We start from the raw sequence: 72,089 nt of genomic DNA, 5'->3' as shown, positions 1-72,089 counted from the left end.
TTGTATTCCATGGTAAAATACCGATTCTGTAAGCCATGTGCTGATGGAACATTGGCTACCTACATTGCATTTTCGGTAATTTTACCGAATCGTTATCATTACCGAATCGGTAAATATTACCGATTCGGTAATGATAACGATTCGGTAAAATTACCGAAAATGTGCCCCTACATCTCGATAGCCCTTTACCGATCGGAAACGGCCGAAAATCGGTATTTTCGGCCGATTCCGATCGGTAAAGGGCTACCTACATCGGGCCCTGTATGTGGTAAAACAGCTCGCTTAACACGACCTCTTAAGTTAAGCCTTTAAGGCTGCTTAGTCCATGCTACCACTAGGATAGCTTGTCTAACAAGGTTGACTTACAACCTGACATCTTTGGGGTTTGTTTGGACTGATACCAAGTGGTTCCAGAATTGGAAACACTACATATCAGGCCAACTTCTCACATTGGTGTGCAGCGGTGCGGATTTGAGCTTGCTGTTTGTTTTACCATTGCAATCTTTACATCAAATTGAAAGATCACATCAAGTACCTTAGGTACATATAAATCAAAAGCTTAGCATATTAAGTTCTACTGAACTTAGTAGTTGTAGATTAAAGGGATTAGCACACCCTGACTACAACTCACTAGCAAGGTACAGTAGGAAAACACTTAGTGTAGGTAAGTGCATCACTTACACCTCACTAGCAGTCATGTCTGATACAGGTGGAGCCTCAGGCTCTGCTCCTGTAGCAGTTGACCCTATCAAGGCAACTTCCAGATATGACAACCTTAGCCACAAAGACCTGAGTGCCTTGTGCACAGCCAGGGGGCTAAAAAAGGGCAGAGGCCCTACTATTCCTTCCCTGATAGCTATCCTGGAAAAGGATGACTTAGATAAGGTGAGTCAGGCTCCCTTAGTTTCAGGTGAGGGGGTAAACTCCCCTGAGAATGAGGATCTTCCAGATGAATAAGAAGAGGAGGAGGAAGAGGAAGAGGAAGGCTCAGAAGAAGAAGACCCTGAAGATCAGGATCAGAGGGTGACCCAGGTACAGGTTGGCAGGCTTAACCAGGCCAACCTAGACCTACATGGGAATGGAGAGGGCCAGCACCTCTCCAGATCTCATAACCTAATTCTCCCAGGCAACAGAAGGGTGAGATCTCAATCAGGGGACTCTCATGTTTCTAGTGCCTCAAGAGAATCTCAAAGAGGGATGACTCCCTCCCAGAGGAAAGAGCATAGGGCCAGAATGAGGGCTGTCCAACTCCAGATAGAGAGGGAAGAGGTAGCCTTGGCTCAAGCTAAACTTGCTTTAGCAAGAGAAAGAAAATTGTGTGGCTTAGATGCCACTGGTGGCAGCAAAGTTCCTAAAGAATAAGACAGGGCCTATGGCAATAGAAACCTGACAAAAATTGTGCCCCCCTACAAGGAAGGGGATGACATCCACAAATGGATGACTGCTCTTGAGAGGGCCTGCATGGTACAGCAGGTCCCTGAGGGTCAGTGGGCAGCAATTTTATGGTACTCCTTTTCTGAGAAAGGGAGGGATAGGCTCCTCACTGTTAGACCTGAGGATGCCAAAAACTACTCTGTCCTGAAGAGTGCTCTTATTGAAGGGTTTAGCCTAACCACTGAGCAATACAGGTTGTTGTTCAGAGACACCCAAAAAGCACAGACTCAGGACTGGACTGATTTTGTTGATTGTGCCACTAAGGCTCTGGAGGGTTGGCTGCAGGGAAGTAAAGTCTCAGACTATACAGGATTGTACAATCTTATGATGAGAGAACAGATCCTTAATAACTGTCAGAACCAGCTGTTGCATCAATACCTTGTTGACTCTGATTTGACCTCTCCCCAAGAATTGGGAAAGAAGGCAGACAAATGGGTCAGAACAAGGATTAAGCAGAAAAACCAGAACCAAGGTGACCAGAAGAAAACAGACCAGAAGGGTGGGAATCAGAAAGATAAAGAAAAGGACCAGAAGTCTTCAGGCCCCCAAACTAGCAATAAGGAGGGGGGTTCCCAAAATGGAAACAAGAAAAAGAAGAATGATGGCCCAAAGAAACCTTGGTGTAATACCTGCAAATCAGTTTCACACTGGGGCAGTGAATGCACTAAGAAAAATCCAGTTCCTACCACTGCAGCTCCTAAAGCAACTGCACACCTAGTACAGTCAGCAGTGGTAGTGCACAACCTAAGGGGATAGTAGGGTTAACCTTGGGTACTGAGGTGGAATCTGGCCTAGTCAGAATCCCCACACAGGCAGTTCTCCTATATGATGTGGACTTATCTTTGACCACTGCAGTGAGCCCCAGTAACCTGGGCAAATATAGGCAGACTCCCTTAATCAATGAGAAACTGGCTCAGGCCTACAGGGACACTTGTGCCAGTGTCACTATGGTGACACCAGACTTTGTGGACCCTGGTCAGATTGTACTAGGTGAAAGTTACCTAGTGACCAATGCAAGCAACTCCACTACTTCACATATTGTGGCAGTTGTGAACTTCTCCTGGGGAGGGGTAGATGGCCTAAAGAAAGTTGTTGTGAGTGCAGACCTCCCAGTAGACTGTCTGTTAGGCAATGATCTTGAAAGCTCAGTTTGGTCAGAAGTGGAGTACAGGACTCATGCAGAAATGCTAGGGATTTCAGCTCATGTCCTTGCAGTGACAAGGTCTCAGGCTAAGAAGTGCCTTCCTGAACCAGTGGTGGATCTTGAAACAATAGACCAACCACAACCCAAGAGAAGGAGCAAGAGGGTTAAGGCTGAGCCTTCCCACTTGCCCCAGGTTGAGGATCAAGTTTCACAGGAAACTGATTCTGCAGTCCAAGAGGAGACTGTCTCAGAGGAGCTTGAACCTGACCAGGTTGAGTTTCTGGGGACAGAGGGACCCTCAAGGGCAGACCTGGGGCAGGCCCAATTAGATTGCCCTTCACTTGAACCCCTCAGACAGCAAGCTGCTGCTGAGGCTGCAGGGAATGCTCAAGGTACCCATAGAGTTTATTGGGATAAAGGACTCCTTTATTCAGAGGCTAGAGACCCCAAGCCTGGCACAACCAGGAGGTTGGTTATACCTTTGAAGATTAGGGGTTTCCTTCTTACCTTGGCCCATGATATTCCCCTTGCAGGACACTTAGGCCAGAATAAGACTTGGGACAGGCTTGTTCCACACTTTCACTGGCCTCATATGTCAGAAAATGTCAAGGAGTTTTGTCGCTCCTGTGTCACTTGCCAAGCCAGTGGTAAGTCAGGTGGCACAACAAAGGCCCCCCTGATACCACTACCTGTGGTGGGGGTACCCTTTGAAAGCGTTGGAATAGACATTGTGGGTCCCATGGATCCTCAAACAGCATCTGGGCACAGATTCATACTGGTGGTAGTGGATCATGCCACCAGGTACCCAGAGGCAATTCCCCTGAGGACCACCACAGCACCTGTGGTGGCAAAAGCCCTCATTGCAGTTTTCTCAAGAGTGGGCTTTCCAAAGGAGGTTCTTTCAGACAGAGGTACCAACTTTATGTCTGGATACTTAAAAGCAATGTGGAAAGAGTGTGGAGTAAACTATAAGTTTACCACACCCTACCACCCACAGTGCAATGGGCTTGTTGAAAGGTTCAACAAGACCCTAAAGGGAATGATAAAAGGTTTACCAGAGAAGCTTAGGCGGAAATGGGACATCCTTTTACCCTGCTTGCTCTTTGATTACAGAGAGGTCCCACAGAAGGGGGTTGGCTACAGCCCTTTTGAACTTTTGTTTGGCCACCCTGTGAGGGGTCCATTGAGTTTGGTGAAGGAAGGATGGGAGTTACCTCTCAAAAAGCCTAAACTAGACATTGTGGACTATGTACTTGGTCTCCGCTCCAGGATGGCTGAATACATGGAGAGAGCATCCAAAAACCTTGAGGCCAGTCAAGAATTACAGAAAGCTTGGCATGACCAAAAGGCTGTTCTGGTTGAGTTCCATCCAGGGCAGAAGGTGTGGGTGTTGGACCCAGTGGGCCCAGCAGCTCTCCAGGACAAATGGACTGGGCCCTACCCTATCATTGAGAAAAAGGGAGAAGTCACCTATGTGGTTGACTTTGACACCCCTAGGAGCCCCCACAGGGTGCTCCATGTAAACCGTTTGAAAGCATTTGTTGACAGGGAGGACATGAGTCTCCTCATGGCCACAGATGGGGATCAGGAGGAAGAGAGTGACCCTCTCCCAGACCTGCTTTCCCAGAACCCTGATGATGTGTCAGTTGATGGAGTAGCCTTGGCAGGCAGCCTCACTGAGCAGCAACAGGTGGACTGCAGACAGGTGTTGCAGGCCCACAGACATATGTTTTCACTCACACCCAGCCAGACTAATTGGTGCACCCATGAGGTGGACACTGGTGACAGTCTGCCTGTGAAGAATAAGATCTACAGGCAACCTGACCATGTCAGGGATTGTATAAAGGCTGAGGTGCAAAAGATGTTGGAGCTTGGAGTGATTGAGCCATCAGAGAGCCCATGGGCTAGCCCAGTGGTCCTTGTGCCAAAACCTCATACCAAAGATGGGAAGAGAGAAATGAGGTTTTGTGTGGACTACAGAGGTCTCACTGCTGTCACTAGGACAGATGCCCATCCCATTCCAAGAGCAGATGAGCTCATTGATAAATTGGCTTCTGCCAAGTTTCTGAGCACATTTGATTTGACAGCTGGCTACTGGCAAATCAGACTAGCTGAAGAGTCAAAAGACAAAACAGCATTCTCTACCCCTAGTGGACATTATCAATTTGTGGTAATGCCCTTTGGTTTGAAGAATGCACCTGCCACCTTCCAAAGGTTGGTGAATCAAGTCCTTGCTGGGTTGGATGACTTTTGTGCAGCATATCTAGATGATATTGCTGTCTTTAGCTCCACCTGGGAGGATCACCTGATCCACCTGAAGAAGGTTCTGGAGGCCCTGCAAAAGGCAGGCCGGACTATCAAGGCTACCAAGTGCCAGATAGGGCAGAGCAAGGTTGTGTACTTGGGCCACCTAGTAGGTGGGGGTCAGGTTCAACCACTGGAGAGCAAGATCCAGACCATACAGGACTGGGCTCCTCCAACTACCCAGACACAAGTCAGAGCCTTCTTGGGCCTGACTGGGTATTACAGAAAATTTGTAAAGAACTATGGGTCCATTGTGACACCATTGAATGACTTGACATCCAAGAAGATGCCCTAAAAGGTTCAGTGGACAGTTAGCTGTCAAAAGCTATTTGATGACCTGAAGAAGGCCATGTGCTCTGCACCTATCCTGAAGAGTCCTGACTACTCCAAACAGTTCATTGTACAGACAGATGCTTCTGAGTTGGGGGTGGGAGCTGTGCTTTCACAACTTAATCAAGATGGTCAAGACCAGCCCATTGCTTTTATTAGCAGAAGGCTGACCCCCAGGGAGAAACGTTGGTCAGCTATTGAGAGGGAGGCCTTTGCTGTGGTTTGGGCCCTGAAGAAGTTGAGGCCATACTTGTTTGGTACTCACTTCCTAATTCAGACAGACCATAAGCCCCTCTTGTGGCTAAATCAGATGAAGGGTGAAAATCCCAAACTGCTCAGGTGGTCCATTTCCCTACAGGGGATGGACTTTACAGTGGAGCACCGCCCAGGGACTGACCATGGTAATGCAGATGGTCTCTCCAGGTACTTCCACTTAGAACATGAAGACTTATCTGGTCAAGGTTAAGTTTAATGTCCCTGCGTTTGGGGGGGGGAGGGCTGTGTAGGAGAGTAGGGTCTGCTATCCTATGGTCACCCCAATTGTTTGCTTTTTGCTTCACTGGTTTTCGACTTACTGAGGCTGTGGGCCTGCTAATCAGACCCCCAGCCTGCTGTTCTCTCTCTAAATTTATAATACATGTGCTATAGGTACATACCACAATTGGAAATGGACTCCTTGTCAGACCCTGTACCATGCACTATAGGTGCTCAGGGCATAGGTGCCACCAAGGCCTACCAGGGGCTGAAGCATAGCTTTTGCCACCCCTGGCTGGTTCTTAAATTGACACAACTGGCTGATCACTCAGCTGGGGGAAAGTGGGTGTAATCACCCCTTGCTTAGATATAGTATACCTATATCTAAACCTATATCTGGACACCTATAAACCTGTGAGACACTCCTATGGAAGGCCTCATCAATCCTGGAGGCAGAGTGCGTGGTTTTATGTGAGATGGAGCTCTGGCATGAGCTGAGCCTGTCTGCAGCTGTCGGGAACAACTCCCTAAGCTGATCCGGGATAATGCCATACCATATACTCTTAAGCGCCTTATAATCCTCGCGGTTATATAGCAACTTTGGTTTGGCTTTATCAAAACATGTCGTGTAAGGTGTCACACGAATTGGAATACTACCCCCTCGCCAGTTCTGGTGACGGGGGTAGCATTCCACCCTTCTAGAGGGATAAGACATGTTACTTTACTGAAACGCGGTTGATTTAAAATGAGCCTCAGATCCACAAAATGGATGCCTCTGCCACAGACACGGGTCTGGCCTCCTGCTGCTGACCGAAACTCAGCAAATGGTGGCCTGGACAAAAGGTTTCCTGTCGCAGGGCGGTGTCAAACCACCCCAGACAGGAGATAGTGGATTGTAGCAGGGAGGTTTCAAAGAAACCAGACACTGCCTGGGGAGCACAAGGCTGCCCCTTGCATAATCCGGCCAAACCGGTTCTGGGGCATCCCAGCCCCAGTCCCAGAGCGGCCTGGATCAAAGGAAAGGGGTGTAAGCACCCCCTTCCTGGGTCCCACCCATAGGAGGGGACCTAGCAGGATTTCCAGCCCACCAGATTCGAATAAGAGTGGGAGCAGTGCCAATGCAACTCAGATCATCCTGAAGAAACATAAGAAACGAATTCTGGACCCTTCGACATTCTATTCAACATAGAAGACGAAAGAATCTCCCTTGTTGTCAAGGAGTGACCACCCTGTGCAAACAGGCACCATCCAGCCCTCGACCCTTGCTTTGTTGCCGTTCCCGCCGGAACTCGAGCGACAGAGATCAACGAGATCCAGCTTGTCTGCCTTCTCCCAGCCCGATCCACAGTCCCTGCAGCGCTGAGACCAGTGGAGGCGACCGGAAGCGTGGGGCACGCCATCTTGAAAAGGCCACGAGACGCTGACCGTGCAGCCCACGAGTGACCCTCGAAGCTGTACACCGGGGTTTGAGAAGCCCCAACCCCGAGCTACACTTGCACCAAAGCTACCCCCTCCACACTCGACAAGTGCTGAGTGGGGCCCTTCTGCTCGTGTTGGCTCGACGCGTTGGCCCGGTCAATTGCCAGCTGGCTTGTGGCCCCTGTGCCAACGAAAACTTGAATACGACTTGCTTTTCTAGTTGCTCCAGATCTGCACCAGCTCCTGTGAAAAGGAGCCGCCACTCTGACCCTCCTGGTTCGAGTGAGAAGCAATCTCCCGGTTCCGCGTGGATTGCTTTTGCCAAGTGCTGTTTGCGGCAATCTTGAAGCCGACGGTGCTGACGGCGAGAGCCTATGTGGGACAGATCGTGACCTGCTCCTGGACGTCGCAGATGCCCCAGAGCCCACGTGACAGCGGAGAGAAGCCTCTCGACAACCACCTGATTGCGCCCGACATTGCCTGGTTCCGTCCTGGTTCCACCCTGGTCACTGCTGAGTGACCCAGACTCTGTCCCCTCTGCTTTCAGATACTTTTCGACTTCGATCCACCCTTGGATCACACCGGACACTTCTGCTTCACATCGCCTGCAGCTTCTTCAGCTCCAAGCACCAAGAGCCTGCGTGTCAAAACCCGACGCCACTTCGACCCTGTGCACCCACTTCCTGTGGGTGAGGTAACATTGCAACGCCGGTGTTCCCACACTGGTACACACCTCTAGGGTCTGTGTCTTAAGTTTTGTTCCTCTAGGTTCAGCGGAAGTATCTTTAAACTCACTTTGTGTAACTTTTACGCACCATTGACATTGCATTGGTGCAAGCCGCACTTTCCGTGCTGCATCCGAGTCCCGTGGGCTACTCCCGACTTCAGCATTGCTAGTCCTGACTGCTCCCAGCGATTCTCTAGGCCCTAGGCCTAACCACTGTTCGATTGGTATCTCTTATACCACTTTTTTAGTATATGGTTTGAGTGGCCACCGGCCCTCATCCAAAATTGTGCAACTTTGTATGTTATACTGTGCTTTTGATTTAACGCTTGTGCCCCTTTCCTCATAAAGAGTACTGGGGAGTAATTTAGAAATAAATACATATATTTTTACAATATATACTTGTGTGGTGTCCTTTCATTTGATTACAGGATTGTATGTGGTAAAACAGCTCGCTTAACACGACCTCTTAAGTTAAGCCTTTAAGGCTGCTTAGTCCATGCTACCACTAGGATAGCTTGTCTAACAAGGTTGACTTACAACCTGACATCTTTGGGGTTTGTTTGGACTGATACCAAGTGGTTCCAGCATTAGAAACACTACATATCAGGCCAACTTCTCACACTGGCTATATGCAAATTAGTCTGACCCAGTGCCTCATGGGAACAGGGCAGACCAAACTACCAAGCCAATTCTTCACTGAAAAGGAGACAAGCTTCCGGGGACCAGTTTCTGGCATTTCAGCCGTCATCAGCCCGGCTTGTTTGAATCCTGGTGGTGCAGTGAGCAAGGGACTCATATCTGAGTATACCCTGCCACACTTGTGGTGGCCAAAACGATTCAAAAAGGGGGTGGTGATGAACAGAGTGTCTGAATTAAGCAGACCACTCTTACCCAGTCAAGAGATCAGGGCTTGATCCATCACCGTTATTTAGCTCACTGCATCACCCCAGTTCAGAACCTGGCTATATGCAAATTAGTCTGACCCAGTGCCTCATTGGAACATGGCAGACCAAACTACCAAGCCAATTCTTCACCGGAAAGAAGACAAGCTTCCGGGGACCGGTTTCTGGCATTTCAGCCGTCGTCGGCCCGGCTTGCTTGAATCCTGGTGGTGCAGTGAGCAAGGGACTCATGTCTGAGTATACCCTGCCACACTTGTGGTGGCCAAAACGATTCAAAAAGGGGGTGGTGATGAACAGAGTGTCTGAATTAAGCAGACCACTCTTACCCAGTCAAGAGATCAGGGCTTTATCCATCACCGTTATTTAGCTCACTGCATCACCCCAGTTCAGAACCTGGCTATATGCAAATTAGTCTGAGCCAGTGCCTCATGGGAACAGGGCAGACCAAACTACCAAGCCAATTCTTCACTGAAAAGGAGACAAGCTTCCGGGGACCAGTTTCTGGCATTTCAGCCGTCATCAGCCCGGCTTGCTTGAATCCTGGTGGTGCAGTGAGCAAGGGACTCATATCTGAGTATACCCTGCCACACTTGTGGTGGCCAAAACGATTAAAAAAGGGGGGTGGTGATGAACAGAGTGTCTGAATTAAGCAGGCCACTCTTCCCCAGTCAAGAGATCAGGGCTTGATCCATCACCGTTATTTAGCTCACTGCATCACCCCAGTTCAGAACCTGGCTATATGCAAATTAGTCTGACCCAGTGCCTCATTGGAACATGGCAGACCAAACTACCAAGCCAATTCTTCACCGGAAAGGAGACAAGCTTCCGGGGACCGGTTTCTGGCATTTCAGCCGTCGTCGGCCCGGCTTGCTTGAATCCTGGTGGTGCAGTGAGCAAGGGACTCATGTCTGAGTATACCCTGCCACACTTGTGGTGGCCAAAACGATTCAAAAAGGGGGTGGTGATGAACAGAGTGTCTGAATTAAGCAGACCACTCTTACCCAGTCAAGAGATCAGGGCTTTATCCATCACCGTTATTTAGCTCACTGCATCACCCCAGTTCAGAACCTGGCTATATGCAAATTAGTCTGACCCAGTGCCTCATGGGAACAGGGCAGACCAAACTATCAAGCCAATTCTTCACTGAAAAGGAGACAAGCTTCCGGCGACCGGTTTCAGGCATTTCAGCAGTCGTCGGCCCCGCTTGCTTGAATCCTGGTGGTGCAGTGAGCAAGGGACTCATGTCTGAGTACACCCTGCCACAATTTTGGTGGCCAAACGATTCAAAAAGGGGGGTGGTGATGAACAGAGTGTCTGAATTAAGCAGACCACTCTTACCCAGTCAAGAGATCAGGGCTTGATCCATCACTGTTATTTAGCTCACTGCATCACCCCAGTTCAGAAACTGGCTATATGCAAATTAGTCTGACCCAGTGCCTCATGGGAACAGGGAAGACGAAACTACCAAGCCAATTCTTCACCGGAAAGGAGACAAGCTTCCGGGGACCGGTTTCTGGCATTTCAGCCGTCGTCGGCCCGGCTTGCTTGAATCCTGGTGGTGCAGTGAGCAAGGGACTCATGTCTGAGTATACCCTGCCACACTTGTGGTGGCAAAAACTATTCAAAAATGGGGTGGTGATGAACAGAGTGTCTGAATTAAACAGGCCACTCTTACAAAGTCAAGAGATCAGGGCTTGATCCATCACCGTTATTTAGCTCACTGCATCACCCCAGTTCAGAACCTGGCTATATGCAAATTAGTCTGACCCAGTGCCTCATGGGAACAGGGCAGACCAAACTACCAAGCCAATTCTTCACCGGAAAGGAGACAAGCTTCCGGGGACCGGTTTCTGGCATTTCAGCTGTCGTCGTCCCGGCTTGCAAGAGACTCATGTCTGAGTATACCCTGCCACACTTGTGGTGGCCAAAACGATTCAAAAAGGGGGGTGGTGATGAACAGAGTGTCTGAATTAAGCAGACCACTCTTACCCAGTCAAGAGATCAGGGCTTGATACATCACCGTTATTTAGCTCACTGCATCACCCCAGTTCAGAAACTGGCTATATGCAAATTAGTCTGACCCAGTGCCTCATGGGAACAGGGCAGACCAAACTACCAAGCCAATTCTTCACTAGAAAGGAGACAATCTTCCGGGGACCGGTTTCTGGCATTTCAGCCGTCGTCGGCCCGGCTTGCTTGAATCCTGGTGGTGCAGTGAGCAAGGGACTCATGTCTGAGTATACCCTGCCACACTTGTGGTGGCCAAAACGATTCAAAAAGGGGGTGGTGATGAACAGAGTGTCTGAATTAAGCAGACCACTCTTACCCAGTCAAAAGATCAGGGCTTGATCCATCACCGTTATTTAGCTCACTGCATCACCCCAGTTCAGAACCTGGCTATATGCAAATTAGTCTGACCCAGTGCCTCATGGGAACAGGGCAGACCAAACTACCAAGCCAATTCTTCACTGAAAAGGAGACAAGCTTCCGGGGACCGGTTTCTGGCATTTCAGCCGTCGTCGGCCCCGCTTGCTTGAATCCTGGTGGTGCTGTGAGCAAGGGACTCATGTCTGAGTATACCCTGCCACACTTTTGGTGGCCAAAACGATTCAAAAAGGGGGGTGGTGATGAACAGAGTGTCTGAATTAAGCAGACCACTCTTACCCAGTCAAGAGATCAGGGCTTGATCCATCACTGTTATTTAGCTCACTGCATCACCCCAGTTCAGAAACTGGCTATATGCAAATTAGTCTGACCCAGTGCCTCATGGGAACAGGGAAGACGAAACTACCAAGCCAATTCTTCACCGGAAAGGAGACAAGCTTCCGGGGACCGGTTTCTGGCATTTCAGCCGTCGTCACCCGGCTTGCTTGAATCCTGGTGGTGCAGTGAGCAAGGGACTCATGTCTGAGTATACCCTGCCACACTTGTGGTGGCCAAAACTATTCAAAAATGGGGTGGTGATGAACAGAGTGTCTGAATTAAACAGGCCACTCTTACAAAGTCAAGAGATCAGGGCTTGATCCATCACCGTTATTTAGCTCACTGCATCACCCCAGTTCAGAACCTGGCTATATGCAAATTAGTCTGACCCAGTGCTTCATGGGAACAGGGCAGACCAAACTACCAAGCCAATTCTTCACCGGAAAGGAGACAAGCTTCCGGGGACCGGTTTCCGGCATTTCCGCCGTCGTCGGCCCGGCTTGCTTGAATCCTGGTGGTGCAGTGAGCAAGGGACTCATGTCTGAGTATACCCTGCCACACTTGTGGTGGCCAAAACGATTCAAAAAGGGGGTGGTGATGAACAGAGTGTCTGAATTAAGCAGACCACTCTTACCCAGTCAAGAGATCAGGGCTTGATCCATCACCGTTATTTAGCTCACTGCATCACCCCAGTTCAGAACCTGGCTATATGCAAATTAGTCTGACCCAGTGCCTCATGGGAACAGGGCAGACCAAACTACCAAGCCAATTATTGACCGGAAAGGAGACAAGCTTCCGGGGACCGGTTTCTGGCATTTCAGCCGTCGTCGGCCCGGCTTGCTTGAATCCTGGTGGTGCAGTGAGCAAGGGACTCATGTCTGAGTATACCCTGCCACACTTGTGGTGGCCAAAACGATTCAAAAAGGGGGTGGTGATGAACAGAGTGTCTGAATTAAGCAGACCACTCTTCCCCAGTCAAGAGATCAGGGCTTGATCCATCACCGTTATTTAGCTCACTGCATCACCCCAGTTCAGAACCTGGCTATATGCAAATTAGTCTGACCCAGTGCCTCATGGGAACAGGGCAGACCAAACTACCAAGCCAATTCTTCACCAGAAAGGAGACAAGGTTCCGGGGACCGGTTTCTGGCATTTCAGCCGTCGTCGGCCCGGCTTGCTTGAATCCTGGTGGTGCAGTGAGCAAGGGACTCATGTCTGAGTATACCCTGCCACACTTGTGGTGGCTGAAACGATTCAAAAGGGGGGTGGTGATGAACAGAGTGTCTGAATTAAGCAGACCACTCTTACCCAGTCAAGAGATCAGGGCTTGATCCATCACCATAATTTAGCTCACTGCATCACCCCAGTTCAGAACCTGGCTATATGCAAATTAGTCTGACCCAGTGCCACATGGGAACAGGGCAGACCAAACTACCAAGCCAATTCTTTACTGAAAAGGAGACAAGCTTCCGGGGACCGGTTTCTGGCATTTCAGCCGTCATCGGCCCCTCTTGCTTGAATCCTGGTGGTGCAGTGAGCAAGGGACTCATGTCTGAGTATACCCTGCCACACTTTTGGAGGCCAAAACGATTCAAAAAGGGGGGTGGTGATGAACAGAGTGTCTGAATTAAGCAGACCACTCTTACCCAGTCAAGAGATCAGGGCTTGATCCATCACTGTTATTTAGCTCACTGCATCACCCCAGTTCAGAAACTGGCTATATGCAAATTAGTCTGACCCAGTGCCTCATGGGAACAGGGAAGACGAAACTACCAAGCCAATTCTTCACCGGAAAGGAGACAAGCTTCCGGGGACCGGTCTCTGGCATTTCAGCCGTCGTCACCTGGCTTGCTTGAATCCTGGTGGTGCAGTGAGCAAGGGACTCATGTCTGAGTATACCCTGCCACACTTGTGGTGGCCAAAACTATTCAAAAATGGGGTGGTGATGAACAGAGTGTCTGAATTAAACAGACCACTCTTACCCAGTCAAGAGATCAGGGCTTGATCCATCACCGTTATTTAGCTCACTGCATCACCCCAGTTCAGAACCTGGCTATATGCAAATTAGTCTGACCCAGTGCCTCATGGGAACAGGGCAGACCAAACTACCAAGCCAATTATTGACCGGAAAGGAGACAAGCTTCCGGGGACCGGTTTCTGGCATTTCAGCCGTCGTCGGCCCGGCTTGCTTGAATCCTGGTGGTGCAGTGAGCAAGGGACTCATGTCTGAGTATACCCTGCCACACTTGTGGTGGCCAAAACGATTCAAAAAGGGGGTGGTGATGAACAGAGTGTCTGAATTAAGCAGACCACTCTTCCCCAGTCAAGAGATCAGGGCTTGATCCATCACCGTTATTTAGCTCACTGCATCACCCCAGTTCAGAACCTGGCTATATGCAAATTAGTCTGACCCAGTGCCTCATGGGAACAGGGCAGACCAAACTACCAAGCCAATTCTTCACCAGAAAGGAGACAAGGTTCCGGGGACAGGTTTCTGGCATTTCAGCCGTCGTCGGCCCGGCTTGCTTGAATCCTGGTGGTGCAGTGAGCAAGGGACTCATGTCTGAGTATACCCTGCCACACTTGTGGTGGCTGAAACGATTCAAAAGGGGGGTGGTGATGAACAGAGTGTCTGAATTAAGCAGACCACTCTTACCCAGTCAAGAGATCAGGGCTTGATCCATCACCGTAATTTAGCTCACTGCATCACCCCAGTTCAGAACCTGGCTATATGCAAATTAGTCTGACCCAGTGCCACATGGGAACAGGGCAGACCAAACTACCAAGCCAATTCTTTACTGAAAAGGAGACAAGCTTCCGGGGACCGGTTTCTGGCATTTCAGCCGTCATCGGCCCCGCTTGCTTGAATCCTGGTGGTGCAGTGAGCAAGGGACTCATGTCTGAGTATACCCTGCCACACTTTTGGAGGCCAAAACGATTCAAAAAGGGGGGTGGTGATGAACAGAGTGTCTGAATTAAGCAGACCACTCTTACCCAGTCAAGAGATCAGGGCTTGATCCATCACTGTTATTTAGCTCACTGCATCACCCCAGTTCAGAAACTGGCTATATGCAAATTAGTCTGACCCAGTGCCTCATGGGAACAGGGAAGACGAAACTACCAAGCCAATTCTTCACCGGAAAGGAGACAAGCTTCCGGGGACCGGTTTCTGGCATTTCAGCCGTCGTCACCCGGCTTGCTTGAATCCTGGTGGTGCAGTGAGCAAGGGACTCATGTCTGAGTATACCCTGCCACACTTGTGGTGGCCAAAACTATTCAAAAATGGGGTGGTGATGAACAGAGTGTCTGAATTAAACAGGCCACTCTTACAAAGTCAAGAGATCAGGGCTTGATCCATCACCGTTATTTAGCTCACTGCATCACCCCAGTTCAGAACCTGGCTATATGCAAATTAGTCTGACCCAGTGCCTCATGGGAACAGGGCAGACCAAACTACCAAGCCAATTCTTCACCGGAAAGGAGACAAGCTTCCGGGGACCGGTTTCTGGCATTTCCGCCGTCGTCGGCCCGGCTTGCTTGAATCCTGGTGGTGCAGTGAGCAAGGGACTCATGTCTGAGTATACCCTGCCACACTTGTGGTGGCCAAAACGATTCAAAAAGGGGGTGGTGATGAACAGAGTGTCTGAATTAAACAGGCCACTCTTACAAAGTCAAGAGATCAGGGCTTGATCCATCACCGTTATTTAGCTCACTGCATCACCCCAGTTCAGAACCTGGCTATATGCAAATTAGTCTGACCCAGTGCCTCATGGGAACAGGGCAGACCAAACTACCAAGCCAATTCTTCACCGGAAAGGAGACAAGCTTCCGGGGACCGGTTTCTGGCATTTCCGCCGTCGTCGGCCCGGCTTGCATGAATCCTGGTGGTGCAGTGAGCAAGGGACTCATGTCTGAGTATACCCTGCCACACTTGTGGTGGCCAAAATGATTCAAAAAGGGGGTGGTGATGAACAGAGTGTCTGAATTAAGCAGACCACTCTTACCCAGTCAAGAGATCAGGGCTTGATCCATCACCGATATTTAGCTCACTGCATCACCCCAGTTCAGAACCTGGCTATATGCAAATTAGTCTGACCCAGTGCCTCATGGGAACAGGGCAGACCAAACTACCAAGCCAATTCTTCACCGGAAAGGAGACAAGCTTCCGGGGACCGGTTTCTGGCATTTCAGCCGTCGTCGGCCCGGCTTGCTTGAATGCTGGTGGTGCAGTGAGCAAGGGACTCATGTCTGAGTATACCCTGCCACACTTGTGGTGGCCAAAATGATTCAAAAAGGGGGTGGTGATGAACAGAGTGTCTGAATTAAGCAGACCACTCTTCCCCAGTCAAGAGATCAGGGCTTGATCCATCACCGTTATTTAGCTCACTGCATCACCCCAGTTCAGAACCTGGCTGTATGCAAATTAGTCTGACCCAGTGCCTCATTGGAACATGGCAGACCAAACTACCAAGCCAATTCTTCACCGGAAAGAAGACAAGCTTCCGGGGACCGGTTTCTGGCATTTAAGCCGTCGTCGGCCCGGCTTGCTTGAATCCTGGTGGTGCAGTGAGCAAGGGACTCATGTCTGAGTATACCCTGCCACACTTGTGGTGGCCAAAACGATTCAAAAGGGGGGTGGTGATGAACAGAGTGTCTGAATTAAGCAGACCCCTCTTACCCAGCCAAGAGATCAGGGCTTGATCCATCACCGTAATTTAGCTCACTGCATCACCCCAGGTCAGAACCTGGCTATATGCAAATTAGTCTGACCCAGTGCCTCATGGGAACAGGGCAGACCAAACTACCAAGCCAATTCTTCACCGGAAAGGAGACAAGCTTCCGGGGACCGGTTTCTGGCATTTCAGCCGTCATCGGCCCGGCTTGCTTGAATCCTGGTGGTGCAGTGAGCAAGGGACTCATGTCTGAGTATACCCTGCCACACTTGTGGTGGCCAAAACGATTCAAAAAGGGGGTGGTGATGAACAGAGTGTCTGAATTAAGCAGACCACTCTTACCCAGTCAAGAGATCAGGGCTTGATCCATCACCGTTATTTAGCTCACTGCATCACCCCAGTTCAGAACCTGGCTATATGCAAATTAGTCTGACCCAGTGCCTCATGGGAACAGGGCAGACCAAACTACCAAGCCAATTCTTCACCAGAAAGGAGGCAAGCTTCCGGGGACCGGTTTCTGGCATTTCAGCCGTCGTTGGCCCGGCTTGCTTGAATTCTGATGGTGCAGTGAAATGAAAATGAAATGAAAATGTGACTTATAGAGCGCTACAGTTGCCCTGAGGCGTTCAGAACCTGGCTATATGCAAATTAGTCTGACCCAGTGCCACATGGGAACAGGGCAGACCAAACTACCAAGCCAATTCTTCACTGGAAAGGAGACAAGCTTCCGGGGACCGGTTTCTGGTATTTCAGCCGTCGTCTGCCCGGCTTGCTTGAATCCTGGTGGTGCAGTGAACAAGGGACCAGCAGGCCTGTATGAAAGGTTGGGTAAAGGATACATCAAATCTACCTGGAATTAACCTTTTACACATAAATGTTACAGTGAAGGGAAAAAATTGTATTTCTTAGTGGTAACAATTGTAAAAAATCACGAAACGGTACACTTCTGTTTCAAGGTATAAACTTGCATGGAGCCCGCAAAGGTTCATCAAACAACCTTTCATGTCATCTGCATGGCACCCCTGCTACACAGATAGAGCCCTTTTCCAGACAACTTTCCAACGGTAGCTACGTTATATTAAGTGACCACAGCTGTTGTGGCATGATGCCAGGAAAACCCTATCTTCTGAGCGTCACTTCCAGGGTCATTTGTTGTCTGCAAGTTTTGTATCCAAACAGCAATACAGACATGGAGGCAGCATTATGGCCTTCTGTGAATATCTCTTCTATTCGAATTGATGCTTTAAGCAGAATGAAGTCTATTCTTTTACAAACAACTGTGCCTTTAACCTGGTCCAAAGAAACATATGACCTGCAAGTTGCAAGGACAGCGGCAGAGATACATACCCTATTATCGACAAATTGCCCCGTGCATTTCGTAGAAATGTTAAGCCAAATCTTAAACATGTCAGATACCAGCGGCATCGCATATGTATTTAAAACAATTTTTCGGGACTGTTAGCACCCTTTGAAACAGTTCTGGGCATCTTCCCTAATTTTGTGCATTCTCTTCTCGGTGGCCTGCCCCTTATTTTGGGACTCGTAGCAGGAATCTTAATTTTTGTTCCTTCTGCTCCGATATGGCAAGCCAAATCACAGACAAAACTCAGGCTACGATGGAAGAAACGATCCTAGCAATACGATACCGAGACCGTATCACTAAGGTCCTCGGATTGGCCCGGCTAAGAGATCTGAATACTACCTGTTTTCTTTCCTTCAGACCAATCTGGCAAAATTGCATCTTACCTGTGCTTCGATGTCTGCTATGCGGAGAAGAATGCGTGTTGGACATCTGTCTTACATTACCATCAGCAGTACCAATGGATATCAACGCTCTGCTTTGTCCGGTAACGACTCATGCAACGTGTTGTCCCCAGCGGCTACCTATTCTGATAACGGCATTTGTTGAGACTTCACCATTACGATTAGGTGGCAGTGAAGTATGAGATGAAAGAGGCACCACACAGGTACAACCTTCTGTGAACATTGCTGATCTGAACACCGATGATGGCAATGCATCGCATATATGCACTATTTCTGATTTTTCAGCGTTGGCCCAACTTTCACCTACTGTTGTAGACTAATTTTTTGCCGGTCTAGCTGAGGTAATGTTCTGTCCTAACAACGAGAATAACATTTGAAATAGCGAGCACACAGCCTTCCCTGAACTCTGAATTCTGCCTTCAGTTTTTATAAACAGCACTGCTGAACACATTTGGAACTATTTTTCCCATGAAAGCGAAAGTATTTTTTCCCAATTTCCAAAATATTTACCTTTTTTTTTGGCACATGATACTCTGCTTAAAGTAGAACTATTCTTAGAGAACAGAACTTCTATTCTCAGACTCTAGAGACAATATTTCTGAAATCAGCCTCTAGCACATGTACGATCATGTATAAATATGTGATGAAATGGTCTCAACCTTTTTTTCTGTATTAAGAGCCATTTCATGAATGTAAATTTCGTGATTCATTCAGTCAACATTCTAAATGTACAAAATTTTATCTGAATGATACCACTGCTTAAAGCGTACAGTATAATATTCATTTTCGTGTATCTATACCATTTCAAATGCATTTGATGTATTTTGGGGTGGGCTGGAAAACACATGCATACTTATATGTTTATATATTGCTTAGTATTTAGTAATGATGGACATTATACGTGGAGTGGGTGTTGTGAACGTATCTAGGACCCTAATTAAATATTCCCGATTTATGCCCTTATGTGGTTATAACAAATCACATCCTTATAAAGGTATAAGAATCATATCCATATTTAGTAATAGCCAATGCAATCCAAATACGGCAAGGCTACTTCCTTAGACTCCTAGAAAGTACAACGAGTTCTTTAAACAAACCAAACCTCCAGCAACCTGGGAATTCCCCATGCTTTTGTTTTGATTTGTCCTAGAACTCCTGCGAGCCCTGAAAGAACTGCCAGTTCTTAGTGACATCTTTTATTGACGTCTTATGTCCAACCTTACGTCAAACACAGCACCTTCCAGGTATAAATATACCAGCGTTTGCCTTAAGCAACACACAGTGGTTTGGAGCAAAGTGGCTATCTACTTATCTGAAGCCCAGCTGATGCGTGTGCCGAAGGAAGCCGTCCCTCCCATTTGATGCACTGAGAAAGACGCTGTCTTTTTCTCCTGCCGAGAAAATCCAGCTCCAGTGTTTCCAGTCACTCTTGCGGGTTACTGGGATATCTAGTCCTGAGAACGAAATACAAGACCTCCTTCATTCTAAAACCAAGGTACGGAGCTGATTAGACCCTTAGAGAATTCTTGAATCAGATTCTTGGCAAAACTAACTTAACTTAAACTGCAACTCCCTTACTCCTTCCCACATACTAGGCTTAGGTTAGGTATACTGGGGTAGGCGTATTTAGAAGCACCAGTTGAGTACGTTTAGTCAACTTTTATCATTGCATGTAATTGTATATATTTTATCCGTTTTAAGTATCATATGGCTCAGAAACCACATCAATGCTTTTACAGTATTATTTCATAATACTCCTTTTACTGTGCACACTTTACTTTATGACAAGTATTGCAATTGTGGCAATTCACTTCTCTCGCATGAGAAGAAGACTGCTAAATAAATAACACCTTTTATTGAAAACGCCCGTCTCTCTATTTCTCTGCACTCTGGTGAAACTAAGTATGCACGATTGTATGAGTGAAATAGATATCTATTGTTTTCACACAACTCTGGAGATATACTCCTTATTCTGGGGAGCAAAGTTGTCATGTTTATGCGGTTGTCAGAAACTAATCCCTTCTTGTCTAATCAGGGAAGTTAACTCCTCCCTGTTCATTCGAGAACATTTCTAGTGACCTCTGAGCTAGCTGGCATACCTAATTAAGTCTAACATATTCAGTAGAGACCTAGTCGACCTCAGTCCTACGTCTAAACTGCCGTTTATGTTATTCCAATGCGCAGAGCCCATTGGGAATATAGGAACTATACTACAGCATAGTCCTATCATTTCTGAACACCTACTCTAAGCACTATTTACCAAATTAAATTATCTAACTGTATAGGCTAGTCTATTGCAAACCACAAAAGCACCATTTGTATACCTGGAAAGAGGTTTTAGTGTAAATGTCAGATTTACACAAACCACTACAACATACAACCAGTAGAGGGGTCTCAGTGGACAGGCCACTGTGTAATAAGCCACTAGTAAAATTATTATTCATCCTGCAGAAAGGTGTGAGAAGAGAGGTGAGTCTGTTGTAAATGTCTGCTACTCTGAGCCATCAACCTAGAGGAAGATCTAAGTGAATAGATTAATTTATTACAAACTGCTACTACAATATGTTAAACCTACATCTAGCCAATACCATTCTGTCATAGATAACAGTTACAAAAGACAAATATGGCTCCATTCCAAATGTAGTTAAAAATATTTTGATGGTGGTTAACGGTGGGCTTTGTGAGTTCACTAGACAGTCTAGACTCTTCCAACATACAGAACCCCTCCCTTTTTAGTGTTTCTCATGAGATCCTCTGCAAGGAACTTGGATTGGTAAAATATTCGAGGTGTCTTAAGTCCTTCATAAAATCATGAACAAAACTGATCCATGGTATTTTTAAGGCTCCATCTAATTTAAGACAATCAGCAAGAATATCCCGATTTTACTGTGTCTGCTCCTTAACCCAGATACTATGCCACAGTAGTATTGGTTCTATTTTAATTAAATCCGATATAAAGGGAGACCCAATTCTTCATGGCAAACAAAAGAAGATGTACTAGGGGGAACTGATAATATAAATCTTAAAGAAGAATTCTCCATTGTTGTAGCTGAATGGTATTTGCTAATCCCCATACCCCGCTCCAAACATTGCAGAGGTGATACACTTCGCTTTATAGATTTGTATCAACTCCACAGGGGGTTTCCAGCCCAATTTCTTAGGAAAACCCACCAAAGCGTTCGATAACCGGATAAACATCAGTTTTTTGGCATTTATAGTTTGGGCCCATGATTCATTTTGATTAAATAACACGCCCAAATATGAAAAACTCTTGGTTGGACTTAATTTCTACCCCTCTACAAAGATGTCCTTCAATCGCATAGGCCCAAGGCCACATCTCATTACATATGTCTTTGAGATATTAATGCTGAGGCCTAGATCCTTCATAAAAACAGAGAATTCATTAAGGACCCTTTGGAGAGCAATTTGGGTTCTTACCAACATGAATGCATCATCTGCATAAAGGAGTGCCGGGATAGGTCGGCCTGCAACATGGGGAAGGTTGTGCGTCAATCTTACTAGTGTTTCTCCTAGTCCGTTAGTTTACAAAGTAAAAAGAAAGGGGGCCAGCACGCAGCCCTGCCTCACCCCCCTTCTAAAGGGAAACTTAGCTGTACGTTTCCCCCCTGTTTAAAAGCACACACTAGCTGATGCCTTACTATAGAGGTTCCTTAAGAAAACAATAATTTGAGGGTCTACTCTCAAATCCTCAAGGACCTCCCACAATCTTGCATGTTTCACAGAATCGAAAGCCGCAGTTAAGTCTACTCAGACCATGTACAATATGCTATTTTTTGCCCTCGTATACTTTCCTATAAGTAGGGCCAGATTTAGACTCTGCTCCGTGGTTCCAAGCCCCTTTTGAAAGTCGTATTGCAGATTTGTTAAAATATTATTATCTTTTTACCATTCCTGCAGGTGCTCTAAAATCACGCGTCCCACCACTTTCACCATAGAATCTAGTAAAGAGATCGGTCTATAGCAACCTGGGTTATAATGGGCCCCCATTACGAAATATTACATTTGAACAGGTCTATTGGGATGCCATCCGGGCCAGGTGCTTTTCCGGTCCTACTCCAGAATAGAGCTCTATTTACTTCGTCTAGAGTGAAATTTAGATTAATATTAGAGCAATCACTCTCTAAAGCATTGTTAGATCCAGTGCAGGAGGAGTACTTATGCCGTACGGAACTCTCATACAAGAGCAAGCTATTCTCATCTGTGTTCTTATTATGGACACTGGTGATAACACCTCCCTTTCCAATAGTGATCAATAAGTCTAGAAAAAACGCTTCTTCCTTGCATGTTGTATGAGTAAAGCTCAGGTGTCTGTCTTGAAAGTTGACCACATACAAGCCTATTTCAAATAAGTTAAAAATATTATCAAATAACATTGGAGGAAACCATTTCACGAAAGCTATGAAAGAAGTGGACATTAAAACAGGGAAACAGTGCATTTAAGATTGCTGACAAACTATAACAGTAAGAATGTTGTATATCTGATTATGTGCCCATGTGGCCATTTCTATGTCGGAATGACAACTCACAAACTAAAGGTGCACATAAATGGACACCGGAGCGCAATACGTTGAAAAAAGACCAGGTTAACATGCGTCTATCTGAGCTGAACCATAAAGATATGGACATGACTTGTGTAGTCTTAGAAAAGTTAACTACTAATACCCCAGACATTCAAAAGAAACTGCTCATACAGGAGCAAAGATGGGCGTACCAATTATAAACATGGGAGAAGGGGCTAAATGATGAGATCCCATGGCTACAATTGGTATAAATGTAGCAACACCCCTGCGTGGCGGTAACCTCATTGCATGTGAAAACAACACTTAGCACGCACACACCTGCAAAGAGGAAGGTACAAGGATCCCCTCTCAAGCGTCTCCAGAGGTATAGTGTATAGCGATATATACTGACCATAACGGACACTCCAAATGTGGATCATGGTATGTTTCCACAAAGGTGAGCCATATCCCCACTATAAAGGAGACCATATTCCCATTGTGGGCTGGGATATTCTACTGGGCTACTCATGAGGTACCTCTGGTTTACTAAGCTGTACCACATCTCTCATAAGCCTGAGGTGGATGTGTAGCACACAACCACATATATTTGATACAGCGGACACTCCAAGAGTGTCGACCACTACATGTTTCACTGCACACTCATCGTTGTAGCATACCTGCACTACTTTAAAATAGGAGCTATTACTCAAGATACTTCAACTCCCTTGACTATCACCATTAAAGGCAAAAATCGTATTCGGCTGCATTAATTTTACTTAATGCATCACTTGCAGTACAAGAGATTTGAATCCTCACTCAGGGTACACCGCTGCGAGGGTTCCGATCCCTACACATTGTAGAGAATGCATTCCAAAGCCCGCAGTCTTGACGTTTACACTCCTGTTGTTCTTACAAGGATCATAAAAAAAGAATAACTGAGACTGTGGAGGAGGGTTACAAATCATATTGCATTTTTATATGATTAGGAATTTTCAATAAAACAAGGGGGTATTTGACGTCAGTGCTAATGCTGGAGCAAAAATACAAGTTAATTTATAAAAAGATATGTTAAGCAAAGTGCAAATATTAGATTGTATTGTGGCAGATATCATGCAGGCAATCTGAGAATTGAAGGTGTGTACTCCAGAGGTAGATGACTATACAAAAATATTAAAATATGGCCTTATTAATACGAGGTGGTTAGAAATATCCTGTATTACTTTAACAGAATGAACTAAGAACATTCTGATTACGCTTGATCTAGATTTAACAAATTAAGGCTCAACTGCCTAGTATCTAGACTACAGGTGACCTTGCTTTACTAATTCAGAAAGAAATCCATCAGCGTTTGCAGCAGATATATACCTAGGACATACATCTGGGAATGGATCATTCAACACCCCACTTTTATAATCTGAGTATCTCCTTCAAGAAAGGCTTCAGAATTGACAACCCTCCCACATGGCTGGCAACTGAAAGTGTTTCAGTACTTGTTGACCACTTGGAAAGTTGTCAAAACCGAGGCTCTAAAATTTGTGCCATGAAATATTTCCTAATATACTTGTCTTTCTCTCTATTGTTGCTGTCTGGGTGATTCCACAAATAAATCTTGGGAGGGGGAAGAACAAGAAAATGCCCTGGTGGATCTGGTCCCCTGTCCCTTGTTCTAAGGTACAACCTTGGTCAGTTACTTCTAGATTACAGCTGTAATTAATTATTTTTCTAAGGCATGTGACTCACGTTTTGTACATTATTGGACAACTTATGCCTCTGCATGAGGAGGGGTGGAGAAATACCAATCTTGATGTATATTACTCTCATTTATTCCATCAGATGATTGATTTAAGTTTTTCCCCAACACAGATTGTCACAATCTAGGTATAGCATCTTATAGGATATCAATGTCAATCCCTGCATCGCCTACAACTGTTTTTTTAGCCCAATGCAATAATATCAAGGCTTATGAAGTGGACTTGTTTGCACAGGGAAAAGGGTGTGAGGGAATGAGAGAAAGAGAGAAAGAAAAACTCACTCCTGTAGATTGTTTAGCGGAAAAGCCATCCTAGGTGGTTGAGACGAGGCGTCCTTGGCAAATATTCAAAGTTCATCAAATTCCCAACTTGGAAGAGAAAGCACAATCCATGAGAAAAATACAATAGAGAAATACGGAATCCTATCATGAGTTTCAGGTATAACTTACCATTTGTGAATGGCAGGCGAGCTTGATCTAGTCTCCAAGTACTGAGGGAACCCAGAAGGAGTCATAACACCTGCTTTTGATAGACAGCTTGCTCAAGCAAATGTCTGATGCGTATAGTAACTGCATCTCTTGACCCAGAAGGGCTATTTACCATAGCCATGCCTTGTGTGGCTGGTGTGGTGCAACCTATTTCTCTAGCCCTGGAAGCACCAGTACTTTCAATGCATGTCCGAAGTATCCATTGCTTTGTCCTCCAGCTTCTCCAAGTCTGATGTTGCCTTGGTTTCTACTGTACTACCATGTGACCAATTTATTTTTTAGAATCAGACATGTCAGTTGTCCTTTTACCTTTAAAAGAAGAAGAACCCTGCTCAAGCCATCATCTGCTCATTGTGCACACGCATGCTCATTTTTTTTCAATTGCTGGCTTAAGTAAACCAAGATTCCTCACTTTATTCTAAACAAGGTTACATGTAGAGAGCACGTGTCCAATCACGTCATGTCCTATGACCTCACCTAGAAGTCCAGTTAGGCTGGTCAACACCAGTTGCACAATATGTCCTGCTACTCTGTGTCAGGGACATCTGTACAGTGAATCTGGGTATCTTGCCACCAACTGGGACTGAGGACGATTATTCATAATGGTAAATCTATTTTTGAATGAATACCTCCTGCCAGCTATTGAAGAAACAATGGGGTGGCATGAACCTGAGCCTAGCAAAGAGCAATCTTAGCCTTTAGAAGACAGGAACCAAAAACCAGCAGAGCTAGTGGGGGATGTCTATCCAATATCATGTCTAGTAGAGATGGGTGGCCACTATTTGGGGAATATAGCAGTCAATTTCCTATATTCAAAAGGAAGGAGCAGGAGACGTGAAATAAACATGGCCGTGTTAAACGCTTTGGTGAGCCCATTGACACCGACTCTTAAAGTTTCGTAAAATTTTACCTCTTCTTCCCCAGAAGAAATGGCCATTGTATGCAGGGACATAGTACATTACGTCCTATGTGTTGTTAAAATGCTGATGCTGCTACAGAAGTTATGAAAGATCAAGGCCTGACTGTTAGAAACATCAAAGTGTGCAACCCATGGGAAGGCATCACTGAGCAATGGGCTGCTCTGTTAGCGAGCCATTAGAGCAGCACATTTTGAAGTACCAAGGCCCTTATTTATGAGGCCTTGCGTCAGTTTTGCGCCGCCGGTGCGTCACTTTTTGTGACGCACCAGCGGCGTACAAAATGTGCCTTGTTGCGCCATATTTAAAAAGTGACGCATCTAGGTAGATGCGTCACTTTTTAAACCCCTGCGCCACATTATACCTGCGTCAGGTATAATGTATGAAGAGGGGGCGTTCCCCCGCAAAAAGCCTCGTAATAGTGACGCAGTGAAATCTATGAGATTTCACTGCGTCACTTTTAGGATGCTGTTGCGTCATAATCTTGCGCCTGCCTCACAGCAGGCGTAAGACTGACGCAAGCCCTTTCACATGGGGCTTGCCCCATGTGAAAGGACGCATTGCTGGAGTTGCATCACATTTGTGACACACTCCAGCAATGCGTCACTTTTGCGCTTACAGATGCGTCAGAAATACTGACGTATCTGTAAGTCCTTGCGACATGATGCGTCATACATTAAATATGACGCATCATTGGTGTCGCAAGGAGTGCGCAGTGAAAAGTGACGCATCGCTGTTTTCACGCAGCGATGCGTCACTTTTCATAAATGAGGCCCCAAGAATTTTTAAATGGGCCTTTAACACGCGAAATCCATTCTTATTCTATACAATCGCCATAGAGCTCTCTTTCATCAGCCAGTGGTTTTTGAAAAAGCATTAAAATAAGGTATGGCATCGCGGCCTCCCTCTGATTAGCCATGGGTTGCGGAAGCCCCTTATATTCGTTTCAAAATGACGAAAAATGTAAACACCCTCATTTGTTACCTGTACCCGCCTTTTATATCACTTTCATTAATTATTCAAGATAGCGCTTATAAAACATTACTTCTAAGCCTCCTCTTTATATAGTCACGATTAAAATGCAATACATCCTATGAACATTACTAAAATTAAACAACACATTTGTATATACAAACTAGTGTTTAAAACGCGTCTCCTCATTAATAACCTCTGTACATGGGGGCCCGATGCCTTTTCACTCGGTAAATGAATTCAAAGTATTTCGTTTGTTATGCCATGTTAAGCCTAACAGGTTCAGTTGGTCCCGGGGATTCGTTTATTGTAACAAAGTCTCTCTTTCCCACATTTTCCTTTCCCTGCTGATCTCGCGAGAGGCTCTTTAATCTGCCAGTTCTCTGTGAGAAGAATAAATAACCTGTAAAATGCGCTGGCGCGTGCCTATGGCACACTTTCCTTTATCCTCGCACGAGAAACACATTTACCGATATCTGCAGATACAGGCAATTAAACTTTTTGCACTGTTGTTGATATATTTCATTGCCGCCCTCAGCCAGACCTAGTAACTCATTGAAGCGCGGGCAGAGTTCCAGCTCGGTCGTGTTTCTGATATGTTTTGACGTAGTGGTAATTCGTAAATGTCAGCCTCTGCCGACTGCACATTTATTTTAAAGTAACCGCATTACTTTGACATTTTATAAAGACCGCCAAGGTTGGGGTGAACCTCAAAGAGAACAAAAAACAGGTCCAAACACCAAAAAGGAAACGTGGGCCACATTTACACATCGAGATTTCAGGTTTTATTTATTTCAAATTGTTTAAATTTAAATTCACCCAGGGGAGTTTTTGGCGGTATAACAAAGTGAGAGCCCGGGCAAATATTTTCAGACTAAAAAATAGAATATCATATTTCTGTAAGAGCCTGGTCTTGATTTTCTTCCTAAACCTTTGTAAGGTAAGTGATGGCTTTCAGATACCCCCAGGGTTGGCATTCCATTTCCAGTGACCTAATTCAGAGAAGATGAACCCTGCCCTCTTTTCACTTTGGAGTTTGGATGCTCAAAGAAGCATTGAACTTGCTAAACAGAAGGCCTGACCGGATGTCCGTGGATTACTTTGTTCTTCAGGAACACGAGGGCTAATCCATGTATCGAACAATGTAATGGTACGGCTGCTACGAGTTAATGTACTTTTAGAATCTTTGTATTACCTGTCGTAATACTATAGCTGCTCTGTGATACCGTTTTTATCTGTATATCGCACTTTACACTTCTGTCCAGTTGTTTAAAATAATCTGCATATCTGAATTGTACTGTATGATATTATATGTGTGTGCTTTTATGGTTGTCTGTACCAACCGAATAAAGCTATCTTTGAATTGAATTGTATCGAACAATGCACAATACACAAAGTATACAGGAGGACACAAAGGGAGTATATAGGTGCCAGAGACTAATATCAGGGGAAAGGAAGAAGACAGCCTTCAGTTGCTACAATAATATAACATGTTTGGACTGAGCAGGCTAACCAACATGTCTTGAGAGCCAGGATGTGAAAGAGAGGCTGAAAACATCATAGATTGGCACTTCCTTGAAGGACTGATGACATGAACAAGAAAACATGGTAGCAGAAGTTATAGTTACACTACGGTAGTGATTTTCATAGTTACTACTTTTCTAAATTAAAGCTTCTGTTGTAAGTCTCACAAATCATCTGTTTCGATAAACGATACTCTGAATATCATGATCAAATATTGTGCTACTGTAGTGATTTTAGAACCCTGGAGAATCATAACCCCATATTTATCACCCAGGAGGGAGTTAGCCTGTGCAAATCCCAATACATGCCCAATGTGTTGAATTTATTTAGTGCGCTACAAATATGTGTTATGTGTATGCCAAAAACATATTCAAAATGAATTTCTACTTATAGGACTCTACTGAAGCATTTATCTTTCTAGCATCTTTATACAATCTGCATTGTTCTCCTGAGATCTGTAAGTCTCCCTGCTCACCGTAGTGATAATGAGCATATAGGGGAACTATACACAGAGACACCGTGCACAGCATTTATTCACTCATTTACACATGCCTTTCCGCACTTTTCTGTCACTGTAAGAAGAGGAAAACCATATTAAGCTCAATAATCGAACCTGTTTTGTTGGTTGCCGCCACCGCCACAGGAGTCATTTGCCGATTCCCGGCGCCCACAGGGAGCTACCCGCCCCAGCAGCCCTTGCGGCGCGCACGCCGCCAACGCCATTGGAGAGCGCCAGGAGGCATTCATAAGGTCAACAGGACTCCTGCAGCGCGGGAGCTCGTAATCTTTCCCGTTTTGGTGGTTGCCACCGCCGCCGCCAGAGTTATTTACCAATACCCAGAGCCCACAGGGAACTACTCGTCCCAGCAACCCTTGTGGCGCGCACGCTGCCAACGCCATTGGAGAGCGCCAGGAGGCGTTCAAAAGGTCAACAGGGCTCCTGCAGTGCAGGAGCTTGTAATCTTACCTGTTTTGTTGGTTGCCGCCACCGCCACCAGAGTCATTTGTCGATTCCCGGAGCCCACAGTGTACTACCCACCCCAGCAGCCCTTGCGGCACGCTTACCACCAACACCACTGGAGAGCACCAGGAGGCGTTCAAAAGGTAAACAGGGCTCCCGCAGCGCGAGAGTGCCCAGGCGAAGCCCGGGCCAAGGGCGGGCCCGTCTGCACCCATCCGTAACCGGTGGAGGCTGGGCTGGGCCACTCCGCTTGGCCGTACCACTGGATTGCCGGTTCATTGCCCATACCCAGCTGTAGCCACTCAGACTACCGGGACTCGTGGTTACCGAAGGAGGTAGGCTTGTGTACATTGCTATGTAGCACACCATATTGGCCATTACAAAATCTGCACTGATTGATACAGACCTTTGGCAGGAGTCTGTGGAGGTTTCGCGGACTTACGTTGGACAAACACCACGTGTATCTCTATACACGGGTTTACCCATTGGGACATAACTGCTATTTTGTCTGCACTTATTTATTTGTGTTACCGTACTGATTTCTCCTTAGCTTATGGGGAGGCGAAAGATACAGATGGGTCCAGCAGGGGTGAAGGAAAAGGTTAGTGCTAATGGCACTGTTACGACCATGGATTCTTTTCTGCAGAGTGCGGCAGCTGTAATTGACAAGGAGATCAAACTAGTGAATCGACGACTCTCTAGGTCGCTATCTTATAGTCTGTATCCATCTTTAGTCGCCCTAATGAACCCTCTGGCTGAGGCTATCACCGAGTCCCTAAGTCTATCCAGCCGTCCAGGTTCGTGTGACGGCTCTCATGCCAATGAAGGGTAATTTTCTGTGCAGGAATCCCTCCCCCAGGCCTTGCACATGCCTCTTTCTCCCGTCATCTTAATAGAAAACAGGGCAAGTAGTGTTCCCCACACTTTGTCAGGGAAAGATGGTAACCTTATTCAAACAATCACAGACACATTCAGAAATCTGTAGAGAGAATTCCCAACTTCCCTTCAAGGGGGCCCTTAGGTCTGGTGGGGGCACAAAAAGGAAACTCCAATCCATTGGGGTAAAGCTAAGAAACCCAAATCCACCCCAGTTCCCAAACTAGTTACTAAGCCCATGGCGTCTGAGCCGGTAGCTACGAATATAGACTTGTCGGCTACAGAAGCCTTTAAAACTATAATGACCAGTTTCTTGAACATTAAGCTGGGTCCTATCCTTGAAAGACTAACTGTGATCGAGAAATGTCCAATAGGGTGTAACTGGTCTGATGAACCTGCGAACCCAGGTGTGCTTAGCAATAAACCAGGACCCAGCATTGGATCTGATTCAGGTCCATCTATACACCCAACTATCACCCATAGAGTACAGCAACGCACCCAGTGTCCATTGACACATGCAGTTCGGGGGGAGGTAGACGGCTCAAGGGATAGCCAGGTATCTAGCAGGGTTTTGCCGGTTCACCAGCAAATGCTGGATCCTCACTCTTCTGGTGGCCGGAGAGTGGGCCCACAGGGGCAGCTAGCAAAAGAATCACAGCGTCTACCAGTTATTAATCTTCCACCAGAATCTACACCCTTCGTAGTGATCCTGGTGAATGTGCCACTGCTCCCCTGGGTATAAATGAGGATTTTAGCCAGCTTAAAAATAAGATACTTCATTGACTATCAAATAATACTACTGTGGGTTTAAGGGTGGAACGTAATATCATCTTGGTGCGTCGAGTTGGCTGGATAGGCAGCTTGCGGAAACCTGGAGGGGGTGATTGTGTTATTGTGAATTTTAACAGATCATCCCTGGCAGAAAGAATTCTGTCCTGGGACTCTTATGTTGGCCCATCAAACCAGGGGTCCTTAATACAGGCACTACCATTAGTTTTTTTTTATAGAGCTGATACACAAAGGTACAACCCAAGGACTAGGGTCATGGATCCTCCTTGAGATAGGTGGATACAAAAGCCTTTTGTGACAAAAGATAAATGGTACTCACAAGTAGTACGCAGCTTAAATCAGCCTGCTGGGTTCTACTCCGCCCCTACCCTAACATTATCTAATAGATTTTCTACACTTTCAAGGTTGGAGGAGTGCGATTAACTGCATATTCCTGCAGAGCCTGTAGTCAAGATAAAGCCCCAGTAGAAGGTTTACCCCCCAATTGCACAGAGCGAGGTGGTCCCCCGCATTTTTAACAAAAATGTTTTGTGATGGAACATCACAGGCCTGGCAGATAAGTTCCAGGATCCTACATGGCAGCTGTTCATTAAGCAATTTTCTGTAATCTGTCTCCAGGAGACATGATTGGTGAAATGTAAACCATTATTGGAGGGATTTAAGGCTTTTTTCGTCCCAGCCTACCCTTCGGTTTCTGGCAGAGCCAAGGGTGGTTTGGCTATATATATATGACTCTGGCAGTGGACTGCCAGATTCAGATTCTTCCGTCTCCTAGTCCGGGTATTCAAGCCATTGTCTTGAAGTCGGGGAACACTTGCATGGGCCTGGTTAATTTTTATAATGCTACGACAAGTATCCAGGGGGAATGTAATATCACCCAGCTGGGCTTTTATATAAGGTAGTCCTGCGGTTTTATATTACATACTTTAATGGTGATGGGTGACTTTAATATCCACCCCTGTGGAGATCCAAAGCATACAATCATGGCTGATTTGGGATGCCCCCAAATGCGGGGGTTTCATTTTCAGCACTCTATACAAAGGGAAAAATTGAACAACTTGCTTAATGAATTTGATTTATTGTCATTAATGTCTCTCTCTGGCCCATATACCCCTATTCCTTCCTTTAAAGGGAGCGGTAGTGGATCTTTTATAAATTATATTTTAATTTCATCTACTCTTCAGTCTTTATTTCACATGTTCCCTATTAGGGATATTGCTTAAAGTGCTCATAACCCTCTCTGTGTACAACTGAGCGGCCCACTTCTATTTAGAAAAACCAGGGTAGTGACTCCAGGCACGTTAAGACCAATGCATGGTAGGTGCCATATCAAATGTTCACATATTTCCCCAGATGCCTTTTACAGTGAGGTAAGAGATTATTGTACTATTGAACTTGCACTTTGTGTCTCGCTAGGTACCTCACCCACTGTTCTTAGTGCCTTTAATGTCATCGCCATAAAGGCAGGGTTACTTTTAAGTGTACCAGCACGTAGGGCAGTTACTTCAAATCAGAGATGGTTTGATTCATCCTGCTCCCAGGCAGCTCGGAAGTTGAAGGAAGCTCTGAAGGTTACCCCGAGAAATCAATCGCATATGCGTGCCTGTGGTACTGAATACAAACAGGTCCTGGCCACAGGTAAGGGTGCCTTGAAGGAGGAGGCCTGGAGGGAGCTGTTAGAGATGAGCACTCTAGGGAACAGCTCAAGGTTTTGGGGCATCGTCAACAGACCGCTGTTTGAGAAAGCTACAGGTGGTGAGTTAGGCTCCCATATCACGGAGGAAGAATGGGTGTCCCATTTTCAATCTATGTTCAAGGGCTCTACGGTTTATTCTGAACAGACGGATAGGGACACTTATACCATCGCTGTGGTCTTTGAGCAGAAAGAGGTTGAGGCGGGGATTGACGGCCTGACCTGTAATAAGGCACTGGGCCCGGACGGCATCCCACCGGATCTCTATTAATCGGATCCACATTTTTGGACTCCAATCCTTGTGGCTGTGCTTAATGCCGCAGCCAAGGATGGCTGCCCTGATTCCTGGGCTACCTCTACCATTGTGCCAGTGTTCAAAAAGGGGGATCCCAATAGCACCTTTTGCTATAGGCCGATCTCCCTTGTTGACTCAGTACTAAAGGTAGTGGGAGGGGTGTTATTAGAAAGAATATCCTCCTGGGCAAAGGAGCATAAGATTATTTCTGATTTCCCATATGGGTTTTGCCCAGGGCGGTCAACTGTGGCCCAATGCCTTAACCTTTACCTGATCCTCTGTAAGTATAGGATTGCTCGCCCAGGCACGATCTACCTGGCCTTCATGGACCTTTCATCTGCCTTTGACTGCATTAAACGGGTCAAGCTGTGGCAGGCCATGAGGGCCATGGGGGTGGAGGACAATATTGTTAACTTCCTAGAGGATCTGCAAAGGGACACCAAGGCGCTTGTTAGATATCCTCAGGATCCCCGTGTCTCCAGGGATTTTAAAATCTGGAAAGGGGCACGACAAGGTTGCATTTCAGCCCCTTTTCTGTTCAACGTTTACATAAACTATCTAGATTAAGCTTTGGTTGGCACAGGGGCAGATTTTCGGTATGTAGGGGGACAGGGTCTCCTCGTCCTACTATGTGCGGATGATGCAGTCCTCTTAGCCAGAACCGCTAGGGGTCTTCAATCCCTGCTTGACACCTTTTTAAATGTTATGGGGTCTCGAGATCTGGCAATTAATAATGCCAAATAATACATATTACAGGTAGGGACGCAGCCTTTTTCAGTAGGACACGAAAAAGGTCCCAGTGACAGGTGTCTTCTCATACTTGGGGGTTCTATTGGATGACCGCCTGAAGTGGGGGCCCCTCATTCAGAAGAAAAAGGGGGAGTTCACAAGGGTAATTGCTGCTATTTTTAACTTTGCTGCAAAGATGGGCAAGTGTCCAATCCCAGCCATGTTGAAAATGTATCAGGCTAAAGGCATAGCAACAGCTTGCTATGGCAGTGAAATCTGGGGGCACACCACAACAGAAGTATTGCAGGTGGTTGAGAACAACTTCTTAAAGCGCTTGTTGGTCATGCCTAGCGGTCCATCAAACCTGGCCGTTCACGAGGAACTGGGGGTACCTTTTTTATGTGACACCCTGGCTTTGCGCCCTTTAGTGTTTTAACTTAAGTTTTGGCTGAATAAGGAATTAGCTCCCAGCCAGTAGATAATAACTGATTGTATGAGCCTTGACTATATTTCCCAAATACCATGGCTGAAATATATTAGAGGTTGCTTTATAGAGCTGGGGCGCCCTGAACTTTTTTTTAAAGCTTGATACCATTGTAAACAAGCATTAGAAATGCAATCGGGCTCGGATTTATTTGAGTTTGAGCTAATGGCATTGTAAATGCCAATGTATTGTTGCTATGTGTTATGGAGTGTGTTCATGTGATGTGTACTGCCAGTGATCTCCTTGTGAGTGTGAGAATATTGCACCGTTACTGCCTGTGATGTCCTTCTTGTGAGTGTCAGAAGCTTGCACCTCTGCTGCCTGTGGTCTCCTTGTGAGTGTAAGAAGCTTGCACTGCTGCTGCCTGTGATGTCGTTCTTGTGAGTGGGAGAAGATTGCACCTCAGCTGCCTGTGGTCTCCTTGTGAGTGTAAGAAGCTTGCACAGCTGCTGCCTGTGATGTCCTACTCACTACTCTACTCACTACTCTACTCACTACTCTACACTCACTACTCTACTCACTACTTTGCACTCACTACTCTACTCACTACTTTGCACTCACTACTCTACTCACTACTCTACTCACTACTCTGCACTCACTACTCTACTCACTACTCTACTCTACTCACTACTCTACTCACTACTCTACTCACTACTCTACTCACTACTCTACTCACTACTCTGCACTACTCTACTCACTACTCTGCACTACTCACTATTCTACTCACTACTCACTACTTACTACTCTGCACTCACTACTCTACTCACTACTCACTACTCTGCACTCACTACTCTACTCACTACTCACTACTCTGCACTCACTACTCTACTCACTACTCTACTCACTACTCACTACTCTACTCGCTACTCTACTCACTACTCTACTCACTACTCACTACTCTACTCACTACTCTACTCGCTACTCTACTCACTACTCTACTCACTACTCTACTCACTACTCTACTCACTACTCACTACTCTACTCACTACTCACTACTCTACTCACTACTCTACTCGCTACTCTACTCGCTACTCACTACTCTACTCACTACTCTACTCACTACTCTACTCGCTACTCACTACTCTACTCACTACTCTACTCACTACTCTACTACTCTACTCACTACTCTACTCACTACTCTACTCACTACTCTACTCACTACTCTGCACTCACTACTCACTACTCTACTCACTACTCTGCACTCACTACTCTACTCACTACTCTACTCACTACTCTACTCACTACTCTACTCACTACTCTACTCACTACTCTACTCACTACTCACTACTCTGCACTCACTACTCTACTCACTACTCTACACTCTACTCACTACTCTACTCACTACTCTACTCACTACTCTACTCACTACTCTACTCGCTACTCTACTCACTACTCTACTCACTACTCTACTCGCTACTCTACTCGCTACTCTACTCACTACTCTACTCACTACTCTACTCACTACTCTGCACTCACTACTCACTACTCTACTCACTACTCTGCACTCTCTACTCACTACTCTACTCACTACTCTACTCACTACTCTACTCACTACTCTACTCACTACTCTACTCACTACTCACTACTCTGCACTCACTACTCTACTCACTACTCTACTCACTACTCACTACTCTGCACTCACTACTCTACTCACTACTCTACTCTCTACTCACTACTCTACTCACTACTCTACTCACTACTCACTACTCTACTCACTACTCTACTCTCTACTCTACTTACTATTCTACTTACTACTCTACTCACTACTCACTACTCTACTCACTACTCTACTCACTACTCACTACTCTACTAACTACTCTGCACTCACTACTCTACTCACTACTCTACTCACTACTCTACTCACTACTCACTACTCTACTCACTACTCTACTCACTACTCTACTCACTACTCTACTAACTACTCACTACTCTGCACTCACTACTCTGCACTCACTACTCTACCCACTACTCTACTCACTACTCACTCTCTACTCACTCTCTACTCACTACTCTACTCACTACTCTACTCACTACTCTACTCACTACTCTGCACTCACTACTCACTACTCTACTCACTACTCTGCACTCTCTACTCACTATTCTACTCACTACTCTACTCACTACTCTACTCACTACTCTACTCACTACTCTACTCACTACTCACTACTCTGCACTCACTACTCTACTCACTACTCTACTCACTACTCACTACTCTGCACTCACTACTCTACTCACTACTCTGCTCTCTACTCACTACTCTACTCACTACTCACTACTCTACTCAGTACTCTACTCTCTACTCTACTCTCTACTCTACTCTCTACTCACTACTCTACTCACTACGCTACTCACTACTCTACTCGCTACTCACTACTCTACTCACTACGCTACTCACTACTCTACTCTACTCTACTCACTACTCTACTCACTACTCTACTCACTACTCTGCACTCACTCTCTACTCTACTCTACTCACTACTCTGCACTCACTACTCTGCACTCACTACTCTGCACTCACTACTCTGCACTCACTACTCTGCACTCACTACTCACTACTCTACTCACTACTCTGCACTCACTACTCTGCACTCACTACTCTGCACTCACTACTCTGCACTCACTACTCTGCACTCACTACTCTGCACTCACTACTCTGCACTCACTACTCTGCACTCACTACTCACTACTCTGCACTCACTACTCTGCACTCACTACTCACTACTCTACTCACTACTCTACTCACTACTCTACTCACTACTCTACTCACTACTCTACTCACTACACTACTCTACTCACTACTCTACTCACTAATCACTACTCTACTCACGACTCTACTTACTACTCTACTTACTACTCTACTTACTACTCTACTCACTACTCACTACTCTACTCACTACTCTACTCACTACTCACTACTCTACTCACTACTCTGCACTCACTACTCTACTCACTACTCTACTCACTACTCTACTCACTACTCACTACTCTACTCACTACTCTACTCACTACTCTACTCACTACTCTACTCACTACTCTACTCACTACTCTGCACTCACTACTCTACCCACTACTCTACTCACTACTCACTCTCTACTCACTCTCTACTCTACTCTACTCACTACTCTACTCACTACTCTACTCACTACTCTACTCACTACTCTACTCACTACTCTACTCACTACTCTGCACTCACTACTCTGCACTCACTACTCTGCAATCACTACTCACTACTCTACTCACTACTCTACTCACTACTCTACTCGCTACTCTACTCGCTACTCACTACTCTACTCACTACTCACTACTCTACTCACTACTCTACTCACTACTCTACTCACTACTCTGCACTCACTACTCACTACTCTACTCACTACTCTGCACTCACTACTCTACTCACTACTCTACTCACTACTCTACTCACTACTCTACTCACTACTCTACTCACTACTCTACTCACTACTCACTACTCTGCACTCACTACTCTACTCACTACTCTACTCACTACTCACTACTCTACTCACTACTCAACTCACTACTCTACTCGCTACTCTACTCGCTACTCTGCACTCTCTACTCACTACTCTACTCACTACTCTACTCACTACTCTACTCACTACTCTACTCACTACTCTACTCACTACTCACTACTCTGCACTCACTACTCTACTCACTACTCTACTCACTACTCACTACTCTGCACTCACTACTCTACTCACTACTCTACTCTCTACTCACTACTCTACTCACTACTCTACTCACTACTCACTACTCTACTCACTACTCTACTCTCTACTCTACTTACTATTCTACTTACTACTCTACTCACTACTCACTACTCTACTCACTACTCTACTCACTACTCACTACTCTACTAACTACTCTGCACTCACTACTCTACTCACTACTCTACTCACTACTCTACTCACTACTCACTACTCTACTCACTACTCTACTCACTACTCTACTCACTACTCTACTAACTACTCACTACTCTGCACTCACTACTCTGCACTCACTACTCTACCCACTACTCTACTCACTACTCACTCTCTACTCACTCTCTACTCTACTCTACTCACTACTCTACTCACTACTCTACTCACTACTCTACTCACTACTCTACTCACTACTCTACTCACTACTCTGCACTCACTACTCTGCACTCACTACTCTGCAATCACTACTCACTACTCTACTCACTACTCTACTCACTACTCTACTCGCTACTCTACTCGCTACTCACTACTCTACTCACTACTCACTACTCTACTCACTACTCTACTCACTACTCTACTCACTACTCTGCACTCACTACTCACTACTCTACTCACTACTCTGCACTCACTCTCTACTCACTACTCTACTCACTACTCTACTCACTACTCTACTCACTACTCTGCACTCACTACTCACTACTCTACTCACTACTCTGCACTCTCTACTCACTATTCTACTCACTACTCTACTCACTACTCTACTCACTACTCTACTCACTACTCTACTCACTACTCACTACTCTGCACTCACTACTCTACTCACTACTCTACTCACTACTCACTACTCTGCACTCACTACTCTACTCACTACTCTGCTCTCTACTCACTACTCTACTCACTACTCACTACTCTACTCAGTACTCTACTCTCTACTCTACTCTCTACTCTACTCTCTACTCACTACTCTACTCACTACGCTACTCACTACTCTACTCGCTACTCACTACTCTACTCACTACGCTACTCACTACTCTACTCTACTCTACTCACTACTCTACTCACTACTCTACTCACTACTCTGCACTCACTACTCACTACTCTACTCACTACTCTGCACTCACTACTCTGCACTCACTACTCTGCACTCACTACTCTGCACTCACTACTCTGCACTCACTACTCACTACTCTACTCACTACTCTGCACTCACTACTCTGCACTCACTACTCTGCACTCACTACTCTGCACTCACTACTCTGCACTCACTACTCTGCACTCACTACTCTGCACTCACTACTCTGCACTCACTACTCACTACTCTGCACTCACTACTCTGCACTCACTACTCACTACTCTACTCACTACTCTACTCACTACTCTACTCACTACTCTACTCACTACTCTACTCACTACACTACTCTACTCACTACTCTACTCACTAATCACTACTCTACTCACGACTCTACTTACTACTCTACTTACTACTCTACTTACTACTCTACTCACTACTCACTACTCTACTCACTACTCTACTCACTACTCACTACTCTACTCACTACTCTGCACTCACTACTCTACTCACTACTCTACTCACTACTCTACTCACTACTCACTACTCTACTCACTACTCTACTCACTACTCTACTCACTACTCTACTCACTACTCTACTCACTACTCTGCACTCACTACTCTACCCACTACTCTACTCACTACTCACTCTCTACTCACTCTCTACTCTACTCTACTCACTACTCTACTCACTACTCTACTCACTACTCTACTCACTACTCTACTCACTACTCTACTCACTACTCTGCACTCACTACTCTGCACTCACTACTCTGCAATCACTACTCACTACTCTACTCACTACTCTACTCACTACTCTACTCGCTACTCTACTCGCTACTCACTACTCTACTCACTACTCACTACTCTACTCACTACTCTACTCACTACTCTACTCACTACTCTGCACTCACTACTCACTACTCTACTCACTACTCTGCACTCACTACTCTACTCACTACTCTACTCACTACTCTACTCACTACTCTACTCACTACTCTACTCACTACTCTACTCACTACTCACTACTCTGCACTCACTACTCTACTCACTACTCTACTCACTACTCACTACTCTACTCACTACTCAACTCACTACTCTACTCGCTACTCTACTCGCTACTCTACTCACTACTCTACTCACTACTCACTACTCTACTCACTACTCTGCACTCACTACTCTACTCACTACTCTACTCACTACTCTACTCACTACTCACTACTCTACTCACTACTCTACTCACTACTCTACTCACTACTCTACTCACTACTCACTACTCTGCACTCACTACTCTGCACTCACTACTCTACCCACTACTCTACCCACTACTCTACCCACTACTCTACTCACTACTCACTCTCTACTCACTCTCTACTCACTCTCTACTCACTACTCTACTCACTACTCTACTCACTACTCTACTCACTACTCACTACTCACTACTCTACTCACTACTCTACTCACTACTCTACTCACTACTCTACTCACTACACTACTCTACTCACTACTCTACTCACTACTCACTACTCTACTTACTACTCTACTTACTATTCTACTTACTACTCTACTCACTACTCACTACTCTACTCACTACTCTACTCACTACTCACTACTCTACTCACTACTCTGCACTCACTACTCTACTCACTACTCTACTCACTACTCTACTCACTACTCTACTCACTACTCTACTCACTACTCTACTCACTACTCTACTCACTACTCACTACTCTGCACTCACTACTCTGCACTCACTACTCTACCCACTACTCTACCCACTACTCTACCCACTACTCTACTCACTACTCACTCTCTACTCACTCTCTACTCACTACTCTACTCACTACTCTACTCACTACTCTACTCACTACTCTACTCGCTACTCTACTCACTACTCTACTCGCTACTCTACTCGCTACTCTACTCACTACTCACTACTCTACTCACTTCTCTACTCACTACTCTACTCACTACTCTACTCGCTACTCTACTCGCTACTCTACTCACTACTCTACTCACTACTCTACTCACTACTCACTACTCTACTCACTACTCTGCACTCACTACTCTACTCACTACTCTACTCACTACTCTACTCACTACTCTACTCACTACTCTACTCACTACTCTACTCACTACTCTACTCACTACTCTACTCACTACTCTGCACTCACTACTCTGCACTCACTACTCTGCAATCACTACTCTGCAATCACTACTCACTACTCTACTCACTACTCTACTCGCTACTCTACTCACTACTCTACTTGCTACTCTACTCGCTACTCTACTCGCTACTCTACTCACTACTCACTACTCTACTCACTACTCTACTCGCTACTCTACTCGCTACTCTACTCACTACTCTACTCACTACTCTACTCACTACTCACTACTCTACTCACTACTCTGCACTCACTACTCTACTCACTACTCTACTCACTACTCTACTCACTACTCTACTCACTACTCTACTCACTACTCTACTCACTACTCACTACTCTACTCACTACTCTACTCACTACTCACTACTCTACTCACTACTCTACTCACTACTCACTACTCTACTCACTACTCTGCACTCACTACTCTACTCACTACTCTACTCACTACTCTACTCACTACTCTACTCACTACTCACTACTCTACTCACTACTCTACTCACTACTCTACTCACTACTCTACTCACTACTCACTACTCTACTCACTACTCTGCACTCACTACTCTACTCACTACTCTACTCACTACTCTACTCACTACTCTACTCACTACTCTACTCACTACTCTGCACTCACTACTCTGCACTCACTACTCTGCACTCACTACTCTGCACTCACTACTCTGCAATCACTACTCACTAATCTGCACTCACTACTCAACTCACTACTCTGCACTCACTAATCTGCACTCACTACTCAACTCACTACTCTGCACTCACTACTCTGCACTCACTACTCTGCACTCACTACTCTGCACTCACTACTCTACTCACTACTCACTACTCACTCACTACTCACTCACTACTCACTCACTACTCTACTCACTACTCTACTCACTACTCTACTCACTACTCTACTCACTACTCTACTCACTACTCTGCACTCACTACTCTGCACTCACTACTCTGCACTCACTACTCTACTCACTACTCTACTCACTACTCTGCACTCACTACTCTGCACTCACTACTCACTACTCTGCACTCACTACTCTGCACTCACTACTCTACTCACTACTCTACTCACTACTCTGCACTCACTACTCTGCACTCACTACTCTGCACTCACTACTCTGCACTCACTACTCACTACTCTGCACTCACTACTCACTACTCTACTCACTACTCTACTCACTACTCTACTCACTACTCTACTCACTACACTACTCTACTCACTACTCTACTCACTACTCACTACTCTACTTACTACTCTACTTACTATTCTACTTACTACTCTACTCACTACTCACTACTCTACTCACTACTCTACTCACTACTCACTACTCTACTCACTACTCTGCACTCACTACTCTACTCACTACTCTACTCACTACTCTACTCACTACTCTACTCACTACTCTACTCACTACTCTACTCACTACTCACTACTCTGCACTCACTACTCTGCACTCACTACTCTGCACTCACTACTCTACCCACTACTCTACCCACTACTCTACCCACTACTCTACTCACTACTCACTCTCTACTCACTCTCTACTCACTACTCTACTCACTACTCTACTCACTACTCTACTCACTACTCTACTCACTACTCTGCACTCACTACTCTGCACTCACTACTCTGCAATCACTACTCACTAATCTGCACTCACTACTCAACTCACTACTCTGCACTCACTACTCTGCACTCACTACTCTGCACTCACTACTCACTACTCTACTCACTACTCACTACTCTACTCACTACTCTACTCACTACTCTACTCACTACTCTACTCACTACTCTACTCACTACTCTGCACTCACTACTCTGCACTCACTACTCTGCACTCACTACTCTGCACTCACTACTCTGCATTCACTACTCTGCACTCACTACTCTGCACTCACTACTCTGCGCTCACTACTCTGCGCTCACTACTCTGCACTCACTACTCACTACTCTACTCACTACTCACTACTCTACTCACTACTCACTACTCTGCACTCACTACTCACTACTCTACTCACTACTCACTACTCTGCACTCACTACTCTACTCACTACTCACTACTCTGCACTCACTACTCACTACTCTACTCACTACTCTGCACTCACTACTCTGCACTCACTACTCTGCACTCACTACTCTGCACTCACTACTCTACTCACTAATCTGGTGGTGTTAGTGCTGGTAGTACTGAGGTGGTAGTACTGGTAGTAGTGGTGGTGGTTGTGGTACTGCTAGTACTGGTAATGGTAGTACTGGTAGTGGTAGTACTGGTAGTGGTGGTACTGGTAGTACTGGTGGTGGTGGTAGTACTGGTGGCTGTAGTAGTGGTAGTACTGGTGGCTGTAGTAGTGGTAGTACTGGTGGTGGTAGTACTGGTAGTATTGTCACTACTCTACTCACTACTCTACTCACTAATCTGGTGGTGTTAGTGCTGGTAGCACTGAGGTGGTAGTACTGGTAGTAGTGGTGGTGGTTGTGGTACTGCTAGTACTGGTAATGGTAGTACTGGTAGTGGTAGTACTGGTAGTGGTAGTACTGGTAGTGGTGGTACTGGTAGTACTGGTGGCTGTAGTAGTGGTAGTACTGGTGGCTGTAGTAGTGGTAGTACTGGTGGTGGTAGTACTGGTAGTATTGATGGTGGTAGTACTGGTATTACTGGTGGTAGTGGTAGTACTGGTGGTGGTGGTAGTGGTAGTACTGGTGGCGGTGGTAGTTGTAGTACTGGTGGTGGTGGAAATGGTAGTACTGATGGTGGTAGTACTGGAAGTACTGGTGGTGGTGGTGGTACTGGTAGTGGTAGTACTGGTGGTGGTGTTACTGGTAGTGCTGGTGCTGGTGGTGGTACTGGTAGTAGTGGTAGTACTGGAGGTGGTAGTACTGGTAGTGGTAGTACTGTTGGTGGTAGTACTGGTAGTGGTGGTACTGGTGGTGGTGGTACTGGTGGTGGTGGTACTGGTACTGGTGGTACTGGTGGTGGTACTGGTAGTGGTAGTGCTAGTGGTGGTGGTACTGCTGCCCGTAGTACTGGTAGTGGTAGTACTGGTGGTGGTGATACTGGTGGTGGTAGTACTGGTGGTGGTAGTGGTACTGGTATTGGTAGTACTGGTAGTGGTAGTACTGGTGGTCGTGGTACTGTTAGTACTGGTGGTGGTGGTAGTTGTAGTAGTGGTGGCTGTAGTACTGGTAGTACTGGGGGTGTTGGTGGTACTGGTAGTGGTAGTACTGGTGGTGGTACCGGTAGTGGTAGTGCTAGTGGTGGTGGTGGTACTGCTGCCCGTAGTACTGGTAGTGGTAGTACTGGTGCTGGTGGTGGTACTGGTAGTGGTAGTACTGGTGGTGGTACCGGTAGTGGTAGTGCTAGTGGTGGTGGTGGTACTGCTGCCCGTAGTACTGGTAGTGGTAATACTGGTGGTGGTGGTACTGGTGATGGTGGTACTGGTGGTGGTAGTGGTACTGGTATTGGTAGTACTGGTAGTGGTAGTACTGGTGGTCGTGGTACTGTTAGTACTGGTGGTGGTGGTAGTTGTAGTACTGGTGGCTGTAGTACTGGTAGTACTGGGGGTGGTGGTAGTACTGGTGGTGGTGGTACTGGTGGTGGTGGTAGTGGTAATGGTAATGGTAGTACTGGTAGTGGTAGTAGTGGTGGTGGTAGTATTGATGGTGGTCGTACTGGTATTACTGGTGGTAGTGGTAGTACTGGTGGTGGTGGTAGTGGTAGTACTGATGGTGGTGGAAATGGCAGTACTGATGGTGGTAGTACTGGAAGTACTGGTGGTGGTGGTGCTACTGGTAGTGGTAGTACTGGTGGTGGTGTTACTGGTAGTACTGGTGGTGGTGGTGGTACTGGTAGTAGTGGTAGTACTTGAGGTGGTGTTACTGGTAGTGGTAGTACTGTTGGTGGTAGTACTGGTAGTGGTGGTACTGGTGGTGGTGGTACTGGTGGTGGTGGTACTGGTGGTGGTGGTACTGGTAGTGGTAGTACTGGTGGTGGTACCGGTAGTGGTAGTGCTAGTGGTGGTGGTACTGCTGCCCGTAGTACTGGTAGTGGTAGTACTGGTGGTGGTGATACTGGTGGTGGTAGTACTGGTGGTGGTAGTGGTACTGGTATTGGTAGTACTGGTAGTGGTAGTACTGGTGGTCATGGTACTGTTAGTACTGGTGGTGGTGGTAGTTGTAGTACTGGTGGCTGTAGTACTGGTAGTACTGGGGGTGTTGGTGGTACTGGTAGTGGTAGTACTGGTGGTGGTGGTACTGGTGCTGGTGGTGGTACTGGTAGTGGTAGTACTGGTGGTGGTACCGGTAGTGGTAGTGCTAGTGGTGGTGGTGGTACTGCTGCCCGTAGTACTGGTAGTGGTAGTACTGGTGGTGGTGGTACTGGTGATGGTGGTACTGGTGGTGGTAGTACTGGTGGTGGTACTGGTATTGGTAGTACTGGTAGTGGTAGTACTGGTGGTCGTAGTACTGTTAGTACTGGTGGTGGTGGTAGTTGTAGTACTGGTGGCTGTAGTACTGGTAGTACTGGGGGTGGTGGTAGTACTGGTGGTGGTGGTACTGGTGGTGGTGGTAGTGGTAATGGTAATGGTAGTACTGGTAGTGGTAGTACTGGTGGTGGTGGTACTGGTAGTACTGGTGGTGGTACTGGTAGTAGTGGTAGTACTGGAGGTTGTGTTACTGGTAGTGGTAGTACTGTTGGTGGTAGTACTGGTAGTGGTGGTACTGGTGGTGGTGGTACTGGTGGTGGTGGTACTGGTGGTGGTGGTACTGGTAGTGGTAGTACTGGTGGTGGTACCGGTAGTGGTAGTGCTAGTGGTGGTGGTACTGCTGCCCGTAGTACTGGTAGTGGTAGTACTGGTGGTGGTGATACTGGTGGTGGTAGTACTGGTGGTGGTAGTGGTATTGGTAGTACTGGTAGTGGTAGTACTGGTGGTCGTGGTACTGTTAGTACTGGTGGTGGTGGTAGTTGTAGTACTGGTGGCTGTAGTACTGGTAGTACTGGGGGTGTTGGTGGTACTGGTAGTGGTAGTACTGGTGGTGGTGGTACTGGTGCTGGTGGTGGTACTGGTAGTGGTAGTACTGGTGGTGGTACCGGTAGTGGTAGTGCTAGTGGTGGTGGTGGTACTGTTGCCCGTAGTACTGGTAGTGGTAGTACTGGTGGTGGTGGTACTGGTGATGGTGGTACTGGTGGTGGTAGTACTGGTGGTGGTAGTGGTACTGGTATTGGTAGTACTGGTAGTGGTAGTACTGGTGGTCGTGGTACTGTTAGTACTGGTGGTGGTGGTAGTTGTAGTACTGGTGGCTGTAGTACTGGTAGTACTGGGGGTGGTGGTAGTACTGGTGGTGGTGGTACTGGTGGTGGTGGTAGTGGTAATGGTAGTGGTAGTACTGGTGGTGGTGGTACTGGCAGTACTGGTGGTGGTGCTAGTGGTGGTGGTGGTGTTAGTGGTAGTACTGGTGGTCGTGGTACTGTTACTACTGGTGGTGGTGGTAGTGGTAGTACTGGTGGCTGTAGTACTGGTAGTACTGCTGGTGGTGGTGCATGTATCAATGAGTCTAATTTTTCCTAATGAAAAAGCCATTGGCATTACGTGAGACACACAAGACATTTGTGAATTCCCATTGTAACAGCGGGAAGGCTCTGTTTTCCATGATTATTGCGTATTCGCGTTTTTTCCACAAACTTTAAAATAATGATGACTGCATGTTAACTCTGGGAGTCAGGCTCAACAGCACGTGTCACGAAGGTCACTTTTAACCTTCATCATTTATTCAACCAGTAGTCTGCATGTCAGCACTTATTAAAATTCAGAAACAAAGCTTACAGAACCAGAATCCAAATGTTTTAAAATAAAACGCCTTTAAACCCCGTTTTTTAAACCACAGACAAAAATAGTGCAGCGCAGCGTGCGAGGAAAAGAAGGAAATGACCTTTGGAAATTAGAGTATTCAGGAAACACAAGAACTACAGTGTGGACGAGCATGTATGAGTCATCTTCTGTGAGCCTCGCCTGCTGCCTCATCATTTTACATTGAACGCGCTCACCGCTGTGAAAGTGCACGCATCATCTGGATTGCATTACACGGGCACTCTGACAGCTCCTAATTAAGATTAATCCCTCTGCTGTGCTCGTTCACGTACAGAATATGCCATGAAACTAACATCAATGACGGACGAAAAGTCAATATAGCCTATCACATCAAGGCTACTAAATAGACAGCACAGCGAAGACGAATCACTAGGCACATGCCATAAAACACTATGGAATTTAAGGAATGTGCCTGGCCATAGCCCTACATATCCTTTTTTTTTCTTTAACATTAGGATCTCGAAGCTCCGCCCCTTCGGGGGCGTAGTCCGAGCCCTAAAAAGGATGTGGAGTTTGTTAAGAAAGCTTTTAGCTGCATAAGGAAGCTAGAAAGAGCCTTATCTCCTGGGGTCATTGTCCACCTACGAGAGGTTTTTATTATCCAGGTTTCGTCTGGATCTTTTCCACTTGCTACTTGCCATTCCAAAAGGGTGTAGTAGAGGACAGGTGTTAGCACCCTGTGGCTGCGACGGTGTGTCTCCACAAGACCTGCTACACTTTATGTTACTCTGTAAATTTTATGAGGTACCTCAGAGATATTTTTTATTTCCCATTTTAAAGAGGCTGAATTTTAACCAGGTATGCCCAGCGCTTTTGTATCTGAAATTTTGTAAGGCAGATTGAATTTTTTTCATCGTGGCCTATTTGAAATCTACGGTGAGAACTAGGGCCTGCCTGGAAATTTTGATATCTTACTGGTAGAAGGCACTTTTGTTTTAATGTGTGGTATGTGTGTTTTTTTAACGGATCCATCATCTTCGCTTTTATTGATATGAAATATCATTTTAATGTATCATGTTTTAAAGGAGAGTCGGATGCTGTGTGACGTTTATGGTTTCCCATATGTAAAATCGAATAAAGTTGTTTTGATTGATTGAATTGGATCCTGATGGACACTTGAGCATTCCTGGGTCTGGGTATCAGCCCAAAACCTCGGTAATGAAATCGGATTTGTCTCACCTGACACATCACTTGTGATTTGAAGCCTAAAACCTTTGTCAGAATAAGCCTGATAGATATATCATGCAACACTCCAAAAAATAAGAGCTCCTCTGGGGTTTATTGAAGACAGTTATCTACAGAAAATGAAGAAGAACCACACCCCTGGCCTCTCACTGTCTGCGGTAATCCCCACAGATTTCATCTTTACAAGTTCAGGGTGTAATATATGTAAATAGACCATGTAAACTATTGATACTCTATGGCCATGTCACCCAGATTGATATTCCTCCATCAATCAAATTGCTGAACCATTTTCTCAATCCTTCTCTTATTTTCACCTGCAATCCTTCCCATTCACCACACTTGAGTACCCACTTTTTTGCACGTTCCCTTGGAGCAACCACTCTGAATTTTTGTTGTTTATAAATATATGAATGCAGTGAAGTCTACAACTGCTTTTCCAATTATGACTGAATAATCTATGTTATTTTGGATATCTTTGGGTGTTGCACATTATTCTCTGATATGTTTTAAATACTATGAGCAGACATTTCGTGAGCTCAAAAGATTGATTTGATATAATTGATTTATATTGCATAAAGGAAAGGTTTAGGACCATTCTTTTCTATATCAAACTGAGCCCAGGTCTAAGACTGGTATTGGGTCACCCCATTTTTGTAATGGCTGATCTTGGTTCACAGCATTAGGTCTTTGGAGCTCCTGAGCTTCTTTAGCTAAATAAAGGCAGCCCTTGCTTTGCCGAATCTTGCCTTTACATTGACATCTGTGCCACCCTGCATGTCTCTGACACTGCCCTGGTAGGTCAAGACCTCAACCTCTTCCTGTGCATGGCCTGCAACAGTGACTACAGTTGTGCTGGCAGTGTTAGCCTTCAGGATCTTGGTTTTCCACCTTTAGATCCAAAGGATTTCTCAGTCCACGCTGTCAATTGTCTTCTCGTTATAAATGAAGTTGACCTAGAGGGGTGAGTTCCATTCCATCAACTGTTTAATGACGATGCGCAGTGTGCCACTTTGATCTATGCAGGACCTTTGTTTGCTGAAGCCATCTTAATGGTCTCACAACTGAGCGACAACTTATTCCTTCATTCTATGCCGGATTATTCTGTTACTACAAAAAGGGACTAAATGCATACAAACAGTCTCGGTCCTGGTAAAATAGGAACATTGCAATCTGAACCGTCACACAGAAATTGACATGCTCTCTGAACAGGACAGGAGCAAAGAAAACATTGGGCCACATAAGTGAGGTGCATCTTGGGCCCACCTGTTTCACTGAATAAAACAAGAAAGTGATATTTTAGCCAATGCTTCTGTTGCACTAGGTGTCACTCTGGGCTGCATTTCAGTCGATTGTATTATTTTTTCTGTGTTCTACCATAGGCATGGACAATCCATATGCAAACCATATGCACATAAGCCTTGGTCAGTATTAGTAGGAACAGTACAGCCAAAGTAGGCAGCGTCCCCTCAGAAAAGGAAGAAACAAAGCACCGTTTGCCTCTTTGTAGGCCTCATCAACCAATCTGACTGTAAAATTGGAATTCACAATCACGAATTTCCACTACCACAAAACAACACTGATAAAAAACAAAAAGCATTGGAGGAAAAAAAGAGCACACACTTGCAATGCATATCATCGCGCCAAATAGCACGTCAATCGAATTAGCCAGACTTTATGTGATCTGGTCACAGCCATGCGTTTTAATGTGCGTTTTAATGAGAAATCTGAGGTTGGATGCAAAACAGACTTGTCAATGTTAGCGTTCAGTGGAAAACTGCAATAGAAAGACTGCTCCCTGTCACCATTTGACTCCTTCCAGGTTTCCCAGGAGGCACATGTTAAATAAATGAAATTAGAAGGTGAAATCTCTAAAAGGCGCAGTTGACAGCTAGGTCACAGGGGTTTAGTTTGAACACTGCTGTGACCTAAAAGCTCAAGCACGTAAATTCTAAACACTTCAACCCGTGTGCCTACATGCCCAGCAAAATTTATTTTAAGCCACCGAGGCAGACGAGTGAAAAAAATTGTTGAGTCTGTGTATTTTTTAATGCTCGACTGAGACATTCAAAATACACTTAATGTATCACAATGGACTAACCAGGCGTGGAAAAGAGACAGGGCGCAGTTTTGCAATTTGCTCTCAACCTGTGAAATTAATTACTAGAGTAAAACTAGCGATTCAGCAACGTTAGAAATGAAATACAAAGCCCTCCTTGGTGCAAATCAGGAATCTTGGGAAAATGTCCTATTGAGTTTTAAAAATGTATGTCTACACTTCTGTCCACTATTCTTCAGTCGGAGAACTTGCTTCAGCAGGTGGGAGTGATGGGTGGCTGTAGGGAATGGAATGAGGAAGACGTCCCCTAGAGTCATTGAGATTACCAGTAAGTAACCAATCTATACATCCTGGCTGCTGGGTTAAGATTCAGTCAAGGACTTTATTATCTCCTGGACTTTACATTTCATCTGGAAAGTACCTCAAGAGGTGGCTCGAAATCCTTGAGAGCTCAATTTGATCTTTAAAGGTCTGATAGAGTTTTAAGATCATCCTCAGAGCACAAATTAATTTCCTTTAAGTGGAGATACGCCAAGTTGGGAGGTAGGATCTTAGATGAGGCTTGGGAATGCACTAATGTTTGATTGGCAATTTGTTACATCATTTTGCTGTTTTAGAAATGAAATTGACACTGCAAATGACGAAACATAAGTACCAGACTCCAGCTCTTTTACACCTACCACAAGTAAAACCCAAAGGTCATTATCCATCTGCTGAGGGAAGCTCCTGAAGGGCGTAGGCCCCTCCTTATCTAAATTGCTAGTGGTAGCCTCCTTGGGGTGCAAGAATAGAATTCAATTTATGAATCATTGCATCAAGAAAAACCCTCAGAAAAGAGGGACAACAAATCAGCGTTCCTAGTTGCACCAGGAATTTTGCTGAAGTCACAGCTATCAGGAGAAAAAAACGTCAAAATGACGCTCCAGAGACACTGTAGGGTCAAATGTCCATGGTGCAGTAGCCATGATTCATCCTGAAACTCATTATCGAATCTTATCAATCGAGTTTTTCTGGACAGGAAATTAATGTCAGGATACCTCTGATAGGCGCTTTACAAGTTGTCTGTCAGTTTTTAGCGCAATCATTGCCGATGATAGCATTGGCAGGCAGTGGCGCTACTACGCTAAGGTGGAGGAGCGCCGCCCCACTACTCTGCGAGCAGTATAAAAAGGAAAACCATAATAACTAACGTTAATATTGTTTTCATTTTCCTTCCAGTGTATGTGTTAGGGCCAGGCTGGTAGGCTGGGTTGGCAGATGCAGACGGCAGGGGATGAGTGTAAAGCACACTCTAAAGTATGCATGACAGTTTGACTTTCACACTTCGCATTTTCCCCACCAGGCTGCATTACACAGCCTGATGAGAAACATGCAAAGCCTCCAAGCCCCTGTGTGAGTGCCGAAGCACAGCGCCCAGACCAATCACAATACTGCTTAAGGCAGTGTTGTGATTGGACAGACGCTTGTGGGAGCTTCCGCTTGTGAGGAGGAGACGGAGCAGAGGTGGCAGCACCTGGTGGCACCTCCCAGACAGGCTTTAGTGTATTGGGGCTGGGTGGGTGCACTCTGAGAGTGCCTTGAAGTCAGCACTGGGTGCACATTTGGTGCCCCTGTGCATAGCCCAGTTCAAACTGGTTGCAGGGGCTACCAGCCCCTGCTCTGGTGTGAAACTGGACAAAGGAAATGGGTGTAGCCACCCCTCTTTCCAGACCCTCCCATAGGTGGGTCCCCAGAATTTGTCCAACCTCTTCCTTGGGTATAAGATAGGAACCCCTGGGAACAGGACTTTAGATTACACCTGGACGAAACTCTGATACTGAATCCTGGAACTTTGACGATCTGCACCACGCTGGATGACTGAAGAATCTCCCTTGGAGTAAAGGAGTTACTCCCCTACGTGGCAGATAGCAAAGATGCATCTGACCGGTTTGCATCTCCTTTTTTTTTTTGTGTCCTCATACATGCCACCAGTAAATTGATACTCTGAATTGGCGCTCTTCAAGCCACTGACACAAACCTTCTGTTACGGCCCTTATGTTTGTGGATAGCCATTGAAGATTGCCCAGAGGTAGGGTTGTTACCCGTCCAACTATCTCTAGTAATGGTACTTGCTGCATAGGAAGGACAGGACCACAAGACCTCTGGCATAATCATTGGACTATTAAATTATTTTTCACTCCAGGTTTTTAGCACCGACCACAGTTTAGCAGACTTTTCACCCCCACATAAAGTATCTAGTTTACTCACCACCATGATGTTTTTAAGACAGTCTGCAAACGTCGGAGGGAGCGCCGACTTCCATATTTTACAGATCTCTCTTCTAGCGATCACTATTACATAGAAAATAAACTGTGATAGATTACTATTAACAACATAATCCGAAATAAAACCAAAAAAAACCAATCTGGGGGTACATATAATTGGAAATGATAGTACCTCCTCCAAGAACTTACACACTTGTCCCCAAAAGTTACTTATATTAGGGCAATCAAAAAACATATGAATATCATTTGCATCTTGTGAGTTACATCTGGGACAAAGATACTGGGTTGCTGACAATTTGGAGAGTTTAGCTGGAGTCCAATATACTCTATACATTGTATATAAATGGTTTCTTCTTAAATTGGATGGTTTGATTACTTTCTGAGATATCGAAAAAGAATCTATCCACAGTTTTTCTAAGTTTTCTAAGTTTTCTGTAATCAGAACCGTACTTAGATCCCATAGTTTGGTGATTTCTACTTCCAGATTATCCTTGTAGTCTAATAAGATTTGATAACATTGAGCGGTCTCTCCTTTCCTGCCACTACAGCTACTAATGAATCTCAACAGAGGGTTTTCATCCTCGGTACCCCAATATTGGCTTTCCCACCAGGCCGAGAGTTGATAAAATTTAAATCTCGAAAGAGTACTGCCAGTTATACCAACCAGAAAGTCCCAATCTAAGACTCTCGATTCATCACAGAAATCTCCCCATCTAAAAAGGCCAGCTCTCTTTAAGGGAAGGGCCAATTGGTCAGTTAAGCATTAGGGGGTGCCGGGGGAGTCCCAAATCGGGGCATATAGATGGTAGTAGGGAATATGTAACAGCTTACAGCTCTGTAACCAATAATATAGAGCCGCCTTCAGAAGCTTTAGTCTAACCTTTTAGAAGAATTTTTTATCACCAAACTTAAACAAGAAAAATTCTGCGTCATATGGAAGGTCTTGCAGCATAGCCTGAAACAGTAAACTGTTAGAAGTTGAGTCCAATTTATTGGCTAATAACCTAAAATTTTTAAGTTGAAAGGCATAACAGTAAAATAATAAATCCGGAAGAGATAGTCCGCCTACTTTCAATCCTCTCCTTAACTTCTTCCAAGCTATCCTTGGAGTTTTAGTTGCCCTAATAAAAGATCCTATCCTGCTTTGCAAATTAATAATATCTTTTTTGTTAAATACTAAAGGAATAGAATTAAACAGAAACGTCACCTTAGGTAGGATAATCATTTTAACTAAATTAACTCTACCATAAATATTGAAAGGAAGAGCGTTCCACCTGAACAAGAGTTTTTTAATCTCCTTTATTACTTCTTCCCAACTAGTCTTGGAAATTTCCTCAAGATTCTGGGTTAATTGGATACCCAGATATCTCATCTTTGGTTTAGCTTCTGGAATAGGAACTGGGATATTCCAGCACATAACATCAGTTTTATCCCGATTAATACAATAACCTGAGACAGAACCAAAATCCTCAGCTAGGCTGAATAATCTTGGAATTGCTACTAGTGGATTAGAGGTATAAAGGAGAAGGTCATCTGCATATAGTGCAGTCCTAATAGATAACTCTCCAATACTAAACGAAGAAATTATAGGGTCTTGCCTTAAAGAACAAACAAAGGGCTCAATATATATGTCAAACAATAGTGGGGACAGGGGACATCCCTGCCTTGTTCCTCTACAAACATTCAACCAATCTGACAAGCCGCCATTTACCAAAATCTTGGCTCTCGGGCCCCTGTATAAAGTTTTAACGCCTTTTATATAGATCTCAGGAAAGCCAAATTTCTTCATCACTTTCCATAAATAAGGCCAATTCACTTGGTCGAAAGCTTTGGCAGCGTCTATCGCAACAATGGCGAGTGGCTTTTTCTTCTGGATTGCATAGTCTATCGCGCCAATCACTTGAAATGTGAGTTCGTTCAGTTGTCGGCCAGGGATAAATCCTCGCTGATCAGGGTGAATAATAGTCTTTATAACCTTAGCCAATCTGCTTGCTAATATACCCGAATAAATTTTTAAATCAGAGTTCAAAAGTGAAATGGGTCGATATGACCCTATTTTTTCCGGGTCTTTATTCGGTTTTGCAATTAATGAAATTGTAGCATCTAACCAAGAGTACGGAATTTGTTCTCCCTGGATAAGAATATTATTGAATAATGTCTGAAGTGGGCCTAAAATTTCATCTATATTGTCCTTATAAATCTCTATTGGCAGACCGTCTGGACCTGCTGCTTTATTCCTTGCCATCTTCTTCACTTGAGATCTGATCTCCCCCTCAGTTATTTCCTTTACCAAGAAGGCTATATCTTCATTGCTTAGTTGTGGTAGGTTTCTCAAAATAGCCACATTTTCTAATTCGACAGTTGAGCTATTAATATTTTCTGAATAAAGTTCTTCGTAAAAGGATCTAGCTTCCTCTTTAATCTCGCCATCTTCAGACAGAACAGAACCCGTCCTTCTTTGTTTTAGAGTTTTGATGTTGTTCCTGGTCCTCTCCGACCCGGCTTTCCAGGCTAGCAATGACCCACATTTTTCACCATATTCAAAATTTCTTAGTTTGCTTACTTCCCATTTATCTTTAAGTATTTTTTCGTTTCTTAACCTGAACTTTGTTTGTAAGTCAAAAAGTTATTTTTCCAATCTTGGTATATCAGATTGATCATTAGAAATGGCAGAAAGAAGTTGCTGCTCTTTTGATTTGATCGCTCTGAGATCATTAGTATCCATTTCTTTATTTAACTTTCTAGTCAGGGCCATTTGGGAACCATATATTCCTCTTAAAACGGATTTAAGTGCGTCCCATATTATATAGTCTGGAGCTGTTTTATGGTTAAACACAAAAAACTCTAATATATTCTCCTTAATTTTAATCTTATATTCTTCGTTTAACAAAATGGTCCTGTCTAAAGTCCACCTATATTCTGAAAAATTCTTTTGAAAGTTAATATTTAACTCAACTACTGAGTGGTCAGACAGCCCGATTGGAATGTAAGAAATGGATTCAGTATTTGCAAGCAGTGATCTATTAATCCAAAAAAATCTATCCTAGAGAACTGATGATATTTTTTACTGTAGAAAGAATACTCTCTACGGGTACCATACTTAACTCTCCACACATCACTCAACAAATGCTCCTTCATAATATTTTTCAAAGCAGACAGAGATTTCTTAGGGCAGTTATATTTAGATTTAGAAGTGCGGTCTACTACGGGATCTAATAACAAATTAAAGTCACCTCCTAATACAATAGGTATCGTATATTGCAACATATAATTTTCTAATTTCTGTAAAAAACAGGGCTTATCCTCATTTGGGCCATAGTAAACCCCACATAAAAATGTAACTGCACTAATTGATACAACTGCAACTAACCACCTGCCTGTCTGATCTGTAGCACAGTCATGCATAACAATTCCTTTATTAGCACAGATTATTATCGCCACCCCTCTCGTGATGCCTGATTGTTTTGAACAAAAAATGTCCTGAGCCCATTTATTCTTAGTAAAAACATTTCTACATTCATCTGCTTCCAAATGGGTCTCTTGTAGAAGAATTAAAGAAGCCCCCTTATTTTCCAAGAAATGGAGAACATTTAATTGTTTCTTGCGACTCCCTAAACCGTTCAGATTCCAGGAAAGGATTTTAGTATGCCTAACTTGAGACATAACGAAGTTTTAAGCTATGAACTGTGGCTTGTCCAGAGCATATGTGGTGGCAATTAAATTTAAAAGAAAAATGATACTTTAAGGCACATGAGGACTTTTTTATCTGCTTTTTTCCCCCAACCCTTGCAAGCCCACCCCCCCACCCCCGAGGAACCCTTCCCTCCTGATTGGCGAAAATACGCCCTAAGAGGCCCTGCACCCCTGTTGCCCTCCCTATAAAGAAGTATAGGTCTCTATATCCCCGTCTGTACCTGTATTTATTTATTTACCACCTAGAGGTTTTTGGTTTTTTTTCCCCTTACTTTATCTACCTTTTACTAGATCAGACCACGCCACACTCATTTATTTTTTGTGAGTTTTTTTTTTTTAAACCCTTGTTAATCACCCCACAACATGTTATGTTATTTATTTATTTATTTTTTTTAACTCTCACTCTCGCCCTCTTTGAACTTACTTAGAGTTAGGCAGGTGATAGGAGGTACAGCGAACAAACCAAATTCACATTATTCTTCCTGTTCTTTCATCCTAGCTAGAACTGCGTCAGCTTCCTCGGGGAAGTGGCATGTGTACATTTTATTATTCCACATAATTTTGAGGAGCGCTGGAAATTTCATTTGGACCTGTGCCCCATAAGAACGTAATTCTGGCATTCTAGAGCCTAGCTCCCATTGTCTTTGGGCAGTCTTACTACCTATATCAGATCTGATGTGATAGGGATTAGCACGAACATGTAAGGAAGTTCGAGATAAACATCTAGTAAGAATCAGCTCTTTTATGCTGTAGGTTTGAAAGTATACCAATATCTTCCTAGGTGCCTTTCGATCCAGATGTAACTTAAATGGATCTCTATGGGCCCGCTGGATCTCAGCTTCCAAGTTAATATCCGGTCGATCCTTAAGAATATCTTCCCGCAGCAGTCTGCAAACAAATCCCTTAATATCTTCCACTTCTGCCCCTTCCGGAATTTTTAAGATCCTCAGGTTATTACGTCGTGATTGAGTTTCCAACCTCTGCAGGTCCATTGTTAAGGTCCGATTCTGAGCTTTTAAGGCAACTATGTCTTGAGAGTTATTTTTTGAGGACTCTGTAAGTGAAGATACTTTCCCCTCTAAAGTGCTTGTTCTGATATTAATGCCCTCAATTTTGGCCTCCAGAAGATCGAATCTGTCATGCAATCCTTTCTGATTCTTTTCGGAGATCTCAAATCTTTCCAACAGATCCCCTCTTAATGAGTGAAGAAGGGAACCCAGGGTTTTCTCTACCGCTTCACTTCCTCCGCAAGCCCCAGCTTCCTCATTTAAGGGTGAGAACCAACCATCGCTTTCCAGACTCAGTATAGGCACTATGTGGGGGGCTGCGAGAGAAGATTGGGGCTCTGTATTCTGAGATACTTGATCGCCACTCTTTAGAGGCTCACCAGGCTGTATACCGGTATAATTCGGGGGAGGTTGTACTGGACCCCTGGCTCCCCCCGCACTTCCAGCTGCCCCAGATACCTCTGAAGAATTAGCTGATTCCAAAGCTGTATATTTATTGCTCAGAGGAAAAATTGCTAAAAGAGGGGAGACTGTGACCATGCTCGTACTCTCAGTGGAGTTACCTGCGGACTTCACAAGCCTTCCCCCTTCGCGCCCCCCCTTTCTTACTTTGCTTACAGGGTGAGATAGGCACAGGTCCACTACTTCCACCCTCATGTAAGTCGGCAGTATTTAGAACTCCTTTCTTCTTAAGTTCTTGTTTAGAGCGTAGCTGATAACGATTTTTTGCAGCGCTTCTTTTTTCACTGCTACTAGCACAAACAGTTTCTTTAGAGGGTAACTCAGGAAAGCCAACTATAGATTCACCACTGAAAGCAACCTCTAAGCTAAGGGTATCACGCTGCGACTTAGGTGCTGCTTTGTCTGCCTCCATGCACACAGCCAAATCACCACAGGCAAGAGACACTATAGCTGTAGCAGGAACACGGCGTGTAAATACTGCTGCTGCCCGATACCAGAAGGCTGCTCTCGAGCGCAGCCATGCATTGTAACAGCTTACCCGTAATCCTGTATATTGCTCTACTTGCGTGGAGTTACAGCTGCCCCGTTCTAGGCTCCTCCGCGTACCTCCGCTCGGATTCTCGCTCTCGGTACTCCCCTCTCATCCCAATGCGCTGGTTGAGTAGGTCCTAGCGCCTCCGGCTTCTCCGCGTCCCTTGCTCGGCAGCTTCACAAACCGCAGACCGCTGACCGCAAACCGTGCAGGGAAAAGAAAGAAAGCTCAATATTGCGGAATATAACATTAATCAGTAGCAACTCCATATCTCACCGTTAAATAAACCGCAATCCTCCATTGTCATAAGGGGTACGAGACCTGTCGAAATGCTCCATAGGGCTTAGGGAACGGAGCCTCGCAGCAGCCGTTAGCCTGCCGCCCCCATGTTCCTCCCCCTTACAGTACCCTCCCGACAACCAAACCGGTTTGCATCTCCGAAGTATTTGCATTACAGAAGGTGGATTTCTAGAACTCCCCAAGACTGACCTGAGTCCCCAGCTAAACTGAGACCTGCAGCCCTCGTGGGTACCGTGGAACAGGAACCCCTGGACACCGTGCACATTTGCAAGTGCATCAGCTTCTCGGCGTTCTTTGAGGCTTTGCATTGGGTTACTTGTAGCCCAGACCTCGAGCACCTTTTCCACTGAAGATTGCTGGCCTACACTCCGTGAGCCGGCCCTTTGTGTTTTTGCTTGAGGTACCTTCAATTTTGACTTTCCTTGGGCTTTCCTGGTTGCTCTAGACGTGCCCTGACTTTCCTCCACTTGGTGAGTCCCCCAGACCTTGCTTGTCCGCACCAAAGCATCTTTTCTCCTCCTGTGTGGGTTGCTGTTGCCAAGGTTTGTTGGGTCTAATCCGGGCACCAACACCGCAGCACTCAACATCCTTTGTGGGACAGCTCAAAAGCAGCTCCTGGTTGTCGTCGACACCTCCTGGTCCTCGTGGCTGCAGAGTCAAGCTTCACCTCTTCACACCTGAATCACCCAACATCGGTGGGCATTCGTCTATTGTGCCCCTGGTCACTGGCAAGTGACCCAGACTCTGTCCCCTCTGCTTTCAGGTTCCTCACATCTTTTATGCAGGCTTGGATCACAACTGACACTTATCCTCTCCACAGCAGCAGCACTTTGAAGCAGATCGCCATTGAAATCAACGGCGATTCCCAAAACCAAAAGACACCTATGCACCCGGCTTCCCTGGGCGAGGTAACTCTAGTATTCTGGTGCTCCTGTGGGTGTTGGCCCTAGAACCCCTTAAGTCTAAAGGGGTTTGCTCAAAGTCCTCCCCTAAGTGTCCTTAATCTTTAAATTTCCAACCGCGACTTTCCCCATAGAAGATAACGGCGATTCGTGGCTGTGTTCTCACACTGCACGCGTCCCCCGTGGGTCCCCTGTGTCACTACCTTGGATGGTTCCTTTGTGGTCCCAGCAATTCTACAGGCTCTAGGGCTTGTGTCTAGTCAAGTCGTGGTTCTTCTACCACTTTCCTAATATATGGTATGGTACCCCCCTGGGGCCCAGTGTATATTGTGCTATTTACTGAAGTTCTATTACATTGAAATTGTGTACTTTGCTATGTAATCTCATAAAGGGATTACTAGAGTGTGTTTAGAAATAAATACATATATTTTATATAAATACCTTGTGTGGTTCTCTTTTCATTTAGGCATTCAAGAGGTTATAATCTGGTAAACCAAGCTGTTTTACACTCCGTCAAGACTTAGCCTGAAGGCTGCTCTCCATAGCTACCACTGGGATAGCTGTCAATAAAGGTTGTCTTAAACCTATCATCAATAAGCGCGTTTTTTGGACTGGTGCAAGGTGCCCACTCGAATAGTGGACAGCATATGCCAGGCCAACTTCTCACAGCGATCCCAGTGTTTGCCACCACGGAATAGCCGCAGGCGCTCCCCCCAAAACTTATGCCGCCCAGGGCAGACCTCCCCCAGCTACTCCAATGATAGGTTGTATGCATCTTTGTTAGTTGACTTGAAGGGTTGTAAGGGAGTAAACACCCAAAATATATTTCCAGCTTGTGAAGCCAATGTAACTCCACAATCAAGACCAAGAATCAATAATTTCGATTATATGGATTTATTGTATGATATTAATACCACCCATTATAGATGCTCAGTAAAAATAAATTCAGGAGATACAACAATATAGTTTGAAGGTTGAAATGTGCCAGTAAGTTAAGTCATAATAATATGAAATACAGAAAAGTAACAGCTACAATGTAAATGAAGTAGACTGTCGCAATCAGAGGTCCATAAAGAAACAACCCTTTTCCATTCTAAGGGCCTCATTAGGATCGCGGACGGACGCGCGTCCGTCCACGACCCCAGAGGATGAGGGAACGTCCGCATGGGCTGCGGCGTTCCCTCATGTGCGATTAGGATGTGACCGCCACCCTGGCGGTCACATCCTGGATATTTAACATTGCGGCGGGTGCTGCTTCAAGCAGCACCCGCCGCAATGTTAAAAGTGCATGTTTAACATTTACATGCACAAAGCGGCAGGCACCGCGCGGTGCCTGCCGCTTTGTGCAAGTAAATGCTGGGGGGTACCATAGGTACCCCCTATGTGCACCCCCCACCCGCCAACACCCTGGGGGCCCGCAACGGGCCCCCAAAATCAAAAGTACACATGCTTTTCCACAGCGGAAAAACCGCCGCGGAAAAGCATGTTTACAAATGCTTCCTAATTTGGCTGGCGGTGTCTGATAGACACTGCCAGTCAAATGAGAGCTTTTCCAGAGGATGAGGGAACGTCCGCATGGGCTGCGGCGTTCCCTCATGTGCGATTAGGATGTGACCGCCACCCTGGCGGTCACATCCTGGATATTTAACATTGCGGTGGGTGCTGCTTCAAGCAGCACCCGCCGCAATGTTAAAAGTGCATGTTTAACATTTATATGCACAAAGCGGCAGGCACCGCGCGGTGCCTGCCGCTTTGTGCAAGTAAATGCTGGGGGTACCATAGGTACCCCCCATATGCAACCCCACCCGCCAACACCCTGGGGGCCCGCAACGGGCCCCCAAAATCAAAAGTACACATGCTTTTCCACAGCGGAAAAACCGCCGCGGAAAAGCATGTTTACAAATGCTTCCTAATTTGGCTGGCGGTGTCTGATAGACACTGCCAGCCAAATGAGAGCTTTTCCGCCGCGGTTGTAATCTGACCGCGGCGGAAAAGCAGCGCACAGTAACCAAGTCCCACCAGCCATCGTAATGCGGCGTTGGGTCTTTGGTGAGTCCGCAGAGGATTTTCCCCCTCTTCCGGGCCGGAGGTGGCTCCCCCGGCCCGGAGGAGGCGTAAAATCCTCCATCATAATGAGGCCCTAAATGTGGGCTGAAAACCAGAAGTAGCTTACAGTGATTTCTATCCAGGGAATGTAGAAGGCATCAGCATAGAATAGAACTTCTGTAGAGTTCCAGAAAAGGAAAGATGTGTCCAGCATGAAGGTTTACACTCTAGGAATGCCCAGCAGAGAGATCTGTTCCCTCTCAGAGTGAGGGAAAATCTGCCTAACTAGCTATGGAAACACCAGTTAAATATACCAGTAGTTTGAAAAATATCCATACCTCGCTTCTCTCCACCAAGAATCAACCAAATTGCTGAATGTGAGGAGAGTCAACAAACTCCCTAAATTCCCATCTCCTTGCAAACAGATCTGCAGCTGCCAACCTCCACCACCTCATCGTCCTGGTACTAAGCATGAGCGGATTTTGCGGATTGGCAATCCGCGAATTTTGCGGATTTGCGGATTCGCAATCCGCAAAATCCGCGAATTCCCGCGAATTTGCGGATTTTTTTTTTTTTTGTGTTCGCCCGTGTTTCTGCCAGTTCGCGAGGGTTTTTACAATTTCGCAATTTGCGAACTTACCTGTCGGGTCGCAAGTTTTGCGAACTTGTTGTTTCTACGTGTCCAGCCTGTTTGGGACACTCTTCTTCATCACTGCCACTCTCTGTCACCACTGCCACTCTCTGACTACTCATGCCACCCTCTGGCCCACCCATGCCACCCTCTGTTTCATCACTACACCCTCTGGTTGTCCAGTGTACATTATTTTCGGCAAAGCAAAGCACACCTTCCCTGCCTCAAGTGACCTGAATTAATTTGGGGCTGATTAATGTGTCACAGAATATTTTTTTAGCTGGCACCTGCTTCCTTAGTGCGCCCTGATTAGTGATCTTTTGCACTTGCTAAGTGCTTTCATTGTTGCAAAATTAGTTACAACACCTGCCCTGCCCCAACTGACAATAATGAATTAGGGGCTGATTAATGGATTTTAACTTCCAGCCTGGCTCCTGCTTGTCTCCCTTAGCTGTAATTCAGGACCTTTGTGGCATATGTGTAACTATTCTGAGGTTCAGAGCAGGGTCACATAATAGTTTCAACTGGCAACTGAACTCTGGAGGGGCCCCTCAGGAAGCACTGCAGGAAATGGCTACTAATGATGTGCCTGAACTTTTGAACCTGGTAAGTAGTTACTTTCAGTTTTGCCAAGATCGTATTTCTGCAATTTCGCACTTATTCGCGGGGCGCGAACTCACGCTAACAGTGCGAGCAGTGCGAGCAAAATCCGCTGCTCGCGGATTTGCGGATTTTGCGGGAAATTCGCAAATCTCGCGGATTGCGGATTTCCCGAAAATCCGCAAAATCCGCGAGCGGAACGGATTTTCCGCCCACGCCTACCTGGTACACCTTAAACGGAAGGTCTTCTTTGAGAAGTTCGTTGCCAACTTCCTCCCTGCAGATCTCACTGTCATCTAATACACAAAGTAAGTGTTTCTCTCGGTAATGGGAAGCATGATAATGGTAGGATAAAACGCTCCTTTAGAGTACCTATCTGTGGTAATATATAAAGCATGATAATGTATCTGCAGAAAGAAAGGTTAGCACACTGACAAATTAAATAAAGCATTTTCAATCGCCAGTAGGTAGTTATAGTTAGGATCTACTTTCCATAGGAAATCCGCAACATTCTATTGGGAATAACTTTGGCGCCGGTGGACGAATATTCGCGAATTTCTCAAAGTTTGTGGCCCGCTCCTTCCCTGAAAATGTGGGGGGAATTCGTCAAGCGGGGGCTGAGATAGAAGGGGGGTCCCAAAACGTGTTTTCTCCATGTTCATTTCCATAGGGCGGTCAAACTCACTTTTAGCCCGAACGACTGAATGGATTTGCACCAAACTTGGCAAAATTGTAGGGACTGGTAGCCCGATGTGCCTTTGCTATGTCTCAAGATATGTGCTCCAGTGGTTTGTGAGTAATTTAGGTTCAAAAAAATATATATATCTATAGGCGCGCCCCGGTACGCGCACCTGGGAGCGCACCGGCCGCGCTACGCGACTTGCGCACGGAAAGCTGATTGGCTCTCGGGTGTCTGTAAACATTCGAAACAGTCCGGAGCGGCCACCATCTTGTGTCTCGGTAGGATCGAGACACAAGAGGTGGCAAAAACAAAGGGGGAAATGACCATAAGGGGGCAGGGTAGACCCCCCTGACCCACTAGGTTTGATGTGGGGGCTATAAAAGGGCCCCGCGGGGCAAAACAAAAAAAAATTTAGATTTGCGCGGGGGAGCGCCCAGTACGCGCACCGGGGAGCGTAGCATGGGGAAAACCCAGTTTATTCACTGCGTCATCACTGCGACCCTTTCTTGCGTCAATATGCCCCTTTTGCATTCATTACACCTGACATAGGTATAATGTGGCGCAGGGGCTAACAAAGTGACGCATCTACCTAGATGCGTCACTTTGTAAATATGACTGAATAAGGTGCATTTTTTACAGCACTGGTGCGTCACAAAAAGTGACGCACCGGTGGCGTTAAAGTGAAGCATGGCCTCATAAATGAGGCCTTCAGTCTTCTAGTCACGCGTCATATTAAATATATGACGTATTATGTCGCAAGTACTTACAGATACGTCAGTATTTCAGATGTATCTGTAAGCGCAAAAGTGATGCATTGCTGGAGTGTGTCACAAAAATGATGCAACTCCAGCAATGCATCCTTTCACATGGGGCCAGGCCCCATGTGAAAGGGCCTGCATCAGTCTTACACCTGCTGTGAAACAGACGCAAGATTTGAACGCAACAGCGTCATAAAAGTGACGCAGTGATATCTCATAGATTTCACTGCGTCACCTCTACGACCCTTTCTTGCGTCAATACGTCCCTTTTGCATACATACAGATACGTTAGTATTTCAGACGTATCTGTAGCGCAAAAGTGATGCATTGCTGGAGTGTGTCACAAAAATGATGCAACTCCAGCAATGCATCTTTTCTTACCCTTCCACACCCCCGTTCCTTTTCAACATTTTCTTTAAATATCCACATTCCCCATGTTCACTCTCCTTTTCCTTACTTTCCTTCCCAACACTCACCTTCTTTCAGTCCCCCTACTTCACTTCCTTTCTCCTCTCATACCTTTCTGTTCTTTCTTACTCATGTTCCTTTCCATTATCAATGCACTCCACTTCACTTACTCTTTTTCATTTTTGTTAAGAATATAGCTCTTTGATGAGAATTGGAGGTAGTTCTGAAAATAACTTTTTTTTCTTCTTTTTTCTTTTTTTAGAACAGAAACAAAAACAGGGAATGGAAACTGCTCAACAGGAGCAAAAAAACAAAAAAAAATAGGGCTGGGAACGGCAGCGATGGTTCTCCAATGCTCGAACCATGAGCAGGACACTTTGCTCCCAAAGGGCAAGTAGTTGATCGCAGTATCTGCATTTCAGGACACCTTTGTTGAATGCAGGCTGAATGTTTGGAACCAGCTCCTGCGATAGCCCCCTCACAGAAGTAGTTGCTCCTCTGGTGGATGTAGAGGCCCCATCACTGGGAACCTCTTGTGCCAGAGCCCTGACACTTTCCCGGACAAAATTCTGGGGGTGCTTCCTCTCCACATGGCGAAGCATTGTGGAGTTCCCAAAAGAATATTTTTTTTGGGGGGTCACCCCGTGACAGGACTGTATGTCAGATCCTGCACTCCACTTTTGGAGCATTCACCTTTTTCTGGTCATCTGGTATGGAAAAAAATTCCAGATGAAATGCTCTTTCACCTATGGCTGAGGAGGCTCTTCATCGATGAATTATTATTATTATTATGTTTCTTATATAGCACCTGAATCGACCCCCGAAGGGGTATCTCCGCGCTTGCCTTGGGAACCCGTCCTGGCTTTTCCCTGTGAGATAGCCCCTACAGGGCATCCCCAAGGGGAAAGCCAGGCATCCCGCCGCGGGGGGGCCGTTGTGGAGATTAAGCAAGCTTAATGCCCAGAGTTGCAGAGTGTGAACCCATGATTAGGTCAGGCACCGAAGCGAGAATTAACGAGTCCATGGACATTTGAACTCAAGACCCTGCCGCGTCGGGAATTGAACCCTGGTCCCGGGTCTGACCTCTGCTTCAGGGTCTGCCTGCTCTAACCAGTGAGCCACACTTCTCCACTCATTTTTTCCAATGCAAAATCTCAAAATTCTATTTGGGATAACTTTGGCGCCGGTTGACGAATCTGCCTGAAAATTTCCTCAAATTTGCCTCGCGGAGCTCCGGTCCTTCCCTGAAAATGTGGGGGGGGATTCGCAAAGCGGGGGCCGAGATAAAAGGGGGGTCCCAAAACATGTTTTCCCCATGTTAATTTCCATAGGGCGGTCAAACTCACTTTTAGCCCGAACGGCTGAATGGATTTCCACTAAACTTGGCAAAATTGTAGGGACTGGTAGCCCGATGTGCCTTTGCTATGTCTCAAGATATGTGCTCGAGTGGATTTTGAGTAATTTAGGTTCAAAAAACTATATATATCTATAAGCGCGCCCCGGTACGCGCAACGGGGAGCGCACCGGGCGTGCTACGCGACTTGCGCACGGAAAGCTGATTGGCTCACGGGTGTAAACATTCAAAACAGTCCGGAGTGGCCGCCATCTTGTGTCTCGGTAGGATCGAGACACAAGAGGTGGCAACAAAAAAAGGGGGAAATGACCTATAGGGGGCAGGGTAGACCCCCCCTGACCCCCTAGGTTTGATGTGGGGGCTATAATAGGGTCCCGTGGGGCAAAAAAAAAAAAAAATTTACACACACATGTAGCTACTCACAAACCCATGCAGCCACTTATACACAAAGTGAAACACTGATACAAACATTTAAATGTTTAAACATTACTCGCTAATATATGTATTCACTAAGATACACTTAATAAGCAAGTTAACCAATCATTTTTTTTTAAAAAACATCCATTTAAACACTTATTTAAACATTTATTCTTCCATCGACCTTTACATATACATATATAAAACATGCTCACATCAAAACAATTATCATCTTCATATCTCTGCAGAAGTCAGCAGCGTACATAGATAAAATGGCCTCCCCACAGACATCCGGCTGGGTGGTGTCCACACCAATCACAATGCTGCCATTGTAGCATTGTCATTGGCATAGGGTAGGGGAGGGAGGTTGCCTGCTTCCAACCAGAGGCAGAAGAACAGGACAGCAGCAGGAAAACACGGTGTGAATTCTGAAGGCTTTTTGATCAGTTTGAGCTCAGGGTGCACTGCCCGTTCATACGCACAAAGGTTTCAAAATGATATTATCTCAGGTGCAGATCGACGAGTGGACAAACCTTGAACCACTCTGATTGAGTAGACAAACTACCACTAATGACTGACTTGGTTGCTGATGCACTCAAAACACAGTAAACAGTGAATAGGTTGTTAAGTAACAATGCAAAAACACTTTAGCAACAAAAATGACAGAAGTATTTCAAACAGAACTCCAATGAAGGGTGAATTGTGGAGTCTTTAATGAAGTATACAGCCAGCCGACACGTGTTTCATCGCACTCGCGATTCCTCAGGGCTGAAACAAACAGATAATGGACAATAGAGCATGTGTCTCGTATGGATACAGTTACAACAAGACCTCGGTGTGGGGTCTGTACATACTTGTTTTTCGCTTCTACTCCAGTGGACGTACAATACATCACCTATTTATCGTCTCAGTGCCACCACAACACATTCCTGTCGAAAGTGTGTCGGATACCGATGTAATTAATCGACGTGCTGGTGACTTGTGAGTTTTATGCTAGAAGGAACCTGACTAATGTTCCTAAGACGAATAGTATATCGCGTCATGATGGTCGTGGCGGAAAAAGTGTTCTATCCGTGTACGACTCATTCATACTACATGCCAAGTGAATTGTGGACAGTAATGAAAACTGTGACTCCATGCACAGAAAGGGCACATACCTAGATGGCTGTGTCCAAGTCAGAAGGTCTGTATATTCAACATGAGACATGAACAAGAACAAAAAGGGAAAAACCTCATCACTAAATATCCTAGTCAAAATAATGAGGCAAGAAACACAAAATGTAATGAGGCTGTAATATAAAGGAATGGAAGCTCACCGCTCAGCTGGTGATAATTCCGACCCAGCCGGGCCCGTGACCGATGGCACTCGGTTTGAGTATATACGAAGAGGGGTAAAGTTCTCGATTCTGTAATTGGACCAAATGTGTTGAGTCAATATGAGTAAGTCGGAATCTCATTATTTAGAACTATGAAAGATGGTCGTCTGAATTTTCGATCTGGTATCCTAGCTTATATAAGCAATGTCAAGATTGAAAAGCCCATCGTAACCTTTTGAACACGGATTATCAACTACTAGAAGACACTTTCTACTCCTACCTCAATTACCAGTTGGGTACATAACATATTAGTTGAGGCAGGATCTAGGATATCCTTCACAGATAGTGTTAGATAGTTTAGAATAAACTTACATGATAAAACTCTAGCCGGTTCTATAAGGCTCGGAGGTCTCAGTATTTAGCAGTTCCAATATTGTAGACAACGTTGAACAGGGTGCTGTTCTGAAAAGATTAAGGGCCCCGGTAAGAATTTGCCCAACTAAACAATATATGACAGGATCGAAACTAGGGTAAAGCATTGCGTTGGCGTACCTATTCAATGGTTTTGATCCTCGTTTTATGCCGAGTATGGCTCCAAAACAACGGAGAACCCCAGGCTGAAATAACACCAAATATAGATGGAGTTACGCTCCTCGTGTGATTCTATATGATCAGATCCTAGTAAGGAATGTCTGCAACGATATTGGTTCTGTCTCTCTTTCTTACCTATGTAACGCTCTGGAGCGGCGTGTAGCGCGTCCTGACCCTCGAGCTGTGTTCCTGTTTGGACACGTGACCGGGTCTCTCAAGACGTTATATACGTCACTGCGCTGCGTGTCCGGTCGACTAGACCGGTTATGTTTGTTATGGTCGCGTCCATGTTGGGTTCCCACATAAGCACAGATAATGTCTTTATGAAGCGATAGTGGGATGATGTTACTATTACGTGATCGGTATTCCGAAGTTTATGTTTATTGGAAGGTAAAAGGATCGGGTTACGATGTTAGAAAAGAAAAGAAAAGAAAAGAAGATCTTGGTGAGCCTCCAGGTGAACTGGATTGTGAGCACCGTGGATAGACATGATCAATCTCCCGGTGCATATCCCAGTCATACGTGAATATAAATTACATCCAATTTGCAAATACAATTCACAATCATAGCTATGAAAAAGTTATTTTTCAGTACTAGTTCGGTCATTGTGGGCAACATCATAGTGTGTTGCCAAAGTGTAGTGCACGACTTTTTTAGACATCTCAATGAAAACACTTGGGAGATCCGATTCACCATGAATTGGAGCAGGACGAGTATTGAATTTTTGGACATTGAATTCTATATTTCATCTAATTGTCTACATAGTAGACTTTTCAGGAAATCCACAGCATGCAATGCAGTCTTGCATGCCTCGAGCTCACATCCCCCACATCAAATAAACCCAATACCCTATGGCGATTTTCTAAGGGCGAGAAGGAACTGTAGTGAGGACTGTGAGTTCGGGAGATGTTTGAAAAGCATGAAGGAGAGATTTCACACCAGAGGCTACTCAACCAAAACGCTTGAGAAAGCCGAGAGAAGAGTGAGAAAAGTCAAGAGATCTCACACTCTCACCACCACACACAAACCCACCGTTTTGGGAAACGAACAAATCAGAATGGTGACTGATTTCAATTCACTCCACGATGATTTACGGAAGAGTCTTACTAAGCATTGGGGTTTATTGAAATCAGAGAGATCTCTGACTAATCACATTACAGATAAACCTCAAATTTCTTTCAGAAGAGGCAACACACTAAGGAGTAAATTGAGTCCTACTGTGCCTCGGGACACAACACGCACAACTTGGATGACACAACACAGCCAAGGTTTTTACAAATGTGGATTCTGCAGCATGTGCAAATGGGCAAAACATGGTACAACCCAATTTATTGGTCCAGATGGTGTTTCCTTCGTCATTAAGAATAACATTAATTGTACAACCAAATTTGTGATTTACATTATTGAATGTGAATGTGGAAAGTTTTACGTGGGAAGCACCATCAGACAACTCAAAGACAGAATGATGGAGCATATAAGGGCAATATTGAACTGTGATCCTAAATACCCAGTAGTCTTACACGTAGCCTCCTGCCAGAAAGATAAGACCAACAAAGTGGTCAAATTCTTTGGCATTGAAAAGTCCCTCAGGACGTCAGAGGTGGAAACCGTGAACTGAGACTTAGACGCATAGAGGCAACTTGGATCATGCGTCTGAAGTCTGTTGAACGAGGACTCAATTATGACCAGGAGATGCAATATTTCCTGGGAGATTGAGCAATTAAATATGTAACCACAGATACAATACTGTGATATGTCCGCACTATATGTAGATCTGTGTTTGTCAATAGGTTACATTACTGATGACCATATGCCAATCCTTCTTGTTTTGATAACTCTCCTGTACTCTACTATATTTGTTGTTCATGATTTTCTAAGCATATAACTCTGAGATCACATTGACGTTATATATATGAAGATACAGCTATGATTGTGAATGGTATTTGCAAATTGGATGTAATTTATATTCACGTATGACTGGGATATGCACCGGGAGATTGATCATGTCTATCCACGGTGCTCACAATCCAGTTCACCTGGAGGCTCACCAAGATCTTCTTTTCTTTTCTTTTCTAACATCGTAACCCGATCCTTTTACCTTCCAATAAACATAAACTTTGGAATACCGATCACGTAATAGTAACATCATCCCACTATCGCTTCATAAAGACAATATCTGTGCTTATGAGGGAACCCAACATGGACGTGACCATAACAAACATAACCAGTCTAGTCGACCGGACACGCAGAGCAGTGACGTATATAACGTCTTGAGAGACCCGGTCACGTGTCCAAACAGGAACACAGCTCGGGGGTCAGGACGCGCTACACACCGCTCCAGAGCGTTACATAGGTAAGAAAGAGAGACAGAACCAATATCGTTGCAGACATTCCTTACTAGGATCTGATCATATAGAATCACACGAGGAGCGTAACTCCATCTATATTTGGTGTTATTTCAGCCTGGGGTTCTCCGTTGTTTTGGAGCCATACTCGGCATAAAACGAGGATCAAAACCATTGAATAGGTAAGCCAACGCAATGCTTTACCCTAGTTTCGATCCTGTCATATATTGTTTAGTTGGGCAAATTCTTACCGGGGCCCCTAATCTTTTCAGAACAGCACCCTGTTCAACGTTGTCTACAATATTGGAACTGCTAAATACTGAGACCTCCGAGCCTTATAGAACCAGCTAGAGTTTTATCATGTAAGTTTATTCTAAACTATCTAACACTATCTGTGAAGGATATCCTAGATCCTGCCTCAACTAATATGTTATGTACCCAACTGGTAATTGAGGTAGGAGTAGAAAGTGTCTTCTAGTAGTTGATAATCCGTGTTCAAAAGGTTACGATGGGCTTTTCAATCTTGACATTGCTTATATAAGCTAGGATACCAGATCGAAAATTCAGACGACCATCTTTCATAGTTCTAAATAATGAGATTCCGACTTACTCATATTGACTCAACACATTTGGTCCAATTACAGAATCGAGAACTTTACCCCTCTTCGTATATACTCAAACCGAGTACCATCGGTCACGGGCCCGGCTGGGTCGGAATTATCACCAGCTGAGCGGTGAGCTTCCATTCCTTTATATTACAGCCTCATTACATTTTGTGTTTCTTGCCTCATTATTTTGACTAGGATATTTAGTGATGAGGTTTTTCCCTTTTTGTTCTTGTTCATGTCTCATGTTGAATATACAGACCTTCTGACTTGGACACAGCCATCTAGGTATGTGCCTTTTCTGTGCATGGAGTCACAGTTTTCATTACTGTCCACAATTCACTTGGCATGTAGTATGAATGAGTCGTACACGGATAGAACACTTTTTCCGCCACGACCATCATGACGCGATATACTATTCGTCTTAGGAACATTAGTCAGGTTCCTTCTAGCACAAAACTCACCAGTCACCAGCACGTCGATTAATAACATCGGTATCCGACACACTTTCGACACGAATGTGTTGTGGTGGCACGGAGACGATAAATAGGTGATGTATTGTGCGTCCACTGGAGTAGAAGCGAAAAACAAGTATGTACAGACCCCACACCGAGGTCTTGTTGTAACTGTATCCATACGAGACACATGCTCTATTGTCAATTATCTGTTTGTTTCAGCCCTGAGGAATCGCGAGTGCGATGAAACACGTGTCGGCTGGCTATATACTTCATTAAAGACTCCACGATTCACCCTTCATTGGAGTTCTGTTTGAAATACTTCTGTCATTTTTGTTGCTAAAGTGTTTTTGCATTGTTACTTAACAACCTATTCACTGTTTACTGTGTTTTGAGTGCATCGGCAACCAAGTCAGCAGGAAAACACGGGACCCGGCCAGGAGTGAAGGTGGCGCGGGACCCAGTATGGTAAGGTTTTTTTTTTTTAAATCCCGCCTGCTTGAACCCCCACACGTTACACTCACCCACCCCCCACCCGCGAGTCATGCAAGCCACGACTGCATTTACGACTATTTAATTGCTTACATTTGTGAGTATTCTCTTTTACTGTTGCAGCTTATCATGGGCGGTCTTATAATTTTAAGGAAATTTCCCAAACTTTACCATTACTATAGTGTTTGTACTCACATTCTGCCAACACCATTTTTTACCTCCTTAACGTTGTCACACATGTGCAATTATTTAATTTACCTGAATATTATAACATGCATGGACGCGAAAAGT

The sequence above is a fragment of the Lissotriton vulgaris genome, chromosome 6, assembly GCF_964263255.1.
Source record: "Lissotriton vulgaris chromosome 6, aLisVul1.2, whole genome shotgun sequence".
Taxonomy (NCBI): Eukaryota; Metazoa; Chordata; class Amphibia; order Caudata; family Salamandridae; genus Lissotriton; species Lissotriton vulgaris.
Note: the sequence above shows the minus strand (reverse complement) of the source record.